The sequence below is a fragment of the Choristoneura fumiferana genome, chromosome 8 (assembly GCF_025370935.1).
Source record: "Choristoneura fumiferana chromosome 8, NRCan_CFum_1, whole genome shotgun sequence".
Classification (NCBI taxonomy): Eukaryota; Metazoa; Arthropoda; class Insecta; order Lepidoptera; family Tortricidae; genus Choristoneura; species Choristoneura fumiferana.
The window spans coordinates 6196593-6268681 of record NC_133479.1 but is presented as its reverse complement, the minus strand read 5'-3'; the positions used below and the strand labels follow the sequence as shown (position 1 = coordinate 6268681).

The window sequence follows — 72089 nt, the reverse complement described above, 5'->3', positions numbered from 1 at the left end:
TTTTTTTCATCGGTTAAAAATTAAATCTTCGAGGTAAGGTCTAAAACATATGGCGACATAACCTAACCACCAATAACCTAACCTAATTAAATTTTAATACAAGCTTTTTTGCTGACTGTACTTTTTGTTGACTGTACTTGCATTGTCACCCAAACTACATTTGCATACCAAATTTCAAGTCGATGCTCTTAACCGTTGAAGAGTTCCGTCCTGCGGAGACGATTCTGGCTGGACTACCAGGATGTCACTACTAAATTATACATGATTACGTTTATAATTATGATTTACATAGGTGCCAAATTTTAAGTCAATCCGACTACTGGAAGTTGGTCGAATTTAGTTTGCAAGATTTGACTAACCTTAGATAATATTTTTAATTTACGGATTTTTTAAATCGGATTTATGAAGAATCCGAATAGTAACATTAGGAGTTTTAAAAAATTCGGAATTATAAAAATCGGTATTTTGAAATTCATGATTCCGACTTTCGGAATTTAGTTTTTCGTATTTATGTAGTACTAAGGACGCAACATTTTCGTCATGAAAATGGTCCACACACAATCTTATTTTATGCCAAAAACTAAGCAAGTTCTGGCTGTTTGAGTTTATCTAAGTCACTAGAAGTAAATAAAAAAAATTAGTTACTTTTACTCCCTAGGGACTAAAGTAATCACTTTACTCCCACCTCGTAAGGCTGTATTTGACCTACTTTTAGAGCATGAGAAGTAAAATAATGTTTTGCCATCGTATTTCATCGGATAAGTTCGTATTAAAATGACATGTAATAATGATATTACCAATAAAGGAGTATGAGTATGAGTATTTATCTTGATTTCTGAAATACCTTCAGCAAAATTTTGTAAGCTGGTTGAGAAAGCCAGATAAATACGAACTTACCCGACAAAATACATACAAAACATATTATACCTGGTACATATTTATTAACTGGTAGGTACGTAAAAAAAATTCTCCCGTCAGTTAAATTAGGAATCAGAAAATATTGAACGCGTATTTTTCTTTTGTTAATCAAACAAAATTACCACACGTATGGCTCTAATATAAATACGTAGAACCAGTATTAAAAATATAAACAACAAAATCACGTTTCGTAGCCCCATTTTATCCGCTGTCCAAGTTAGGAACCTACCTTAATGAATTACACTACGACTTCAATATGCAGGCAGCACGTGATTATGATAATCTATTGTGAAAAGGTTACAGCGGATTGCCAAATTATCTTTTTGTCCTAATTACTGCTATCACAGGAAAAGGTGAAACGTGAGACATTAATATTGAAAAGACTTGAATAATCCTAATTGCTGGCGATGTTTTTGCAATTAAAGCCAATATATATGCAGCGATTAAGGCACTAGGGAGATTTAGACCCAAGTTAAGTCCGCAGTGGAGCGACGTCGATGGCAGTTTGAATAATATAACGCGGTGGAGAGTAATTTCTTGTGAACTTTTCTCGGTTCAGTCAAGATAATTGGGCGATAGGATTTTTTAGAAGATATAAAAGATGTTTTATTACAAAATTTAGCATAAAAACTTTTTCACGTCTCATGCTCTTAAAATGATACTTTAGTCTCTGCATATCGGAACTAAAGCTCCTCATTAATCTCTAGGGATTAAAGTATTTTTGTTTAATTTACTTTGGAAACCCCTAAACAGCCAATACGGTGTTTGCAAATGGAGGATTCTTTTCTATACCTAGACAATTGCAAAAATGTTTAAAAAACACAATTTAATTTCGTGAAACGCAATTAATGATAACGAATATGAATCTTTTCAATTATATTAAGGATGAATTAATTTTAGTCTGCGTAGTCCAATTATTAGTTATAAAATATTTTTCAGTTTTGAAATTGTAACGTTAAATAATTGAAACGGCTAAATAATGCAAGCATTTAAAGCGTCACTTTAAAAAAAAACAAAAGAATACACGCGTATTAAATTTTATTGATATTTGATTTTTACACAGACGTCCATAAGTCGTATTGAGCGCACATTTTTTTTATTCCACTGGATGGCAAACGAACAAGTGGGTCTCCTGATGGTAAGAGATCACCACCACCCATAAACATCTGCAACACCAGGGGTATTACGGATGCATTGCCAACCTAGAGGACTAAGATGGGATTCCTCAAGTGCCAGTAATTTCACCGGCTGTCTTACTCTCCACGCCGAAACATAAAAGTACAAGCACTGCTGCTTCACGGCAGGATTAGCGAGCCAGACGGTGGTAGCAATCCGGGCGAACCTTGCACAAGGTCCTACCACCTGCATTTATAAAAAGTAATACTTATTGTAATTTTGAACAAAACGTATTTTTTTCCCTCGCATTAAAAGTACCACTCATTTACGCAGTCGCTATCGAGTACGGTCACTGTAAACTCATGGGTAGTGTTTAACGCGAGACTAAACAACCATAATGACACTCAAACTATAGCCACCCTCGCTCTGTTCGGGTGGCTAAACATCTCGTGTCATTATGGCTTGTTTTAGTTCCTTGTTGAATTCGCTACCCCTGTTTGTAAACTTTCCATATATGTTACTTAATGCATCCTCAGACATCCTTTTGCGGAATTACTGATCAGATCAGACAGTTTTCTGCCAATAGAAGTTAGTTATCCAAAATATTTTTTGATGAACATTTTACCAATTTATTTTTTAATGCCTTGATACAAAACCCTCATGAAAGAGGTGTATTTTTTTTTACTATGATGGACATAGTTTACTTATTTATCAAATGCTCCATGAATATTTCAAATCGCTAGTATGGTTCAAAGGATAAAATCCCTTTAAGTTGGGGCAGACAGTTGGACGAACGAATGGAAGACGGATAAATATAGCAACATAGGTACTTATTAATATTTTTTCTTCTAAAGGACTCTAAATATCTATTAAAAACCGGCCAAGAGCATGCCGGACACGCCCGAAATAGGGTTCCGTAGCCATTACGAAAAAAATAAGTAATATTTTTCTAAGGATTTCGTATTTGTACGGAATATTCCAAGTTTAGGTATATTTATATATAGGCTTATTTATGTATAATAATTCTCAAGAAAACTTAACCGTTAAGTTTCCTTGTAAGTTTGATAATACTTATTTTTTTAGATTTTAAGGGGGGGGACGCTCGTTTTTAATAAAATTTGCACTTTAAAGTTCAATATTTTGCAAACAAATCACTGGATCGAAAAATCGTCTTATATAGCAAACCCCTAATGGTTTTAAAAGATCTATTATACAACGATACCCCACACTATAAGGTTGGATGGGAAAAGAAATCACCCCCACTTTACGTCCATGGGAGGCACACAAAATTTTTATTTTTTTATTCTATCATTTTGTTGGGATACTTATATTGTAAAATTACAGCTTTCTAGAATTGATAGCCCCTGAGCAAAGCCACGGACGGACGGACAGACAGACAGACATGGCGAAACTATAAGGGTTCCGTTTTTGCCAATTTGGCTACGGAACCCTAAAAAGCGGATATACATTCAAAGAAGGGTCCAGTGGTAATTTGATCTAGGGGTTATTATTATGTTGGGCTTAAAACTTTAAGCATAGTTAATCCTACTTTTCATAATAAATACGAAGGTTTGTATGTCTATGTGCGTACGTGTATGTTTGTTACTCCTGCACGCCAAATCCTATGTGTGTGTGTGTGTGTGTGTGTGTGTGTGTACAGGTAAAATTTAGTAATACTTATAAGACTTATTAATGCTTGATAATATTACTACCAGAATTTTAACTGGCAGCTTTAATCGTCCCCGCGAGAAAATTCGCGGGTGGAAACGAGTGTCTCTTATAAGTTATTATACGCAGATAAACTACGCTACTCTGCTAAAATAGTATTAATTAACCATTAACCCTTGAAACTAATGATATAAATCCCTCAAATATTAGAAAATTATGTCATAGGTCGCACCTCACTAACAGTAACAGTCGTCCACTCTCTAAAGCCCGAGAGCTAAGGTCTATTCAAGCTTATTCACATGTATTTTATGTGTAATATTATTTGGACCTGGATACTAAAATCTTTGATAGCACAGGGAAAGCTCTAGCCGTAGAACTGCGTAACTCTATCTCGAGAAGAATTAAGTTAATATTATTTTACTGTGGGTCCGCGGCGTATAAACAAATAAACTTGTTTACGGGCTATATTTAAGTATATCTGTTAATGGTTTTATTGTCGCTCCACTGTAGTTTTTTTAAGGAAAACAAGTTCAAAATAAGTTAGTTCGTGTTATTTGCCGAAGTTACAGACTTACATAATAGCATAATTCGTAATACTTTAGATAAGTTTCTCCATCGCACCACTCGCAGTTGATTTTCTATCCACCCTCACCAACTTAAAGGTCACAGCTCATTAGAGCCACCCGGCACCCGACCAGCACCGCCTCGACTTTCGGCGTCCTCTCGTTGTCGACAGGTGGTCCACGGATGGAAGTTGCGTTGACAACGAGTGGACCTCGCGTGGTCCACAAATTTTCTAGTCAAGTCAAAGTCAGAGTCAAAATATCTTTATTCAATTTAGGCTATAAAAAGCACTTATGAATATAAAAAAAACTACTACCGGTTCGGAAAAGCCTCTGTTGAGAAGAATCCGGCAAGAAACTCAACGAGGTATATTTTTCAAACAGATTTACAATATTATTAAGTGATATCTATGCTTCCCAAGTATTTAACACAACTTTGAAGGGATCGCCAATGTATCCGTTTCCCATAAAATAAGGCCGTAGGTACGAAATAATGCTATTAAAGTAAGCAAAATACACACAGAGAGCGGTGGCGGGGCGGTGCGGCGCGGCGCGGCGCGGAGGCGTTACCGGTTGTAATATTCGAGCACAAAGTAGATAGGTAATATAACAGAGACAACAAACTACTAACTAGTACAAGCAAATGGTATCACCCTAATACTGGCTATTCAACTGGCTATTTTACTTTCCTTCGATTTTCCAATAGATGGCACCAGAGAGAACACAAATAACACGATACGTATTGCCATCTAGTGAGACACTAAGGATACGGTACACTGACAACAACCAACAAGCTGACCAACTACGAGTAGAGATACGCATGATGTCTCTGTCTTATTTACGTCGTTAGAAGAGAATGGCATGATTCTCTCAAATAGGGTCGACGAATGTGTGCAAGCGCGGGGCAAGCCCAGCAAGCGCACTCCGGTTATTCGCCATTTAGCGTCACAATTGCAAAACACTACGTAAGCCTCATAGCTGAAATGTAGCCACATGTAGCCTATACCTTCGTATTCTCAATTTATGTGTTTCTTATCGTCAAATTAAGGAGTTGAATTAAGGTTGATGTGAAGTTGTGCTTATAAAATATGCTAGTCTTTATTTTAATCTCAATATTTCTACTTAATTCGGCATATTTACATTTTATAATTTAGAAATGTCAATGGTAGTGCCATCTATTGCTGTTTTTTATTATTAAATATAGCTTGTAGGTTGATTTAAGACGTGAGTTATCCGGGTCAATATATTTAATATGAGTGAGTCTCACGGTAGTTTCATGTTCAAAATAGCTTGTAGGGGTTTGTAGGCCATGAGCTAACATTAGCGCGGTATTCTGTGTGCCCTCTTTTACGTTAGCTAGAATATTACAACCGGGACCGCCTCCGCGCCGCGTTACACCGCTCCGCCTCTGGCGTCAGTGTGTTACTAGCTTAAAAATTGAGGACGCTTTTATTCGTTATTAAAATTACTATGATTCTATGTAAAAATAAACCAAATACCTATCCTAAAATAGGTTAGATTAGTTCCCCATTCGCACTGGGCCCTCGTAGGAACTACGGCCTATGCTGTCTCATTTTGAGAACAGCAGGGCTACTACGAAACTCGAAACTCGAAGTTCGTGTCGTGCGGTCCCTCTGACACTTATACTATTTAATACGAGAGCGAGAGGGACGGTACGATACGAAATTCGAGTTTCAAGTTTCGTAGTAGCCCTGCAGCCCTGTTGCCCAGTTGTGGGACGTATATACTCGTAGGATAAGCCTAGATAGCCTAAAAGCCTCTACGAATTTTCATAAATTTTGCTAACCTCGTTGCCCAGGATGCATTGGTCCAAATTCTGCTTGAACGTGCGACTTCATCGCTTTCCAATTACCTAATTTCCCTTGTTAGGCAGTGTACGTAGGTATATTAGTACGTGTGTACACTGTATATAATTGATGCTTTCTAATCACTAATCACGCCACGTCCAGCATTCAGTCTTTCGTCTCTGAAAGTCCACATCCTTGTCCCAAAAGTGAACGATGTGGCTGACCTTTCAAGACGATAAACACTCGGGCGGAGGCGGCAACGTGATATCTGTCTCGGAATTACAATCAAAAGTGGACTGATTCACTAATCAATCGGGTAAAGACGTGGCCACGTTGACATTGAATAAGAATAAAAATGGTTTATTAACTGTTAGAGAAGATACACATATAGGAACACTGTCTTTAATATAAAGTATACATCATATTATAATTTTGACATTGGGAGCCTTTACATTATAGAAAAAAAAAACGGTGGATTATTTTAACACTTGCACTTGTAGTTAAAGTTAAGATGTTTAGTTTTAATTTCTTAACTAAAGGACCCCATACATCCCTGTATTTTTTTATGTCCTAAGTTTTTTTGTAAATACATATTTTCTTTTGTTTTGGAAAGCTTAGTTTCTTGCGGCGCATTCTTCTTGGCAATGATGTTCGTTCACCTAGCTTTACATTTGTTTACAAAAAGGTTTTTAATTAACCTACATTACTGCTTGTCGGATTTTTTTAAACCGACTGGATGCTAAACGAGCATGTGGGTCTCCTGATGGTAAGTGATCACCACCGCCCATAAACATCTGCAACACCAGGGGTATTACAGATGCGTTGCCAACCTAGAGGCCTAAGATGGGATACTTCAAGTGCCAGTAATTTCACCGGCTGTCTTACTCTCCACGCCGAAACCACAGAATAAGTAATAGTACAAGTCCGAAACATAACAGTGCAAGCGGCTAGCACTGCTTCTTCACGGCAGGATTGGTAGCAATCCGGGCGGACCTTGCACAAGGTCCTACCACCTGCAAATTGATTGATTGATTTTTAGGGTTGCCAGAACGAGGTTGGTTTAGATAATGGTCATCTCGGTTAGCCAATGGAAAATTAAAATAATAAATCTAAAAATAGCATACATACTGTTTATGTGAAGTCGTCCTTGTTCACACTTAACAAAATGAGTTCACAGCTCCTAATATCGTGGGCTTATAATTGAATCAACTGAGTATTTTCTAAGACCCATTAGGGTTTTTTAGGGTTCTTTATACAAGCGAGAAACACATAAATATTACGTTTTTTTTCCTGATAGCGTAATTAAAAGTATGTAGATTTATCTCACCAACATTTTTTTCGGGGGTTCCGTACCTCAAAGGAGATAAGATATAGAGACTTCGTTGTATGCCGGTATTACTCGTAGTCCGTCAATGAGGGCTATCGTTTTTTGTCTCACTAGATGGCGCACTGTTGCGTGAGGTTTTTAAGTATGGCTTTAAAAGTCTGTTATTACGGGCGTGAAAACAAAGTTTAGATTAAAATCATATTTAATACACCTTAAAACCGTACCATAAAAATATCGAGCATGCCACAGTGTTGCATAGTCCCCGTTTTGTTCGGAAAAAAGGGAGGACAAAGGTTTCCGAAAGACAAAACTGTCTCAAAACACAGACATTCATTGCCCCGGAACGCATATTTGCCATAATTAATTTCAGATATTGCAAAATATTCACAAATTTATTCTTATTATAAATAAACCCGCGTTGCTCACCCAAAAACTATGAGATTTGACATTTCGGAGACCTCACGCTACACTAGCGTCTCTAGCGGCGAATTCATTCGCGATAGCCCTCATTCAGTCCGTGTTGCAGCAGCCGCCGAGTCGCGTTGCTCCTAAGAAGAAGGTCTACGAATGAGGTTTTTCACAGAGGCGAAATATCGCTAGATGGCGTTAGCATCGTAAGGTCCGTTTGACGTTTGACGTTTGCTTGCGATTGGCTCATTTATTTATTTAACCAATCACGAGCAAACGTCAAACGTCAAGCGGACCTCACGATACTAACGCCATCTAGCGATATTTTGGGATTCGATTTGTAGCATTCGAAGATGGCGGATGTAGACAATATCTAATTTAGCTATTTCTGTTTCTTTGGCTAGTTGAAGTATACCTAATTTTGATAGTGTTTTATGCGGCGATTAACTTTAACAGTGATCCCAAAATTCTATATTGCTCTCGTGTCTAACATTTTTTAATGCGCAAGTGGTCCCCACGTGGTTTCTGGAATTTTACTATCAAGTTGCAAAAACTACAATCACCGTACAACGTCCCTCTCAAAGAGAGTTTACCTTGACACTGGCTAAATTGTCCTATTAATTAGGACAGAAAAGCCATATTTTAAAAGACAAGAAGAAGCGATATTTTGCCTCTGTGAAAACCCGATTTACGACGTCAGTTATCCGGTACAATATCATTTTTAAAACTATCCAAATTTCATGTTTAACATTTTAAAAATGATGCACGTAAAAACATAACCCTCCTTCGGGCAGTCGGGTAAAACTGCGGGTATTTTACGCTATGATCTATCGTTTCGTAAAATTAACCTTTACTAGAAAAACAAATACATTTCTGGTTTATCCAAACAGAAAAACTGAATAAAACTTAGTAATGGCGTAACAATAAACCGAATTTCCAACAGTCGCGTGATCCGGCGCCACAGGTGGCTCAATAAAGCCGCGTGCAGGGCTAATTTACTGTATAACTTTCGCGAACTAGGTAATAGCGACGTTAATGTATCCCTCTAGGGATATTGTTGTACCCTGTCGCATTGACACGTTGGAAATTTCGCTGTAGTTTTCAGTTTTCTGCCCTTTTAATGGTCCTATTGCGACTCCTCCGTTTTGTTTCTTTGCAAGTTCCTTCGTTCCTCACTTGTAATGAATCTAATGAAAAAAAAAATGCAGTAATTAGGTAGTTTCCTGGGTAAAAGAAATATTATACTATTTAGTTTTTCAGTTAGAAGATATTAGACACGTATTCTCATAGTATTCGTCTCAATCCTCCAAGAACTCGGCATCACGCAGCGTCCTTCTTCCATCGTCCAATGTCATATTCTCACTTTCTTTGGTCATAGCACACACGTGAGAGGACACATCTGTGGAAAGACTTGTGGTTCAGGAAAGGTTGAAGGCACGAGAGCACTCGGCAGCGGCAGGCACCACCCCTGATGAGATGAGCACGACCACTCGGCCAAGAGAGTGACGACGAGGAAGAAGGGTTCTTATAATTATAATTCATTCGTTGTTCTTTTGTCAAACAAAAAAATGGCAAAGAGGAGTGGGGGCCCGTGACGTCACTCTTTAGGAAAAAGTGTACATATTGGTGACGTCACAAAGAACTTAAACCGGTTATTTGTCTATAATATTTGTTTAATTGACAAAAGAAAAAATACGCGTCGTCATTTTGTAAAAATAACTGTGATATTTATGCTGTTTTATAATGAAGATTTAAAAATGAGGGGACGTATTTAAAACCATGTTGAATGAGAAAAAAAAATACGTCCAAAACTCGACTTTTTTATGTAATTAAAAATGAAAGCGTTTGCATTTTTTTAATTGAAAAGAATACTTACCTTCTGATTTAATTCGCAATTAATTAAAAAAAAGGTATAAATACTTATTATTATTGACAATCAAGACCTAACTTAACTATATATCGAAAATACAAACTGAGACATGGATGCACAGAAAAACCAGAAAAAGAGACCAGCACTGGGAATCGAACCTAGGTCCTCAGCATTCCGTGCTGCGTGCTTTAACCCCTACACCACTGCTGGACAGGAATCTAGACACGAATTTTTCCTATGCATACATATCTCAGGTTGCTTATTTCTACTTTGCTACTTAAGCAGCAGCACTAGCGACATCTATGTGGCGTCGACAGACGTCCCACTCTTTCGGAACCAACCGCTCACCCAGACAAGAGATGTCGCTACTAAGCAATCAAATTAAGATTGTTTTTTTGGAGTCTTTTTGTATTTTATATTTCAACTCCAAATTTGTTGCTTTTACGGGTACCCCTGAAACCATGTCGATACAACTCCAAATTTGTTACTTTTACGGGTCTTTGTCGATATGGTTTCACGGGATACCCGTAAAAGTAACAAATTTGGAGTTGAAATATAAAATACAAAAAAGCTCCAAAAAACAATCTTAACTATATAGGCCGTAGCCTGCTTAGGCACAGTTATATTACGCTCAAAATGTATCTTTATGAATAAAATACCTTTGGCTTTTGACTTTTTAAGCCTCGAACATGGTGCAGACCCCGTGTAAAGGTCACATACCACCCTGTTTAAATATGCATCCCGGGTCCCACCACACGGAAACGAAATGACTACGAAATTGTTTTTTTTTTCACCGGATGATTTTGGGAAAAGGTGTAAGAAACGAATATTAACAAAATGAGGATTTCTTGACAGGCAAAATACAGGGTGTCCCAGAAGTACCACGTCACAGTGACACCAAAGGTAGGCCAGCTTAAGAGGAACCTAACCAACCTAACATGTAATTTATTGACGTTATTTATTTGTTTCGTTTCTAGTAATTTTTTTTCATGGCTGATGGTTAAAGTTGAAATTCATGTTTTTGAGACAACTTAAATCCAGATTAATGAAGTTTTTTTCAGCATTTTACGGTAGTTACTGACAAAATAACACACTGCACTTCTGAAGTAACTAGTCACGATTCGATAGGTACACATAAAAAACTGTTGTTAAGTGCTTTCCAAGTCGATGCTGGTACTAAAAATGTAAAGACAAAGGGGAGTATCCCCAAAAGTCTTTATTTCGGTAATAACTCGAAAACCGTCCAACTTTTACTGGGGTCATGTTAGGTTGGTTAGGTTCCTCTTGAGCTGGCCTACCTCTGGTGTCACTGTGACGTGGTACTTCTGGGACACCCTGTATAACTAGATGGCGTTAGTGTCGTGAGGTCGTTTGACGTTGCAATCTTGCTTGTGATTGGGTCATTTAGTTATTTAACCAATCACGAACATGACAGAAATGTCAAAGTTTTCAAGCGGAACTTACGATACTATTACGAACTAGCCTGTCACAGTAACCAGTATTGAAATCAAGCTTTGTACGAGCATTTGAAAGAAAGAAAGAAAGAAGAAACACGGAAATAGAAACAAATTGGTGCAGGTGGTAGGGCCTTGTGCAAGGTCCGCCCGGATAGCTACCACCATCTTGCACGCTAATCCTGCCGTGAAGCAGCAGTGCTTGCACTGTTGTGTTACGGAGTGGAGAGTAAGACAGCCGGTGAAATTACTGGCAATTGAGGTATCCCATCTTAGGCCCTGGTGTTTTGCCATCCAGTAGAATAAAAAAAAATCAACCTAGCGGCCGACGCTGGGCTTCCGTTGGAACCATTTTGTAGTAAGTTTTTGCAAATGAACTAAGTATTGGAATTTTATTACTATTATACTCGATGGATTCAGCAGCTAGTTTGCCTTAAGACATAAATAAAACCAGTCAAGTGCATGTCGGACGATGCGTGTCGTGTGTAGGGTTGCATCATCCCAGCCCAGCCTATATACGTCCCACTGGGCACAGGCCTCCTCCCATAATGAGAGGGCTTGGGTTGTAGTTCCCACGCGGGCCCAGTGCGGATTGGGAACTTCACACACACCATTGAATTGCTTCGCAGCTTCGTGCAGGTTTCCTCACAATGTTTTCCTTCACCGTAAAGCTCGTGCTAAATTTCAAATGTAATTCCGCACATGAATTTCGAATAACTCAGCGATGCGAGCCGGGGTTTGAACCTACGGTCCTCTGCTTGAGAGGCCATAGGTCAAACCACTCGGCCACCACGGCTACGGTAGGGTTGCATGTGGCAAACATTCTTTATGAGGTTTTGGTGAAAGTATACTCAAACTTGAAAGCTTGTAAAAATCAATTTACTCCTTTACTACACCACGACCACAAGCGTATTACTTTTTGAATCGATTAAGTATACTTTTCATCGAATCAACACAAATCAATACGAATATTGCAAGTTCGTATTCATATTCAAAGCTTGTCTTCAAATCTTGCAATTTAAATTTCACTTAAGTATTTCTTGTGTTCAGATTAGCTAGAAAGGCGCGGATATGTTAGCAGGACAGTGACTTTGAAAGGAAAGTTGGTAGTTAACAAGCTTGTATTAAAAACTTTTTATTTTTCAACAAGTTCTTATTTTCGTTGATTCAGATCTCCACAAATTAACGCCTGATTCAATTTACCTAATAAACGTTCAAAAACAAGTGAAATACCTTTAAAAACTTAGCGAGATATTTTTAAGACTACAACGTTATTTTACTTCTGAATTACCTTTGTGTGCATAATTTAATTATCTAGAACGTTACATTTTACGAGTATTAACGGCGAATCTTTTCTCTATTCCTTGTTTTTATATTATAACTTCATAACGATAACAAACAAATTTCAATTATAAAATGGTAATGGTGGTGGTGGAAGCCGTCGTGGCCTAGTGGCTTGTCCTATCGCCTCTCAAGCAGAAGTTCGTGGGTTCAAACCCTGGCCCGCACCTCTGTTTTTCGAAATTCATGTGCGAAATTACATTTAAAATTTACCACGAGCTTTACGGTGAAGGAAAACATCGTGAGAAAACCTGCACGCCTCTGTGAAGTAATTCAATGGTATGTGTGAAGTTCCCAATCCGCAATGGGCCCGCGTGGGATTTACGGCCCAAGACCTCTCATTCTGAGAGGAGGCCTATGCCCAGCAGTGAGACGTAAATAGGCTAGGATGACATGAAAATGGAAACTCTTCTGTAAAAAAAAACATTTATTCATACACAATATGTGTAAACAAAATATAACAAATACTTTATTACGAAATCAAAGACAAATAAAACTAAAACAAACTTTTTCTAACCCTAAAAACCCGTATCACGTTTACCCACACAAATGTCAGTGTTGTTTCAAAGTAGTCAATACCTACTTAGTAGGTAATAAATAAAACTTTTACACGTCCATTTGTATAAATCGGATAATTAAGTAACAAATATTTGGAGATAATTTTGACATTGCTTGACTCAGCTCCAAAATAATAGTGGATTGTACAGCATAAAACGAGCCATTTAACCCGAGACGTTCATATAGCTACCCGAGCCGGTACGGTTGAATCTGTTTAAAATATTGGTACCGTAAACTGGGGTTACTTTAGGAAAATTTGGGGCTACTTTGATAGATTTAAAATGGTTATAAAAACGCAAATATTCATAGTTCTATTGGGAAAATGAAGTAAAAAGTTAGATAATTTATGAAGGTAGTTATTTCACTGCCACAGAATTTCTAAAAGAGTAAGGACATGGCGTAAAAACTAAAGTAGCCCCTGAATTTTAAAGTACCTAATCCCGTTTTACGGTACATATTATACTTAGACAACAAGAAAAACCTTGTACATAACCAATAACATAGTCAATTGGGTAGTTTCTAGGTAAAAAAAAATATTTTGTATAGTTCATCACGTAGATAATCAAGAAAAGACTTGTGGCTGAATCCAGAATTAAAGTATTTTCAATTTATTAATTAACAACGTAATAGCCGCACAAGAAATATTTAACACATATTTTCTTTTCTTAATCAACCAAAAAGTGACAAAGATGAACCGCGTCAAAGTTCGGGACATCACGCCGTGCTAAAAACATAACCCTCCTTCGGGCAGTCGGGTAAAAAAGTGTCGCACAGCGTGGGCGTGTCATGCGGAATTTTAGCCGGCTACATCTTCATCATTTTTACCCGGCTGCCCGAAGGAGGGTTCTGTTTTTCGAGCGTATGTATGTATGTGGGTATGTACTCGTGTGTCCATTTTTTGGTCCTCGCTGCAACCTAAACGGCTTGTCGGGGTTTTAATATAAGAGGTATCATTGGATTCGTCATAACTGTCGAAGTGACATAGACTATATAATATTTCAATAAGGCATCTGCGAAAAAAATATGGCGGATGAATGCAAAAAGAAATGCAAAAAGAAATATTTCTTTTTATCTTTCTCTTCTTTCTCCGCCATATTTTTTTCGCAGATGCCGTATTGAAATATTATATAGTCTATGTCACTTCAACAGTTATGACGAATCCAATAATATCTCTTTATTTTGCATTGTAATAATAATCAAAACTCTAAATTTATAAAATCAAAAACCCACCCACCTAGGTAGTTTTTCTTTTGTTAACTAAACAAATTCTATGCGGACGGAGTCGCGGGTAACGGCTAGCATCTTCATAATTTTTAGGGTTCCGTACCCAAAGGGTGCCAACGGAACCCTATTACTGAGACTTCGCTGTCTGTCTGTCTGTCCGTCCGTCCGTCAGACACAGGGCTCTATCTCTTTAGTCGTAATAGTTAGACACTTGAAATTTTCACAGATTATGTATTACTGTAGCCGCTATAATAACAAAATACTAAATGTGAATAAGGGGGCACCCATACAACAAACGTGATTTTTTTCCCGTTTTATTGCTAATGTCTATTGTTGTATAGATAACGGTACGGAACCCTTCGTGCGCGAGTCCGACTCGCACTTGGCCGGCTTTATTTGTATTTGACAAAAGAAAAAATATGTGTCCTATATTTTCTGATAATTTAACTAATTAACAAATTAGCATTTTTAAACTAGCCCATTACGCGAGCCGATATGAACCCAAATATATACAATTCAACAATCAAACAATCAAATTGTATCTTACATCATCAGTGCATCGTGGGCGCCCACGCCCGCCCACGCTGGGGCGGACGCCGCTTGGACCAACCCCCAACCGCTCGCTGGCGTATATAACCTGCTGCCATCCGCTGCTTCGGCCATTCTAGTCACAACCAGCGCGTTGGACGCGCCGTGTCAGTGCCAGTGTTAACTAACGAGATCTAAGGTAAGGCATGTGAAGGGGTTAACTTAGAAGTTTGTTTACGTACGCTAATTATAAAAGCAGGCGCAATTTCGGGCCTTTAAAAAATATGTTTTTCAGTTGTTGTAAAAAGTCGCAGTTTTGAGACTTAACGGAAAGACAATTAAACTTCAAAAACAAAAGCTTTGAAATTTAAAATTTTAATTTAACTTTAGAGCGGTCGAATCATTGTCTATAAAGTCTGACAGTCATTCTACAGACAGGCACTTCGATCAGATAACTTTTAATAACATAGAAAAGTATATAGTAACACCACCTCCGATGTTAGTAACTCTTACTAATGTAATATGTAGGTGCCTAAAAAGTATTTCTATCTTACCTCTGCTTTCTGCATCTAAACCATTTTACCGTCTTACTTTAGTTCTTGTACTTCCGAAATTGGATTATAATAAGCAATTACGAGTACCTACATTTAACTTTAAGAAATAAGTATTTTGCTCAAAATTGCAAAGCTGTGTGTTGCCATAAATACAATGACTCTTTACCTATTATTAAACAGCATAAAAACCAATACAAAAAAGGTAGGTACTTAGAGAAAAGGTAAGCAACAGGCGATATATCATACTGCTAAAGTGAATTATAAGAAGCCTCGAATTATGTTTACGCAGTAGCTTGGTGTATCGATATTATGTTTTAAATAAATAAATGTTCTTGTCATAGCGAGCGTGAAGCGCGAGCGAAGCGTCTCCGCTTCCGTTTGCGCAAAATGCTTTCGCAAATCCAGTTGCCTGTTCTCATGTACAGAACGTATTACTTAATCGATGGTCGTGAATCGTGATTGTGAAATATTGTGAACAAATCGGTATTATAATATAAAATATGTGAGCAATACATAAATAAACTATACTTAGTTAACGATTGTATAGCCAAGAAGAGGTAAGAGAACTTGACTATTTAAAAAGCTTGGGATCCCGGGTCCCATGGATACAAAATGTTTGTGCTCGAGTCTTGGACGTTTAATATCTAATTACCTGGGCGACCGAGCTCTTCTCGGGCTAAAACTCGATAACGAGCGTTTTCCCAGAGATAAGACAAAGCTAAATCGATTTTTCATCCCCGAAAACCCTCACATACTCGTACCAAATTTCATCGAAATCGTTGGAGCCGTTTCCGAGAGCCCCGAAATATATACCTATAAAAATTGCTCGTTTAAGGGACTGTTTCACCATCCATTGATTAGTGTTAACTGACTGTTAAATGTGATGCCGTCTCTATTTGTTATGTTCGAATAGACGGAGACGGCATCACACTTAACCGTCAGTTAACACTAATCAATGGATGGTGAAACAGCCCCTAAAGGTATTATATTTTAGTAGGTACCCTTTACCTAGTACCCATAGTAAAAGCTTTGCTTAGTTTGGGACTAGGTCAATTGGTGTTAATTGTGCCATGATATTTGATATTTTTTACTGTCATTGAGATTTGGTTGATTTTATTTCCGTCGAAAATGATATGACTAAGTGGGTATAGCTGGACTAACTTAATGTTTAAATTATAAGATAATAATGATAATTATTATATATTTGAAGTGCAAACCTACTTGTTTAAGTTAAACGGATGAGTATACAACTCAGAAAGCTATTTAAGCATAGTTGTATGATTTAATATTACTAACCATCTATGGGCATGTGTTTGAAATAAATGGATTAATAATATTATTAATTTACATTATTATTTAATTAAATGCAAAGCTTTACACAACTTTTTATAAAAACACAATCTAAACGTAACGATATACCTAGTTAAGACGTTTAGTTTTAGTTTTTTAACTAAGGGATCTGATACATCCCTATATTATTATTTTTCATGTAATTTTTCTTCAATTTTATACTGTAGTTTAAATATGTAATTATTTATTTTTAAAAAAATACTTTCTGACAATTCTTCTTGGCAATGATGGTCTTTCCGTAAGCGATGGTAGTTTAAAAAAAATTACGTGTAACGGTACCCACTGCGGCCTTTTTACAGAATAAACGATTTGAATTTAAATTTGAATTTGGATCAAAGAAATCTTCACAAAAAAAAGAAAATACTAAATAACCCTCCTCGGTACTCTTCTGATAGACTTAATAGACTACCCATAACATCATACCAGATTGATTCTTTTTTGTGTTCGGTAAAGATTTTTTGGTTATTTTGGTAACATGTTGTAAGTATACCAGGAATTTAGAAGAGCGAAAAAATATTTTTTTTGTTAAAGGGTTATAAATGACGGATTTTTAAGTTCCAAACACTGAAAGAAAATAAATATATAGGTACATATATATAAATATAGGTACACGTTAATTAAGATCTGTTTGGTTTGATGAACTCTGTTAAAAAAGGCAAAATGGCTGTTTGATATTTATAAAAGCGGTACCTGGGGTGTCCGGTGACCTATGTGATACCTATGACCCAGATAGAGTAAAACTAAACGAATCAAAATAGTTAAAACTACAATAAAGAGTATAAATAAACAACAAATATACATGTGAAGTTTCGAATCCGTATTGGGCCCACGTTGGGAAGCACAGTTCAAGTCCATTCATTTTCAGAGGAGGCCTGTCTATCAGTGGGACGTACTTATATAGGCCGGAAATGATGAGATTCTAAATTAATCATCATCATCATCATCAGCCGGAAGACGTCCACTGCTGAACAAAGGCCTCCCCCTTAGAACGCTACAATGAACGACAACTCGCCACTTGCATCCACCGGTTTCCCGCAACTCTCACGATGTCGTCAGTCCACCTGGTGGGAGGCCTGTCAACGCTTCATCTTCCGGTTCATGGTCGTCACTCGAGAACTTTCCTCCCCCAACGGTTATCTGCTCTTCGAGCGATGTGTATGTCGGGATTCTAAATAACATCAGCTTTTAATTTTATACGTGTATGAACAAAATGCGAATTAACACAGCGAACCAAATCCTTTCATAGAAATAATGCATACACGTACAAAGTAACAAATTCGGTTATTAATTCACCCACCGATCGTTCCGCAGGTTTTGGCAAAGGCTTCTTTGAGTAGGTCATTCTCGTTAGATTAGATCCCTAGGGGATTAAGAATATGGAAAAACGAAGCACCCTTTGTAAGTATAAACGAGATAAATAAATATTCTCTCATTATACACACTTTAGCGGACCCCGCCGGCGGCACTGGCAGTGAGAATTGAAGGAAGCAAATTAAATTTTTAATTAAGTACTAAATAGGGTTATTTCATAATTTAATTTGTTGTAAAAATGATCGAGCATAGCTGATCAAAAGGAGGGTCCTGCTGCGTTGGAAATATTCTTACATTATACTGACTTTAGCGGACCCCGCCGGCGGCACTTGTAGTGAAAATTGAAGAAAGCAAATTGAAATTTTAATAACTAAATAGGGTTATTTCATAATTTAATTTGTTGTACAAATGAGCGAGCATAGCTGATCAAAAAGAGGGTCCTGCAGCGTTGGGATTTAGGGATTAGTAGCTAACGTACACGCGGACTAAAACTGTAAAATGTAAAAGTTTATCGAAAGTGCATCCATGTCTCAGTTTGTATTTTCGATATGGTTTTACGCGATGACCGTAAAAGTAACAAATTTGGAGTTGAAATAAAAAATACTCCAAATAATCGATCATAATGCAAAAGTGAGTGAAGTTTTGTATTCTATTTCATGGCTACGTACGAGTAATATGAGTATGACTTGTTTTTTTTAAATGTCACGTTTCCTACTAAAAATGTCACAAAAAAACACTCCTTCATGTGCGATGAAAACGATAAATAATTGCTCGTTACTTCATCCATTCTGAATAATAAAGTATTAAATAAAAGCAGGAATAAGTCCACCTACTTTTTAAAAATTTTGACGCGTTAAAACAATTTCTAAAGCTCTTTATTAAAACATCGTTCCGAATGAGCATAAAATAACCAGAAGTTGAAGGGAATCATGTACGTTTAATTATCTAGCAAAGCCCGGCTACGCGGATCCGTTGAATGGGGGTAAATCTGTAAAAAATATTATAGAATAATTCTCCCATCATACCGGGTGTTTAAGCAATACAAATATATAAATGTCTCAACGGTTTAACGGTACAAGGAGCCTCTTACTTTGTTTGTATTCAGATAATACCTACTTACTAAAATTCTGGTAGCTTCAAAGCTTTTTGCAATGTTTAATTTGAGGCATCGTCATTGAAAACATAATAGGAGTTTCAATTATTTTTTTATTTATTCTCTAAGAGGGAAACTTGTCGTTCTCATTTTGGTGGGGTTTTGATGATCAAGTAACGCGAAATTAAGGAAACGGAAGTAGTCGGGACGGAAATCCGTCCGTCAGAGTTGGAAGGTGGTCGTTGGGTAAAAAATGGTTTACGCGTTAAATAGATGAAAAAGCGTTGAAGTGAAGATATTGAGGAAGTTCGAATTTGAACGCTATATTCATAATCGGGTACTCAATAAAACACTGCATACAGAAACCTTTTACAAAGACAAAGTGTTTGACATTGTGCCATTAACTAATACTATAATGGACAATAAGGATTTTCCCATATGTTCTGAAATGTATATCATGTACCTATATATTTTTAAGTTTTTTAATAGTTGAAGTGGGTGTCTGTCTTGTTATCTACTTGTAAATTGATATTGACTTTTATTAAGATTGGTTTTTGGAATCTTTTTTTTGTATTTTTTATTTCAATTTCAAATTTATACTTTTACGGCCATCCCTTAAAACGCTACGCGATGTCACTAGCGTCACTGCTTAAGTGGCTAAATAAGAAACAAACAAGCTAAGATATGTGGTGCATAGGGGAAATTCGTGTCTGTGCCGTTGACCAACAGTGGTGTAGCGGTATAGCACGCGGTACGGAATACCGAGGACCTGGGTTCGATTCCCAGTGTTGGTCTTATTTTTCTGGTTTTTCTGTGCATCTATATTTCAGTTTGTATTTTCAATTGACTTTTATGTTTAGCTTTACTTTATTAAACAAAATTATAAAAATAGTAAGTATACACGTCAAAAACTTAATTTATATCTATCTCTACAAGTAGGTATTAAAAACATATAAGTACTTAAAGTTTTGCAAAAAATCAAAGACCATTCATTTATTTCATTTATTCGTCTTCTTCATAAGAAGACAATGTCAAGTTATTTCATATTTTAATAAAAAAAAACTGGTTCTCTATTCATAGTCATTAGTAAATACAAATCGTAATTCGCAGCAAGCTTCAACTTCTATTCATTACTCACCTAAGAATTCAAAGAAATGTTAAGTTCACTTTCTATATACTTAAGTACTGTTAATATAAAAAACGACCTAATCTAACTAATGACAAACAAAACCGCGCAAATGGGTTGTACACACTGTTTTTTTAAACATGCAATGGAGCCACATTTAAATTTCAACATGGTGAACATGTGCGATAAATAAAAGAAAATGTCTGCGTGAAGAATCCTCTTCCTTAAAAAGGGTTTTATCATCCTGAAAAAATTCAGTCACGCCTAATGCACGAAATTTATGAGCTAAACTGTGGTTGCTGTCGGTGTATTATTTTGAGCAGATTATAAACAAAACCGTTTTGCTCGCGGAACAATTTATTATAGGCCTATGGTTAAATAATTATGAAGGCGAAAATTAAAGTATCCAAATATTATTTTTTACAAGAATACCTTTGTCAGTCACGCGATCGAAGTAAGAAAGTTTTTGTAAAAAATATCATGCTTTCTTGTCATGCTCGTGAAGTTCATTTTATACCACATATACCTTACCTATAGGCTCCATAAAGTGACTTTTTATACTGTAGTGTATAACGTAAGACCTTCGTATATGACCATGGCAAGTAGGCGCCAACAGCCAAAAACATTTGGAAGTTCGTAAAATAAAATAATGTTTTTTTTTATAATTTGCCTTATACTTATGTATGTTCAAAAAAATATTTATTTGCAATGTTGGTGTTAAATCATTGAGAACTGAAAAGCGGAATGTATAACATATTATTAAATTCCCTTTAACCTCGAGTTAACTATCAACCCTCGACTTCAGCTCAAGCGAGTAGATATAAACGTCTGTGGTAAAACGACGCCTTTTATGCACATCTATTATTAATTATTATTTTAACGCAAGCTTTTTTCCCGATTCGAGATTGTAGATTTTGTTAATTGTATTGTCATCCAATCTAAACGAGCATACCAAAATCGCCCATGGTGAAATTTGACTAGCTATTTGACCCACTAAATATTCCAAGGCAACTGATTGCTAAATTACAAGGCAAGTTACCTATTAAATAATAAAGAAAGAAACCTAGTTTTAAATAAATTACAACCAATTTTGTTTAAATTATTATTAAAGGCTTCAACTAACTTTGTTTAATAAAATACCTGTCGATGTCCTGCCTGATTTACTTCGCTGGTAGGACCTTGTGCAAGGTCCGCCCGGATTGCTACCACCATCTTGCTCGCTAATCCTACCGTGAAGCAGCAGTGCTTGCACTGTTGTGTTTCGGCGTGGAGAGTAAGACAGCCGGTGAAATTACTGGCACCTGAGGTATTCCATCTTAGGTCTCTAGGTTGGCAACGCATCTGCAATACCCCTGGCGTTGCAGATGTTTATGAGTGATGGTGATCTCTTACCACCAGGAGAACCACTTGCTCGTTTGTCATCCAGTCGAATTAAAAAAAAGGTACTTACTGCTTGATGACCGTCCATGCACTAACACTAAACCAAGTGCATATATGAGGCGCAATTCTATCCCGACTAGCGGCTATTAAAACGCAATCAATCGTCGCCGGCGAGGCGGTTGGAGCCCATACCAATGGGACAGATTGTGGCTTTTGCACCAATATCTAACACAAAGCGTGTATACTTAAGGGGCTACCCGAGGTATTCATCGATTTTTGACAAGTTTTGACTCGTATCTCCTACTTTTGCACTACATATAGAATTGTAAGTCAAACGGCTATCGGTTCTTCAATCTTTTATCTCCATTTTGTCTACCGGATTTTGAAAAAAATTAATACTTCATTTTGTATGAATTTTTTAAACATTGTCTAAAAAACGACGACGACGACGACGAAAGACGTGAAAGATCTAACAAATACGAAATCTAAATATTTGGGTTCGTCTTTGACGTCTCTAAAAACGTGTCGAGGGTTTGCATTTGAAACTAATTAACACAAAAGTTGTGGCCAGAAAACCAGTTTTTTGGCCTAAAATTGTTAAACTATGATGCCAAATATCTCGAAGACAATTATCTTTGAAGTAAATATGGGATACTATATTGCTTAAAAACGTTGTTGTTAATATAATAAGCTACAAAAAACATTAGAAAACTAAGGAACTCTGATCGAAGGTCATTGGGGCATGGGATCCCCTTAAATATCAGAAACGACTCTAGGGTCGGTAGGACGTGTCAGATATTTTTGCACGCTCCGCTGTGGCAGATATTAATACAGATGACTATACTATCGGATATTATGTAGTCTAATTGTTACGCGTCACGTTTCTGCCCAGAGGTCAGTTGCTACAGAAATATATCAAAATACAGTATCATATTTTCATTAAGCGTCGGGAACATTATTATGACTTATGTATAATATTTTATCCTACCAGGAAGTTGTCCTCGCTAGGGATGTTATTTACAACTTATGAGTAAAGAAACTAGTCGTGTGCCATGAAGATTAAATTTAATCATTAATTATGTATTATTTAAGGCAAAACTACACAGATTTTAGATATTGGGACACATTTATTTACTATTTGGGTTGTAAATAGAATAGTAAATAAATTGTGACTTTACTGTGGCCATACTTAAGTAAATTTATTTATCAAAGTTCGCGTTCAAGTTCAAGTGATCCGCTTGCTCGTTGTATATCTTATATGTCATATATTATAATGAAATAAAAAAGTTCCAGAGAATACTCCCTAAATACAAATATAAATGAAGTCTTTATATGCGACATATAACTATATAATTATAACAAAAAGCAATTGCTTAGTAGCGCTATCTTAATTACGCGGAGAAAAGTAACGTTTGTACCAAAAATATAAATATTAGTTTATGTGGATAGCGGAGATATTTGATAGCAAGCAATTATATTTGATACGAGTGGCGAGATCAGATGTATCAATATTTTTAGAAGTGATAAATAATATAATATAACTTGTTCAGAGAAAAAATCAACAGCCGCGATACAACTGAAGTTGCCTAAGTCTCACCGGTTGATATTTCAGTCGCGGCGTAGGGTAGGTTGGCACCCCGGGCGGTTTGTATGTAGGAGTAGGTAGTCATTTATTGGTATGTCTTTACTCTTTAAAGAGGGAGATTTTGTGCACCTTCTTTGGGTGCACGTGTAAGTTTTTGTCACCCCTTGGTGCTAGGCACCCGGGGTGGACCGCCCCCTTCGCCCCCCCTTTACACCGCCACTGCCCGATTCAGTCGTTTTACAATAAGTTAATGTAATTAATGTACTCTAGATAGAATTGAATGTAATATTATATTTGAGTTCATACACAGAGCAAATTAAATATGTATGAGAGTTTTTCTCTCTAGTATTTGTCTTGATGTACAAAGTTCATTACTAGAATTATATTGGTTTATGGTGCAGTAATTAAAATGAACAGTCAGAAGACAAATGCTTGCTTTCCAGAAACAAAAAATCACGTATTTGCGTTAATATCTAAACATAACAAAGTAAAAAAACTTCGATAATTACGAAAGTTGTGCGGCTTGCGACTTTAAATCAGGGTAGAGTGTCTTTTTTTGCTTGAACTTTGTATTACTTTTTTAATTTAGACTAGTAGCTACGTTCAAAAGCACCAATGTACCTACGAGTATGTATATCCATCCAAAGTCGCAACATATGTATATATCAATCTTATTGTGGCAGCATTATAATTGTGTCAATAATTTAAATGTAAGATGTATTATACGCACATTAAAGTCGTAGGTTCACGGTGGATGCAACCGAACCGAAGCAACTGGAGGTCTATGGTGGAGGCCTAAATCCAACAGATGATGATCGATGACTTATTGCATTTTTTTATGAACTCATTGTACGAGAATATAACCGCAGCTTTATCTCTGTGTAAAAATAAAATAATAGACCTCGTAATGATTTCGAAAAATCCCTTGTAATTGAGCCTTTACTTAGTATAGGTCTAGGCTGTTTGCGGTCTATCATTCAGTCAATCAGTAATAGTACTATTTGATGAACAACTTAACAAACAGTAGGTATTTATTATCAATAAAACAATAAAATTGTTTTTTTACGAACAATCCACATGAGAACCTCTAGAAAATTGTGCAGCTAGTTACCGACACAGAAATAGCGCGAACTAGTTCGAAAAAGTTAAAAACTGTAGAAACTGGATACAGGGAATATCACAAAGCAACGCTGGAATTAAAATGCATTTGGGAATTCACTTTGATGCACCTAAGCTGCTAATTCTAGAGCGTATTTTTTGCACAAAGTGGCATTATCAAGCAATTTGGTTATGGCCTAAAGAGGAAAACGATCTAATGGGTCACCTGGTGGCAAGTAACCATGTCCCTTGGACACTCGCGATATCAAAGAATTGCATATTTACTAGGTATTAGTCGAATAGAACAGCACAGATGACGGTAGAAAGAGATGATGATTGGAATATTGACTCTGAGCGTATAGACAAAAGGCCATCTGGTTTTTAATAAAATTTTAACAATATTTTATTGAAACAAAATATTTTAATAATCTATTCTTTTTTGTTTTGAATCTGTTCTTTTCGACTGAAACTGTTCTTAACAAAATAAAATATATACTGTATAGCTTTTAATAAGGCACCTTCGTTCTAACATTTGCGGGCCGTATTAAATTTTAGAAACCCATTTCCCGAATTTGCAGATCTCATTTCCTAAGGGTAGACCTCGAAAAAAAAACAGCAAATTTCATATATTCATTGTTTACTTAGGGTTAGATAAAATAAAATAGGAACATCACGCCCAACACTTTTTTATTCTTTAGTTAAAAAATGAAGTAAGTAGTATGCCAAATTATAACTTAATCGGCCCGGTAGATTTGGAGCAAATTTGTTATGACAGACGAGTCATTCTCCGGGCGAGTGCAAGAGTGGCGCAAGTAAAAATATTAAAATAACTACTAATGAACTGTTACTACAATGATTACAGTCCATTATTAATTCTTAAATTCACCCAGCGCATAATTATTATTGTGGTCGCGAATATGTCAACGCAAGTAAACTATACGCTGTGCCGTAGCGTAGCGCTGCTACGCGGTCCAGCTTAACTTGCTACGCCATAAATGTCGTAGCACTGGTGGGATCTACTTTATAGCTTCAAGCACGTTTATATTCCTCTACGAGACCGAGTTATATATTTTGCTACGAGACAGGCTTTCTTTTATTTTGTCACCTGTTTGTGTGACTTTCATGGTTCCTGCCTACAAGGGACGAATTGACAATTCAAATGTTGATTAATGAAGTTATGACAACTTTCTTTATTTTTATTTGTCGTAAATTATTTCAAGGTCAGATTGGCGTTGTAGATTGCAGGATATACCTCTAAAAATTGATAATTTTTAACTAAGAATAGTTTTATTTGGACGAATTTACGGCAATACATTCATATAACTTCTTTTTGAACACCAAACTTACATAACAATGTATAGTACCTAAATTATAGAAAAAAGTACCTGTACAGAGAATAACATAAAAATACATACGACGTGTATACGACAGAAGGAGTTACGCTTCTGTTCGTTATATTATCACGAGATAACAGGGCTTTTTGCACAGTTTTACATTTTTTTTAAGGGTGCCTATATGGCTAAAAAGCCAAACATTTATTTCTTAGTGCTATCTGTGATATAAGCAATCAGTCGCAATATCACAAATCCAATATTTAGTAAACAGTATTAGGTCACTACGTTTCTGGTAAACTTTTTGTTTCTGTTTTTTTTTTTAGGATACTCTTATATATTATTTGGCATCATTTTACTCTTTTCAAGTATAAATTATCAGAGATTTCATTTTGTATGGTTGCAATAAATAAATGAATGTGAATATGAATATTTTATCGACTAACTGTTGCCCGCCATTTCGTATTTTTCCCGTTGGAATTTATTTATTTCTTGGCTGCAAAAAGTAACTTTCCACTGGTGAAAGAGTGTTCGGTTCATTATTTCCAAAAATTTCCCCTAAAGATAAGCAAAGTTTATTCCTTAATTGTATTGGTATACATTACTTTATTTCAATTAAGTGATATCTTAAAAGCTACACCAAAAATACTGAAAGGCGAACTATAGGCTGTTCTGACAGTGATAGATCGGCTACTATAATAGTTTGACCTAATCATACTGACTGTTTAGAAAAGGTTTTGTGGCAAAGTTTGTGGGAGGAAATCTTGATTGATTCCGAATATGAACTCGTGATCGAATCTCCCTTTTGGACCCAGACCGCGTGAAATATGAACTCACCCTTATATCGTTTCTTGTTACCACTTTCTTGGTTGCTTGTTTTGGTCGAGAATGGGCTGAAGTACCTATGAGGCAGCTTTTCGTGTTCCGATGTTTACTATTAGTTACCCGCGTATATCCTTTGTCGCGATTCTGTGGAAACATCTGGAAAATAAGTTAATGCACCGTTAATACCAATGATGTTGCTCTTGTCATTTGTATAATGTAGAATAATATCCATGACCGTATATAGATTATTTCAACTAACATTTTGACCAAAAAAGTCCTAAAATGGGCCATCATGTTAATTCCTTCACTAAACCAAATAATTCAGAGAAATACAATTGTGCTTCATTTATATCATATCGCTTCTTAGTAGCTTAATGAACGTCTTTAACCAGCTAATCGGCTTTTAACTATCTAATCAATGAACAAAATAAGATGACTCGAAGGTAATTATTACTTGCTAACTAAGAGAGGTTGAATCAATAACGTTCATGTTTGAATTTGTATAGATGAAGTAACAAACGGATACGCTGGCTCAAAAGATAATTAATGAGATTCTTGGTGATCCATTAGTGGATAATAAGCGGAATACAATAGGTTCACTGATTTGCTGAATACATTTTAATGAAACCCTTATTTTTAACTGAGCTTTAAGTTTTTGTTAAACTTGGAGATACTTTGCTTGGAAACACGACTGAATGAAATAACAATAATTTCACATTTGGGATGTATTGGATGGCTCTCGAGGCAGAAGCAGACTGAAAAGATGACAGGGCAAATCCACCATTCAATGGAGTGAAGTTCTCAATCCGCACTGCGCCAGCGTGGGAACTACGGCCCAAGCCCTCTCATTCTGAGAGGAGGCATGTGCAGTAGTGAGACGTATATAGGCTGGGACGATATTGATGGTGAGGCAAATGAAGTGGTAGGATCATTTTTTAGATAGAGACGTGAGTTGGAAAGAAAAGACTAAAAATGCAAAGAAAATTTTATAATGCTTTTAAACGAGCTTCCCAGCTTCATCTTCTTTAATTATTGTGACATCGACACTACAAACACAATTTTGTTGTATTTGACTGTCATAAACCAACAAACCTAAAAAATATTCATGGCGCAAAGTTACCCCATTGTCAAACTTGTATCTAAGTATTCAAACCGTTCAAACAATTAAGTAAATTCACTTCTTTCGTTTGTTACCTTTCAAAGCAAAGCTTTGTGCAGGTAAAAACCGCCTGAAATTTAAGGGTTACATTTTGTCAGTTTGATACTTATTTCGGTTTAATTTCTAAATTCCCTGCTAATCCTATTACTCCGGGGTGGAGAGACATTAATGGAAGTCGAAAATATCTCATAACATTATCTTTTTGTTCCAAATTAACCAGAGTTGATAATGTTCGTGCAAAGCGTTGAGAGCTATAGGTTTAAAAGTTTCGGTTGATAATTTTAAATTATTTCCACGGAAATTTTCTGTCTGAAATTGAAGCTGAAATTTCTCTATGTGCAGGTAATAAGAGAAATGTAAATTGTTTTGTGAATAAACATTGTTTTATACAGGCTATTAGCATAGGTACTGGCCTAAATCTAACACTATAAGCTCTCTCCTTCGGATATTAATGACGAAAATAAGACTAAGTCTACTCTGCAAGTATCTTCTATTTCACTCAATTTATGGACATGTATGGACATTTCAAATCCGATTTTTTTACTCTCGAGTCGCACATAATTCTTCAAACATTTTTTTTTACATAAAAATTGGTGCAGCCGGTCGTAAGTGAAGGGCGATCATAAATATCTTCAATTTTTAATAACAAACCATTATAAAAACAAAAATAGCAACTATTGGAATATATATAATATCGGTGGATGCGGAAAGCAGAAGACCGGTCTGAGTGGAGAGCCTGGCCTATGTCCAGCAGTGGACGTCTTTCGGCTGACATGATGATGATGGTGTGATGAACCATTATAAAAACAAAGACTTGAATAGCAATTTAGATATTCCTATTACGCTTTTAGCGTACAACTGGTAAATTAACTTGAAGTATTTAAGTACATGGAATTTGTATACTTACTTTGCCTAAGATCTAAGCTAAAATAATCTCCGGAGTGACCCAGTTTCCGAATTGAAAGTACGTAATTGTTTTCGGAATTGTTCCTAATTTTTGTTTGTTTCATTTATTATTTTCGTAATTGTATTCTATACTATTATTTTCATAGTTGTATCAATGCGTAAGCGTGTTGTCAAGAGTGAAGTATTTAGTTGGCAACAAATACTGCAAAGGCGCATAATATGTAACCTGATTGCTGCAAACATCATTCTGTACAAAATCTAAAGCAATAATTACGCTCTCGTATGCCTTCGTATTTTTTAACCCCTGACGCAAAAAGAGGGGTGTTATAAGTTTGACAGCTATGTGTGTGTCTGTGTGTGTCTGTCTGTCTGTCTGTGGCACCGTAGCTCTTAAACGGGTAGACCGATTTGAATGCGGTTTTTTAATTGAAAGCAAGTTTTCTAGCGATGGCTCTTAGACATGTTTTATCAAAATCGGTTCAGCCGTTTTTGAGATATTGAACTTTGAAGTGACAAAGTCGGGGGTTTTCCAACTTTTTGTTTCCATAAATGTATCTTGGGCTGGGAGAAATATAATAATTATCAGGCTTGCCACTCATTGCAACATTTTATCACGATGTGACAATGAAATAAGTTTTTGGTATTTTTTTCAATATAAGCTTTTTTTGCTGACTGTACTTTTTATTGAATGTACTTGTATTGTCACCCAAACTACATGTACATACCAAATTTCAAGTCGATGCCATTAACCGTTGAAGAGTTCCGTCCTGTGGAGACGATCCTGGCCGGACTACCAGGATGTCACTACCAGATTATTGTGTTGTCACGCAACGGGACAGGTGAAACTAAATAAAAGCTTGTAAAGATTATAAAGATGTATAGGTAAAGAACTTAACTTGTTTTACTAGTTTAACTATGCTACGACTATTAGGAAGTTTTCGAATGGATGAACGACTTTTTTATGTTAGTAGGTATCAGAGATTTAAAATTGCGCCTTTGAGGCCTTATTAAGAAGGGATGAAGATTATTTGGAATTTAATTAACTACACTGTACTTTAACTGCATGAGGTGGGTAAGTCGAATGGGGCTGAGCACTAGAAATTCATGATTTATTTATTAAGGTAAAAATTTAAGACTGTTGACGAGTTTTGAGTAATTTTTCATGGAAAGCAATACGTCAAATAGACCGATTAGAAAAGTTAAAATTTTCATATTTTTGTAGGTACCTACTTAAAGGATTTTAAAAGAAAAATAATTGAAATGGGAAATACCTAGTAAGTTGAAGGCTAAACAAGTCTTTTATTGCCTCGTTAAAACTTACTGTGCCACCTTACGGCACGCCACGGCCACGGTACGGCTACCAGAGGGGCTACTACGAAATTCGAAGTTCGTATAATACCATCCCTCTCACTCTCGTGTTAAATAATTATAAGCGTCAGCGGGACGGAAAGTACGAAGCTCAAATTTTGCTCGTTGTAGTATAAGGCCAGAGACAACCCACGCCACGCCGCTGCCCGCTGGTGTCTGGTTCGCGGCCTGAGGTTGTGTTTCCACCAGAGTCGTGCGAGGATGCGTGACGAAAAATGTGTTTGTCTTTATCATGAACCAATAGAAACGCTCCATTTACCTATCCTCGCAAGAAGTTCTCGCACATCTCTGGTCGAAACGCATTCAAACGAAAACGATTGCTCAATGAATCTGGCACAAGACAAACTACTCTTGAATTACCCGTTTATAGACTTCCGACCCATACTACACCCACCCATACTATAATGCTCCGTACTAAATACATAATCCTTTTCGTGGGACAAAGTCCTTTGTATTATCCGCCCTCGATTTGTAAGCGCGAGCCTTAATGCAAATATTTAGGGTTAAGTTAATTCGGTATAATTCATGATATTTGCTAACATTTTACCAGCTAACAACCCGAATTTATGGCGACACTTTGGTATTATAATGAACAGTGCCTTTGTGTCATTAGGAAGGCAAGGAAAAGTGAAAGAAAATCAAAGTTTGTGCTTAGACAAGAATAGAAATGCATCTATTTGAGACGGTGTTGTCATTTTAGTTTAGTCACTTTTTGAAATCTGCTGTTATTTCTTCCGTATTTCTTTACCTCAAAATTTTTCTAGTGGCTAAATATATGTATAAATACGACAATATGAAAAACAACCGTTTTGTTGTTGTTTTATATCTTAAGTTTGTGTCTTAAGGTACTTAAAATACGAGTCATATAGGTAAACTAGGTAAAGAGAGCTGACCGGTGGCGTACATTTTAATTATATTATGTAAGGCTTACATTCCTTGCCCTAAAGATACCTTAGTCTTATCTACCTGTTCCTGGTCAGCCGACGTCTCAAACAGTCTCAATAAGCCCCGAATTCACTCTGACGAAAACATACCATCAAATTCCACTTCAACCATATTATCAGCACCTTAATTACGTCAACCCAGCACGTCCCGTGTAACACCAGATTAAATCTTTATCGCTACACGCTAAACATCTTTGAAACAATGAGCCAAGTGTTTCACAACCAAAGCGGTTTCGCTCTAATTACTCAAAGAGATTTACCGCTTTTCTAATATTAGTAAAGGCGTGGTTTTATTAACTGGTCCAGCTGAAATGACGGACACAAGTTTGATTGAACTTAGTCTGCCTTTATTTTGTGAATTACGAGTGCAGAAGTAATCAGTTGATTTAATTTTAAACTTTGTTGCATGGTTCATTAATTTTTGCTACGCCTGAGTTAGATTAATCAATTTTAAAACTCGTTTCAATCATCTATTACAAAGGACTAGACAAATAGGAGCACCAGATGCAGATTACAAATTATTAGAGTAGCTTAGGCATGAATGAACATGTTAAACATTGTGTGAAGGCTGCCAAATTTTAATATCAAATTAATATACTAATACAGATGTCACACCTCATACAATGAAATAACTACGACCGTTAAATCGGGCAATTTACGCGACTACTGCCAGCCAAACAAGACTAAGCCACAAGTCCATCTGACCCGGTGACAAAAATTTAAACCTGAGCTTTTCATCTTTCTTAATATTACTTTCCGAAACGGTATTGGCGAAAAAAACGCTACAACAAAACAGCTGAATATTTACCCTGATGAGCTTAGCGTTGTACCCATTTACATAATAGAATTTACTATTCTATGGCATTAGTTGCAGTTTTGATTACCAGTTTTTATAAGTTTGTGGCAATTGTACACTTCCTACTTAGATATGCACGCCATTTATTTGATATAAAACTGACCGTGGTTGACTTCTATCTCACCTGATAAGTGCAGATGAGGCCAAAGGTATATCTCATTGGCCATCATCATAATATATCAAAATTCGGAAGTAGAGCTTAAGGCATGAGAGACTGTGCTGGAACTAAAAATATCATCATCATTCCAGCCTATATACGTCCCACTGCTGGGCACAGGCATCATCTCAGAATGAGAGGGCTTGGGCCGTAGTTCCCACGCGGGCCCAGTGCGGATTGGGAACTTCACACACACTATTGAATTGTTTTGCAGGTATGTGCAGGTTTCCTCACGATGTTTTCCTTCACCGTAAAGCTAGTAGTACATTTCAAATGTAATTCCGCACATGAATAGGTCAAACCACTCGGCCACCACGGCTTTTTAATTATTTTTTTAAATGTAAATAAGAATATAATAATTCATTAATAACAGTATACCAGTTTAAAGTAAAGACTGTATAAAGAGCCGAGGAATCATGCGGGCCCAGCCAATTACTGGCATTCAAAGTTTTGATACATTTACACCCCTACTTAAGCAAAGTTTGCCGCAGCTCTTTTGGCAATTAAGTGTGTTAGAAAACATATGACGCGTTTGTTAATGGAAAACACGAATAACTCATTAATGTCTCATAGTTAATGTCTTCATGAGTTTTAAAGGTGGCTGCAATGTACGGAGTTGTGAATGTATTCTTGATAATTGTTGGACCTGCCTCTTCATTTGACGATTTTTCTTATAGATATCTGTGATGTTCTAAATACAAAATAATTAACAAAACGTAGAGTCAACCAATGATTATACATATTATATTATTAGCACGCCAAACATGAAGCGCAAAAAAAAACAAATTGGGGGTATCTAGCCTCATGTGACATCGAACAAAATGCCAACCGTGTACTTTTCATAATGGGAGAAAAAAGACACAAAGCACACGTTTTACATACGCGTTAGAATGCGCGCGTGTGCGTTCGAAACATGATCTTGGGCTATTTTGTGAGTAAAATATAAAATCGCTTCACATATAAAATTATTGGAGCCAACTGCCAAAGAGAATTAAATCATTTCATGCCAAATATAGCGATAAGGAAGTACTCCTTAGTCGTAACTTTTTTAATAGACTAGCTTTTGCCCGCGCACCCGCGTGGAATTCGGTTATCGCGCGCTGTTCCCTCGGGAACTGTGCATTTTTCCGGGATTGAAAGTAGCCTATGTCACTCTCTGGCCCATGAACTATCTGTATGCCAAAAATCACGTCGATCCGTCGCTCTGTTTCGACGTGAAAGACGGACAAACATACAAACACACAGGACACACCTTTTCGCATTTATAATATTTGTATGGATGTACTACTTACAAAAATAGACGTGTGCCACCAACTTTGTTATTTTGAATATTATTTCAACATTCCTAAAATTCCTTCTTCAACGAACAACCTATGCTTTATAATTATAAAGTACATTCGGCCGTTATAGTATTAATTTGTTTTTCATAAAGTAGTCGAGTAGTCACGAGGCTATTGTATTGTATAATAACGAGCACTGGTTCTATCAGATATATCGATGGCAGTGCGATTGCAGAAATGCCTGTCTGATTGATTCGACTGCATGACCTAGTCATCTGCACTGAATTCCGACAAAGCTGTAGGAGGGCCAATAATGAATAACGGGACGGGATGCAGTTCTGCAAATGCGTGAACTTGCCAAGACTGCAATTGGATTGAGTTAGATGTTAATTCATGCAGCATACAGGTTTGCAAGTATCCCTTGTTAAGAACAGAGAGGTACAAAGACACAGAGAACAGAGAGAGGAACAGAGAGGTTTGAATGTGTTTAAAATTAATCCAGAATATTTTAGCAGGTTGAATTCTTAGTTTGAATCGGTGTAACTTAATGGTGATTTTTCAGCGTTTTATTTAATCAACGAGAGAGAGCACATGGATTTAACATTATACAACAAAGTTATCAAACGTCGTAATTATTTGAACCATATTTTTCTATTATTAAAAAAAAACAAGTTTTCGTTTTATAATGTTGTTCAAGATCATTTTAATGTATTATTTGACAGTGTTTGAAGTTGTAAATCAAGGATAAAAGATCAGCTATAATTAGATATGCTTGTGTTATCCCTAATTTCTAGTAGACCTAAGATAATTTTCGGGATTTAATTGAAATATTTACAACTGACAGGAACTATACATATTAGAAGTAGTAAATAACAGTTAAAAACATTATGGGATATATTAATAACTCGAGTAAGAATCTAACTAGAAACCGCAGCTGTTAAAGTACTTCAGTTATCGAATAGTTTTGTTGAACTTTAGTTCCATTAACAGTTCCTGAAACTCTGATCAAAGACATATCTATGGACCAATTATTTAGACTAGCGTAGTTAAGTATACGAGTTTCAAAACACGTAATGATCTGCCTTATTCAGAATTTAACTGGGTACAATTTCAATATAAACTTGGTAAAATTTTTGAAACTATTTTGTATCTTCAGATTATTACCTAGTATTTTTTCCCATATTTAATTTTATGTTAAATTATATTTTTGATCCATAACGACGGCTGAGTTTGCGTTTTTGAAGATTAGAAGTTACTCTTTTTTACCAATTAGTAATAATTTTATTTGATCAAATAGTTTCTTACTTATTTGCTATTTTTATCGCTGTAAAAAAGAATTGGTACCACGATACGAAAATAAACCGAATCGGTGGTAGATTTATTGACATTTTATAAGTGCTTTATAGCCTAAATAAGATAAAGATATTTCGACTTTGGGTTTGACCAGCTAGACAAAGGAAATGAAATGAGAGCTAATAAAATAATCAATCTGGTAAAGATTTTCGCTTTTTTAACGTTGGCCATTCAACATTAGTAAAGAGAGCACGTTCACACCAATTTATATTTAGGTGTAAAATGGATGTAATTCACCTATTTACAAGTAAAATTAAGGAACCTTCTCAGGCTCTGATTGATTTATTCATTTGGAAAATTGCCTCTGATCGGAATCCAAATCAGACTTAAAATACTTAGAATTTTCTATTCAAAAATACCCAGTTAGGTACTGGTATTTTATTGGGCTTTGAAAAATGTTATTTGAGTTGAATATGGAAATTAGGTAATAATGTATAAAACCCTATCTAACAAATTTAACTATCAGAGATAGGTGCATGTTTTATTATTAAATAGTAGTTTTTACTTGATACTACATTATAGTTATGCTACTATTAGATATTTCCATATCATAATATTAAGCTGTGCTAGCTTTGTGGTTAGACCTCTCAAGCCTCTCAAGGAAAGGATCGTGGGTTCAAACCCGGGCTGACACTTTTAAGTTCTTCACATTCAAATCAACTGCAAAATTTTATTTCAAATTACCACAAGTCTCATGAGGGAACTTGAATACTCCTGTGAAGTAATTCATGATTTGTGTGAAGTTCCTAATCCGAAATAGACCCGCGTGAGAACTACAGTCCAAATCCTCTCATTCTGAGAGGAGGCCTGTCTTAAGCAGCGGCATGCGTATAGGCCGAGATGATGAGCTAGATATGAGTGTGTAGTGCATAGTATTTTATCCACATTGTGTATTTATAATGAAAAGGTAACGGCAAGCACGCATGACACTAGAGAAAGAACTAACATTAGCTTTGTCACGGATACCTGAGTCGGGGGAATAACCGCACTACTAAATTTGAAATACAGATGTTTTGTTACATTTTAGAAAGAGAGGTGTAAGTTAAAGTATAAGTTTAATGTAGTCTTAGAGATATAGATCTACCCCTTTCGAACCCTATAAAAAGAATGGACTTTATGTAAAATCCATGTGAAATTCAAAATTCAAATGTATGAGTTACGACGATGTACTTTATGTACAATCGATGTCAAATTCAAATGTAATTAACCCGCACGATCGTATCAGCTGGGATCGAAAGGGCTACGACATTGTAGCTCCAATAGAAATGGACCAATTTAGATGCAACTTTTTCATGAGTATGGAAGTTTAACTTTACAATATAAATGTCTTGGTTTCCTAACTTATTCAAATTATGGTCTATCTATCTATCTATAACTGCCCTTATAGCGCCCGTCTTCGGACATAGGCATCCTCTTTACTTTTTCAGTCTTGCCTATTCATTGCCACTCGCATCCAGTTTACGCCAGCTTGTTGCCGGATATCATCTGTCCATCTTTTTGGTGGTCGTCTTCTATCGCGGATGTTAGCACGGGATCTCTACTCCAGGACTCTCCTCGCCCAACGACTGTGGTCCATTCTAGCAATATGTCCTGCCCATCTCCACTTTCTGCGTTCTATTTCTGTTATTACGTCAAATATATGTATTCAAATTATAGTATTCTTTCACAAATCCATCGATCAATACAAATACATACTATCGAATTATTTTCGATGTAAAGTTACACGTTAATTAGGATGACTCGTTAAAATGTGTTCATATTCTACACTTAATGTCTTTTTGACGCCACATGGTATTCTCGGGGGTATAATACTGTTGATTTGGCAGGCGTGGTCACTTCCATAATTAGTTCACTTTAAAAGTATTTCTGCTGGGAATAAGGTACCTTTTCGGTGTAGTGATGCGTGGATTAATCTCATTGATGGCTACGTTCCTCGTACAAATTACGGGATGAGGAAATTCTTAATTGCTGGAAAATCCATAGATTTGTAAGGAAATACCGCCGAAATGTTCGGTATTTTTCTCTGCTATAAAATTCTTGTCAAACAAGAAGATCCGGAGGGCGATTATTCGAGCGATTCAACCGTCTCATTACTCTGGACTATTTTCTGTAAGAATGGCAGAATATTCTGATCTCTAACAAAAAATCAAAAACGACATCAAAATCTACAGCCAATTACCTAGTAAAAAATATAACCAGAAAAATGAGGCTGTTGTAACGCTCCAATAATCGCTCTGGAGATGGACGAGACTCCCAGATATAAACAGAGCACTTAAATAGTAGAAATAAATAAAATGGTAATTGAAATAAAAAGACGATGAGCTGGCCACAGCCGCTGTGGAAATTTAGTATTTGACTACCACTTGAATGGAGACCCAGGATAAGACTCAGAAATGTCGGTAAACCACACACACGATGGACTTATGATATGGACAAAATTTCCGAAGAGAGTGGATGAGAAAAACCGAGACAGAAAGACAAGACCTAGAAGAATGTTGTGCACTGCTGAAGCCCTCAGTGTTGGGTGACAGGCGAAGAAGAAAAGGACCACTGAGATGAGTTGAAGAGTATTAATAAACGTGCATAGTTAACAAGCTGTGAAAGCCTAATAGTTGACCTATGGCCTTTCAAGCTGAGGATCGCGGTTTCGAACCCGGCCTCGCAGGGCCGGATTTAAGCCCGGACTTTTAATCGCATGGAAAAAATGTACACAAAGTTTCGTCATTGTCAAAGTGACATTTCAGGGGATCTCAAGGTACAGGTACACCTAGAATATTATATAAAGTTCTGTTGTTACCATGTTTTTCTTTATTTCCGATAAAAGAGCCAACTACGGGAGACAACTTATAAGTTGTCCTTTGACCGAGAAGTACTCGGACCGGAGTCCATCCTTTCATACAACAATGAACGAAAACAATGGAAAACGTAACAATGAGCAATTTAACTACAATAAAACAAAACAAAAATGTCGACAATAAAAAAAATAGCAGAACAAGAGTCACTGGACAACGATTACGAATTCAGTCTCGAATGTTAGTGCATTGAGTGACGTCTCGCGTCAAGCGGCTCACAGCTTAAAAACCCAAGTGTAATACCAGGACAATAAATAATAATGCATACGAAAACAATCTTCTCTTTTTAAATTAATATAATCAAAGTGTAAATGCTAAAATAAAGATTTCCATCAATAAATTAAAATATTTTATCTTGATTATGAATATCTACTACAGATTTTAATGGGAAGTCGATTTCTGACAAATGTGGAAACAATAAATATCTTGACTTCTGCAAATATTTTTCGATAACGGCAACACCTTTGTGTACATTTTTCCGTGGGATTAAAAATCCGGGCTTAGGAGAGGGCAACCGGGGCTACAGCCCCGGAACCTCCACAAAAGAGCCCCACAATAGAGACTTCGGTTTTATTTTTTCTCAAATTCCGACGAGTAAACATTAGTAAACAAACAACTATTCTGCTATATTTGTTCACTTCAATTGCCAAAATCCCAAATGGCCCTCATTTTATTTCGAAAATAGTTGGCTCCACTCCTTTGTTGTTCCAATGCCTCCAGAATTCTAAATCCGGCCCTGCGGCCTTGTATCTCTGACTCAAAAATAAAAAAATATATTCTGCAAGTAGGCCGCAAAGAGCTCGTTTACATGTCACTTTTTTAAACTAGGTACTTACTAGCGCTTTCGGAAAGACCATCACTGCCAGAAAGAATGCACTGTAAGAAACTTGGTGTTAGAGGAAGGTGGCAAAAAAAACATCGTGGAATAAAGTTTCCAATCCGAACGTGGCCCGCGTGGGAATTACAGTCCAAGCCCTCTCATTCTGAGAGAATGCCTGTGTCCAGCAGAGGGAAGCGTGTAAGCCGGAGTAGATGGTGACAGTTGACAACCTGTTGAACTTTGTATCGGGCAACCTGTAGTTTGTTGCGTAAAAGACTTGTAAAAGACAATTAAAATAAATAAACAATTCGTTAAACAAAGAAACCGTGTTTACAATCTCTGACTCATCATTTAAACCTTTTCTTGTTTAAACAAAGCTCTAAAAAATTAGTAGGTATTTTCATACTATTAGCTTTTATTAAAGCGACTATAATTGAAATCTCAAAGTGACGACAAAACAAGCAGAAACTTTATCATACCGTTTGAAATGAATGTGCCGTTCCAGCCACTGCTGCAAACATAAATAAAGCAATATGTGGCCAAAACGTGCCTGCATTCCATTGACCCATCAAACCAGCAAAATCGCCATCGCCGTTCCTCAATAAAATTGTCGATGGCCATTCCGTAAATTCGTTCGTCATTTAAATTTTCCACACTCGAGATGTCCCCGAATTCAATAAGACCTAATACTGTCATAAACGTAGTTATGACGCTCCGACCTTTGCTTTTTTACTGGTATTTGATTTGTCATTTTCTTGATAATATTATATTGAAAAGCGTCGTGTAGAGAATTTATTTTTACTTGCGGTGTTGGAAGATTTCACTCGCTCGGTACACGCCAATGCCGCCAATACCGTGCTAAGTACTGTAGATACTTTTTTGCAATGCATCATTCTGTTTTTAGAAGTAATTAATTTTACGAGTTGAAATATTTTATTTACAAAAGGCTGTAATCTGTCAACGTCTGTAACAGAGATGAATATATTATATTCTTAGGTGATTTTATATATATATTAAAAAATTGTTTATGCTAGCTGCATTTAAAAGCATATTATTATTATTTGTTCAGAATTTTAGGCCTAGTAGTTTCGATATAGTTTTTGTTTATATAAATTTACTCTGTAAAAGTGGCTCCAATGCTTAAAATTCTTGTATTTACGTTACACGGTGATCTATGGGTCACCGACATACATAATAATAAATAATAAAATATGAGGTATACGGGGTATACTTGCCAATTGTAAACTCAATCGGTTTATTACTTTTGGAACGAATTGGCTGTGACTGTCAGATAGACACACGGTGATTCTACAAGTCTTTCTTGTTCCTTTTGATGTACAGTCAGGTGCAGAGATATCGTATCAACACGACCAAAATTACAAAAATATGTATACCTACACTACTTTATGCACTTAACATTACGTGTTATACATATTTTTGTAACTTTGCCCGTGTCGATATCTTTGCACTTGGGCACGTGTCTGAATATCAAAAAATTTAAATATCGATTGTTAAAATATCGACGGTCAAAATATCGAACCTAACCTAACTTACTTTCGATATTTTGACCGTCGACTTTTTAACATTAGATATATTAATTTTCGATATTCAGATACGTCCCCATGCACTTGACTGTACGAAGCTCTAAAAGCTTTTGAAAGTGTTCTGGTGAATATAGGTACGATGTTAGTACCCATTGCAATATCGCATGTCTCTTTCTTTCGTGTATTTACCTAAATACATTGCCGTGTCATGATTTATTGAAATGAAATAGGAAACAAAGATCCTCTAGCTAGCCACGGCGAGAAAAGTCTTTGAGTTATAATTCATCAAAGAGAACAGTCAAATTAATGAAAAATACGAATGTTTGTTCTCGGCTCTTGGGTGTTTAATATGTATTTAAGCATGTATCTATCTATATAATTATAACACAAGCTTTGCTAAGCTTACTTTGGGACTAGGTCAATTGGTCCAACGTACGACTAAAGGAGTTTACAGAGAAAATATAAATTGCGGTAATTCTGTGCGATTGCTATTATAAGATGGAACATACTCGTAATAGACAACCCACCTTACTTAGTCACTAAAGATCGTAGATGGAGTTATTCATACGTAGGTATCTAATACCTTTAACCTGTCCTCTCCCAGAGGCACAAATTTGTGCCTAAATTCCTTTGATCCTGTTATCCTGGGAGATGACAGATTAAACGAGCAATTCTTGAATATATAATGTAAATATATTTCGGAGATCTCGAAAACGCGGCTCCAACGATTTCGATGAAATTTGGTATGTAGGGGTTTTTGGGGATGGAAAATCGATCTAACTTGGTCTTATCTCTGGGAAAACGATTGTTACCGAGTCTGAGTGTAAGCACGTTCACCCAGGTACTGATATAAAGACGAATAAGGAATTTAATCTAAATCTATCTCTAACTATACTATCTATACTAATTTTTACATAGTATAAAAAGTCACTTCCCGCCGTCTGTAACCTACGCTTAGTTTTTTTTTAACTAAGCAAAACGCGGTGTTTACCACCAGTTTCATTCTTCACGGAAGGTTTATATACATATATAACAGTTATAAGCCAACGTGGTTAAAAAGTAATTGCTTTTGACTCAGCCATGCCTGCCTGCGAAACCTGTGCAATATATCTGACAATAAAAATAAACGGAATGTTTCGAATTTGCTGATGGAATACTAAAATAAAAGAAATACAAACTCAATGTAACTTACTCGTAGTCTAGTTTTTAGACCGGTTTCTTGTGAAGCCAACTGAACTCGAAGAATACATCTAGCCATTTTCAAATGAATTAATATCTACCTACCATGGTTTTTCTAGGTAATACTATAGACGAAATATAATAAGACTGACAATATCCATACTAAATAAAAAAACCGGCCAAGAGCGTGTCGTACACGCCCAGGATAGGGTTACGGAGCCATTACGAAAAAAACAGATAATATTTTTCTAAGGATTTCGTATTGTCACATTGTGTACTGAATCTTCCAAGTTTAGGTATATTTCATACCTTAGGCTGCTATTTACTCTTAAACTACTAATAATTCTTAAGCAATCTTAGCCGCTATACTCGTAATTTTCCGTGTAAATTTGATATATTTACTACCATTCTGATTTTTTTCAAATTTTTCCACTCAACAGTTTAGATTTTAGAGAGGGGGGGGGGCGCTCGATTTCAATGAAAATTTGCACTTTAAAGTTGAATATTTCCATAAATCCAGGGTTATGACTAGATGGCGCTAAGATATATAGGTATTGTATACAAACTGAACAACATTAGTTCAGCGACTTTTAAAAATAATGGAGTCTTTAGATTTTCCCTTTTTCATACAAATTAAATAATGTTATCAATGTACGCCATCTTTGAACCCAACTGACGTCACCTGTCACGCTACAAACATCAAGCGTTTTGCTTTAGCTTCTTCAAATAAACTTTAAAGTGTAATAAGAATAAAAAAACTAGGTAAGTAATTATTTTTAAAAATCGCTGAACTAATGTTGTTAAGTTTGATGAGTACGATCTATGTTTTAATTATTTGCTCGTATTACAGGCCGCATCCGGCATACATGTATATTTCGTCTATGGTAATACTGAGTAACTGAACTAAGTATGTTACGATTCTAAACAATTGTTTCACAAGAACATCTAATTCACTCTTATTTTCACTTAAGAACGAAAAGAACCGTCCATATTGGCGCATTTTCATCTTCTTTGCAAGTTCCCGTTATTTGGGATCGGCTCTCCTTGTTCTAGTGCTGGCGATCATCTATTCATCTTAGCACGAAATTAATGATTTAGTTCATGTAAATTATGTTTAGCTTGTAATAATGTACTCTTACTCAAGCATACCAAGATTGATTGTATTATACCGAGAACAACTCATCTGTCGAAATATAAGCTTTCGATGTAACACTGTTGAGAAATATCAGAATTAGCATTAACCTAATTAATGTAAATAGACAAGTACCAAGTACGTTTTTTTTAATCGAGTGGATGGAAAACGAGCAAGTGGGTCTCCTGATGGTAAGAGATCACCACCACTCATAAACATCTGCAACACCAGTTTCTGTATTGTGTTGAGAATAAAGCTCAACAGAAAACTTAGAACCTTTTTGGATTGGCCTATACTCTCAGAACGTCTCTATTAATATGTAAAAAGGTAAAGATAAACAAGTGAAACTACGTGGTTTAGTGAAGCAACCAATCAATTCAATCTTTTTCTGTAATCTGAGACCAAATATAAGACAAACCATCGTGATTGGCTGACACGCTGAGTCACACGTTTGGATTTACTCTTTTTCCTATACGTCCGAAAAGAGGTATGGGTTGCTACAATTTCTGGCCAGTATCAGTTTTCGATAAAAAAAATCCTTTGAAATGCGTTCGAAACGTTTGAAAAGTCGTATAATATTATTTTACGTAGAATTAGAGTCCTGTTCTTAAAAATTAAGTATGTCAAAAAATAAGTTGGAGAAAACACAGCATAAGTACCTACCTTGGTACACACTTAGCTATATACATAGACGAGTTGTTATTTTTAATGAGCTATTAAGCAAAACATTGTAAGTTTACCGTCCTCTTACCCCAAATATAAAATATACAAACAATCTGTTTATCTTAAAGATTGGTTGCATGTAAACAAAAAGTTTCGACTAAAATTAAAAAAAGGCGATCAAGTTAATAAAGCTAAACCTTCAACGCAAACCGATTAAGGTTTTACAGCTTTTACTGGGCGGGGCTTAGGTACTTTTTTAGCTTACGCCAGTCAGCATTTTCCGCCTTCGTTTTAAATTCTTTTTAACGTTTAAGAATAAAGAATTTCTTTGTTTTTGATCATGAATTTGTTATTACAAGCTTTTATTCAGCTTTCAGTATTGAAATTTAACCCCCTTCCTGCTGATTAATTGGTCTGAAAGGTAATATTATACCTACTTAGGATAACAATGCAAGTGCAGTCAACAAAAAGTACGAAATATAATAGTACCTATCCGTTATTAATTAAGAGTGGCATTAGATTAGAAGGATCCATAGAGCCGCTAAAAATATTTTACATCACTTGGTCTGGCCTAATATTCAAATTCAAATTCAAAATCTTTATTGCTTTCACGTAGTGTACAGATCTTACAATAGACACAGTTAATTATAACGTGAACCCTGCAAGGGCATTGCAATCGTTTAATTTTAAACGTTTATATATTATATTATTTATTATTTATATATTAACATTTTAAATTAATTAACAAAAAAGTCAAAAAATAAATATTTAAATACAATTTTTCAATGTCAGCAATAAATTATAAAACAATATTAATAATAAATTTAGATTTAAGTCTAATTCAGACTCAAATTATGAAAACAGTAACTAAATTACAAAACTATAAGCCTACTGAAAAAAGTCTTTTATGGTGTAATATGCTTTATCTAAGAGATATTTTTTTAAACAGACTTTAAACAAATTAATATCCTGTATATTTTTTATGGTGACCGATATGGTAATATGTCGTAACCAAAGATTTATTAACCGAAAATGTGCTTCAAGTGCGCTAGCCAGGATTTGAACTTTCATCCCTTGGTTTGCCGTGCCCAGTAAATCAAATTTTACCGTCGTAAGTCGTAAGTTACATTTCTTTACCTTTTATATTAGAAAAAAATTGTCCAAACCTGGTACCTATAATTGAACCCCCTAGGTACCTTAACCACATGCACGAAAACATGTGAATAAAAAGAACAAGCGAAACGAAGCAAAAGATAAATCAGAAAGGCACCCCGCAAAGAACAACTGGCAATATAAACAAAGGTGATATTCTAATATTCAATGTGCATGGAAATTTAGGGAGCCGAGAGCTTTCGTCGGGGGATTCAACAAGTTGGCAGTTGCTCAGTGTAAAATGGCTAGGTACGAGTTTGGCATCTATGTACGTACAGTGGCTTTTTTGTGCAACAATGTTTTGAGTTAAAATGATGTATATGTAGAAAGGTGATGTATCATGAGCAGTTCAGCTACTCATTGACAGAGGAACCATGTTTTTATTTTGTAACTTTCAGATCATACATATTATAGTTCGAGCTATAAAATAAGTAAGTTAGATATGCCTACATACATGACAACTACGGAGTACAGTCGAGTTCATAAACTTGTGAGCAAAATTTTGATCAAAAATATCTGAACACGACTCTTTTGTTAACGACGTAGAAGCCTGTTCGGTCAGCATCAAAAGTAGCTGGTTACTTTTTTACTCTGTCACATTAACACATTTGTCAATCTTGTATGACGCTAAGTACGTGGCTGTAAAACGACAAAGTACAAAAGTAACCAGCTACTTTTGATGCTGACTGTTCATATATTTTTGATAAAAAAAATTCTCACAAGTTACTCGACTGTACATACCATCACAGTTATTGAGATAAAATCAAAAATGTATTGGATTCATTTAGAAATGGTTCAAACAAAAAATACATTTTGTTAATTCAAAATTAAGGCCAAATTTCACATCGCTTAACCTGGGTATTTTAAAAGTCACAAAAAGATACACCTGTACCAAAAATGGAATTTGACATTCACGTAAAAAAATATTACATTCACTCAGGATATGTAATCAAAATTGAAACCCCTTCTTTAGTGGAAAAAATAATATTGCCCTTTTTATATTTTTCATCTTGTGGTTATATCATGAAAAACTTTGTGGGTTTCCTTTTCACTCCCGCAGTAGTTATGACAATGCCACTTAAAATACTGCTGCTCTGAATAAATAAAACAAAATGAGATTGGCTGTAAAGATCGGGATAAAACTAAGTTGTTTAATGCGTACTTGGATAGGCTTCTTTCTATACACAAAGAATGTTCTATCACTGTAAAAGCTTCTAAAATTCCAAATTTAAATCTGTTCGATCAGATACGTAATGATAAGGCAAAACCTAGATACTGCTGAATGCTGGCTGAATATATATTTTTTTGAATGTACCTAAAATTAAAAAAGTAACTTCAAATTGAGAACCGTCAGTCCTTAAAGCTGTAGGCGGTGTCCCACGCTCATGCAAATATTATTATTAACATCCAGTTATGTCCCTTTGCTGAGCAAAGATCTCCACCTAGTTTCAATGGGTTTTTGGTGTATACATAGTGATGTTTTATAAAAATTCAGCCACACAAAATGTGCCGTCATTAGTGAGAATATATTAATCCCTCAAATTGAGTTCTACTCGTATTCATAGATGACCTTTCAAGCCCACAATTAAAGCGATGTATCTCTCATTCATATTTCATCATATGGCTATTAATAAATACTGTTTATAACAGAAATGTAACTGTTATAAAGTAAATGAGATACATGGTATTGCTGTTACGTGGTTATTAAAGTGATGTAATGCAAATGTGAGATATTTTGATGGTTCAACTAAATTTATCCTTGATTTATGGACGGTATATTGAATGGACGGTGTCAATTCAGCGTCCTTCATAAAAACGAGACGGTTGCTTTGGATAAATATTAGGTAGGTACCTGAACTGAACTAACTTTTGCCGTTACCCTTGTTTGTGAAATGATCTTTTTGAATTGGGGTCAGGAAACTTAAATCCCCTTTCACTTATTTGATTAATTGTTTTTTAAAACATTAGAGTTGTATTGTTTTTACAACATACAATTCTGGTATTCTCAGAAGTGAACTAAATGGACGTATACTTAGGTAAACTGGGGACTAGAGCTGTATCTGACATTAATACGTGTCCGTTCAATTGACAACCAGATAGTTTCTGACATATTATACTCGAACGTTTCAACCGTACATGATGGTCTGCATGAAATATATCGCGTACCTCTGTGTTTTCTTTTTAAATTATACAACAAATATTTTTTTATGGGTGGGTGAACCACAATCTTAATTGCCAGCATAAAAAACATAGTGCCTTAACCCTTTGGACTTGTACACCTCGGTAAGCCATCTCAATATTGCGTAGTGTTGGTCACTTAGGTACCATCAGCCAAATAAGTGGTCTCTCAATTTTTAAACAAGTTCCTATCAAATGAATATGTCGCTAAAGTCGAACTTTCAAGTTGACAGACACGTCTAGTGGAATTATTGTTTTGTGACATGCAAACGATTATCAACTTTAGGGTGGTAGACCACATATTTGGCTGATGGTACAATCAGGTGATTCAAAGTGCTCATGAGACCTATATATTGGTGCCTCACTGCTGGACAAAAGTCTGGTGGAACTTACGTTAAAGCAATCTGCGTACTGCAATCTAAAACCTTAATTCATACGCACTAAATTTTCACTTAATTTCTAGGTCTTCTCGCCATATTTGTCCTTGTAAAAAAACTATAATGAGAAGTTCCAACTGCCTGCATTAATAGACAGACAATAAATCGACAAGACCTAGCTTACATCAGTTACGTAATCGTAATCTCTCAAGGGATCTCATAAAGATAAAATTAAAGAAGTTCTAGTAATGAAGCCAGAATATTCCAGGCGTAAAAGAATATGTCGAGTCGAGCGGCTAACTGGACTTTGCTAATTGCCTTTGTACCTATTTGGCCTGCAATAACTTTGGTATAATTCAGTGGGTGCCAAACTATCCAATTATATTTTTTTTATCCAGTAAAAGTTTGTGTAAGTATCCTACTAATATTATAAATGAGAAACTTGGTGAGTGAGTGAGTGACAGAGTTTGTAAGTGAGTGAGTATGTTTGTTACTTCTTCACGCTGAAACGGCTAGACGGATTTGGATAAAATTTGGCAAAAAGTTAGTTTATAAGCTGGATTAAAACAAAAGATACTTTTTATTCCGATATTTCCACGAGATAGGAATAAAATCTCGAACTTATAACCGCTGGGCTTAGAGTCATGAAATTTGGTATGTAGATAGTTGGACATCTGGAATAACACATAGGCTACTTTTTGTCCCAATATTCCCGCGGAATAGGGATAAAATCTCGAAATAACAACCGCTGGGTTTGGAGTCTTGAAATTTGAGATGGGTGTTTTGATTCAACGTCAATGAAAACCACGATGTAATTTTAGGGAATTCCCACGAGAATTTAGTAAAATCCCGGAATTTTAATTCAACTTTTTTTTTATTCGACTGGATGGCAAACGAGCAAGTGGGTCTCCTGATGGTAAGAGATCACCACCGCCCATAAACATCTGCAACACTAGAGGTATTGCGTCTACGCGTTGCCAACCTAGAGGTCTATGGGATACCTTACGTGCCAGTAATTTCACCGCCTGTCTTACTCTCTACGCCGAAACACAACAGTGCAAGCACTGCTAGATTTCACGGCAGGATTAGCGAGTAAGAAACTGCTGTATCTAATGATTTACGCGTGCGAAGCCGCGGGTAAACGCTAGTCTCAAAATAAAAATAAGGCTTTATATAGAAGGCTGCAACTGCACCTCAATTAGTATAGTCCGTAATACTGAATTATTTGTTTTGCTACGATAGTCCTATAGCAGCTCGATATAATCGTGGTCTGATTAAACCTGTTTAAACAAGTTATTACTTCTCCGCTTCTTGTAAATAATAACACATCATTTGATTAATATGTTAGCTTATGCACGGGTATAGAATAATATTTCTTTATGGATAGAAGCCATTTGTTATACCTTGTGGAATGAGTACCTAGGCACTGGCAGTAAAATAAAAATAAATTTATTACAAACGTATGAGTTTTTCCTCTATGTTGGCTCTACGATTTTATTATTTTACAAAACATTCCGCAGGAGTAGTAGAGAAAACATTTTCCGTTTTTAACAACGAACTCAGTTAGGATGTTGTTTTTTTTGTAACATTTAAGTAATGTAACAAGGTGTATGTATTTTCTTTGACCCAGTATAACAGACAAAGGTTATAGAGAATAGTATATACAGGGTGTAACATTCATATCATTCGGTCAGTATGGGAAAGTTTGAAAGTATAATACATACGAAGATCCGATCTTAGGAACCATGTCATCGATTTTAATAACAAGAAAAACTGCATCCATACATTTTCAAAAACTTGTACTCAGCTCGGGAATCGAACCCGGATGTTTTGACAAATAAAACTTACATTATTAAGTAATATGAAATACAATGCATTTTATTCATTCTAGATATCGTACTTCATAGTTTATGTATTGCTTATGACCTGCACTACCGATATCGAAATAGAAATAACGTACCCTCACTCTCGTATTAAATATATAAGCGTCAGCGGGACGGCAAGATACGAAGTTCGAATTTCGCACTTCGTAGTAAAGGGCCTGTTTAACTGCGTAACCGGCAGCGGAACGTCGGTTAGGGCTCTCCTCCGCTATTTGTTAGGCTGTGTGCTGTGCTGAGTGCCTATACTTTTTTTAATGTCACATTTCAGTAAATATAGTAGAGGTTACGGAAACGTTCAGTTCAGTTCTTAAATAACACTTTCTCTTATACTTACATAAAAGTTACAAACCTGTTATAGCAAAATAATTGTCCTCTGTGTCTACGAATTAGAACACAAATCGCCAGTTTCCATAATTTGTCATTTTCGCCAACTATTTAGTCACATTTGTAACTCGTCAATTTTATTACAATCCTTATTAATTGGTCAGTTGCCTGAATTGGTCTGTAGCACTACCAAGTTACAGACGGATAATAATTATATTTTTAAGTAACAGCAAGTGACAATTGAATTGAGAACAAATATATTACAAATTATTAAAAATATCCATTGTTTTAGTTTTACATCGCACTTAGATAAGTTCAATCGGCTTTTGTGGTCGTAGGCGGATGAATAATAATCTACGCAAGTATCAGTATCAACATGTTACTTGCCCAATAAATTTTAATTTACTGATGAGACTCATGTGGTCATTTTGTTATTAGTATAATATTATGTATTGGAATAAATCAGACATTGATTTTTATGATAAGTATGAGCATGAAATTGGTCATTTTATTGGCTCTACACTTTGGAACATTTTTAATGTTTTAGTACCTACGGTCGAATACAAATTTAATCTGACATAATAATATGAAATTGTCTGTGGCCTTTGGTGGATATAAATTTTACCCACTTTAGTAGAGTAGGAAATTTGTTTTAGTTCCTTTGATAGTTAATTCTGTGTTTGACTGTATATACAGTATGATCCACCGATTAAGTAAGCTTATTTTCTTAAAATTAAAATCTTATCGTATCTGTGCTAAGGATCGTTTGAGACCTAAATATCTTCCTAATTTTGTTTTCCGGATTCGCAATCTCATCGTCTATCCACCATTTTTTTTTTACCGTACAACAGGGAACCACTAGACACTGACAAAATTGTACTCCGATGGATAGAGCAATTTTTTTAAAACTTTACTAAACTAATTTAATTACCCATCTTGATGATTGTCATTATTAATAACATAAAATGTAGGTAAACATTCAATTCAGCTCCGTATCTTGTTTCCAAAGTATGTGGATCCAATTTCATGTAAACCTCTCGCAATTCTTTTGAACATACCTCAAAGGAAATTGATTTATAGGGATACTCCCATTCTGAGCTGTATAATTTCTAATAAAAACTTGATATTTCACGTAAGTAGGTACTTTCAGATTATTTATGGGTAAGTATATCTTTATTTATTTGGGAAAACATGCATAGAGCGTACATACTTATTAATTAAGTAGTTTAAATAACTTTTCGCTGTCTTGTGTGCTTAATATAACTTTATTTTCTTACCCACGTACTAACAAAATTACAATTATAATAAAAGTTTAGATTATATCGCTAGTTAGCATCTCGGGCTCCCCTACTACAATCTTTTGAGAAGATTCTAAAACAACACAAAGGTAAACTTAAACTAGGATTATATACTTATTAAGTACTTCTATAATTAAAACAATTTGCAACTTGTTAAAATATAGCAGAACATTTTTTTTAAAGTACTTTTTTAAAAACTAAAACACAACTAAAACTGATTTTGAAAAACATAGCTCAAAGATGAGATGACTGAATAAAATTTGCGCGACATTTTTCTAGACAGATGACACCAAAGTTAAAAATTTCCTTTTGAAAATGTATTTACCTAATAAAAGACGTTAATTTTGTTTGGCAACCGATGTAGGCTCTAGTATAAGATTGTAGCTTTGAGGAAGAATTCGTAGAGAGTTCGGAACGCGTCAGTATTCTATGCGGGGCCTGTGATAGTTGGCCTGTGTGATGCATTATACATATACATATATGGAAGAGTAAGAGGGCGGGTACTACATGTCTATATATAGGTATGTGTCGCACAGATGTAGCTATAGTGCACAGTGCACTAACTGGTCAAAATATGGCCGTACCTACATTTACTTTTGTATAGTGGAAAAGAACAGCCATCGACTCCCGTTTTCAACATGTTGATAAGAATCTCCGCCACCACGTTATCATTGTTAATCTAATTGCATCTTCTAGTTAAGCAAGACAACACTGATCCGCCGGCTCGTTCAATCTTTATAATCTATTCGTAATTTACTTTGTGGACACAAATTGAATCAACCTGTTTCATGCATCCCATACATTGCTGGCCGAGAAGTGCTCGCTCGTATCTAATTATCAATCAATAATGGTAGCACAACAATTTGCTCTAATAGGGGGTTGGTAAATCAATTTACCGTAAGGGTTCTTGATTATTTTGCCACAAATATTTTTGCTTGAGCATTTTAAATGTTGCAAAGATCAAAGTTAATTTTAAAAATTTCTTCTATGTAACTGGAGAAAAAGCATGCGTATGGGCCAATCTAAAACGTTAGAAATTAAATGAGAGCGTTACCTTTTCACATTTTTGACATAAAATATCTACTCTATATATATATTATATTTAAAAAGAAAAGTCCCGACTATCTGACGGTGTGAAGTTTGGTCGTGACAAGAACGGATTTTGTAAATTCCCACTGGATATGGAGTTCTATCGAAGCTGCGGGTATACGTTAGTAAAGATCTGTGCCCTTAGTGTAAGTTTTCGGTTACAAATTACGTCTCGATCGCGTTCGCGTTAAAATCTCAGTTTGTATGCAAACACGAACAGCGCCTCTAGCGGAACGTTTGCGATGTTCATCGAGACGTATATTGTAACCGAAAACTTACACTACTTACTGTAAGGATTTTTATTTTATCCAAAATATTTTGACGTTTATATACGTGCATTGCATCTCTTGTTCATTTTACCCAGAGAAGTATTTTAATTAAAAACCCCGAATCATCTTGTCAATTTTATAAAGTAGGAAACTGGAATAAAATACCTTGAATATCTGAGAAAATACCTTTCAATCATACTCAGTTAATACCGTACTTTTTCATCGTAATCTCGTTTTTACCACTTGAGCTGTTGTACCTACTTGCAAACAAAAATTAATGTGCAATTTAAGTACATATCGATTCTTCGTTCAAGAAATTCAAAATGGAGCGAGTTAACGTTAAACATATTATACATAATTATTTACTAAATGTATATAAACATGGCATCATCTTTTGGATAAACGTGTAAGTTTAGCACACCTCTACCAAATTTATACAAAATTATTGTAAGTGAGAATTTCAAAAGATTGCAGGCAGTGAGGCTAGTGGCGTTGGAATAACTCAATCTCCACTGGAAACTGGATTGCCTAATTTCTTATGGGCGTCGGTGATGACATTGCAAATGTCGCGTACACTAAGTGGTTTTTTGCATCCGAAGGTATTACCATGCTCATGCTTTTCTCCGTGTTTGGGTTACCAATGAAAACTTTCATTGCACGTCACTGAGAGGGAGCAGTAATTATCATAACACGCGAATGTATTAGATTAGCGAATGAATTATTCCAAATCCAAATTATTATGGTATAGTATCACTTCGTCCAAAAAGCAGCTGGTCTAGGTACTCGTACCAAGTGGTCTAAGAAACAACTGGTCTGAGTAGCAAGTGGTCTAAGAAGCGACTGAGCTAAAAAGCATGTGGTTCAGAAATGCGAAATAGGAGCTCCGTCGACTTTGAGTCAAAGAATTTTAGACGACTTGCTACTTAGACCAGTTGCGACTTAGACCAGTAGCTTCTTAGACCACTTGCCACTTAGACCAGCTGCTTTTTACCGTAGGTAGTTCATTATAATATTTATGATTAAGTGAGCAAAGGCCAGACAGGGAAAATATTTGCGTCTCCAAGCAAGGGAAGCGGTCCCGAATAACAAAATCTTCTGTTGTTGTTACGTCTTGTGGTCAATTAAATTTCGTGACGCAAGTAAAAAATTATGAAAGAAAGATGCTTTTGGATATAGAGTACCTTCTTTCACTGCATTGTCACAGGGTTTGTAAATTAAAATTAGATGTTCGAAACTTCCATAATCACGAGATTAAAGTTAATTGTGTGCTTAGCAGAGAATATGGAATATTCCTTGTTAAAACAAAGTAATTTGAACGAAATACCTACCTACATTCCTATTACTTCTAGTTTCAGGGTATAGTGATAGTCAAATTCTAAATGAAACTGTCCCAACTAAAATTAATGATGACCGCTTGAAGTCACCAAAATATCATCTGAATGTACTTTATTATAAGTAAGAGTTGTGGATGATCCCACTGCTCCTAGAAAAAATGGGATGGCTGAAAGGCTAAATTGACACATTTCTAAAATAAAGTCGCAGCTAATTGCAAAATATACCTACTCAGTATTCTGTAGCAAAGTAGAATTTTAATACTTACTTATAAATGCATAGTGGAGTGACACAAAATGCGATTTCCCCACGGACGGATATAACGGCAGATTATCCTTAGCTTAGGGCTTCCTGTATCGACTGCATGCTCTGTGCGATAGAATCTAACAATTTAATCTAACGTTTACTATTTATGTTTTTATTTAAAGACTAACTTTTGCCTGCGGCTGCGCTCGCGTTTAATAAGAGGTTTAGGCTGGGCGTTGATGAGTCAGTGAGTGTTTTATATATATATTGTATATAGATTGTTTGTTAGCCCAAAAAAAAGTTCATTTACACGCGCCAGCAGTTGTACGAATAACGTTGAAATGACCTGAGTTTCGATATTTGCAAAAGCTGAGCAACTGCGCTTTAAAACTTAAAATCGAATCTAGATAAAATCTATTTTTTCGAGTTCGTATAGAAATAGGAAATATATTCACGCTAACGCATTCATTTTACTAGGTTAAATAAAACAAATGTCGTGGGATAATTTGCCTCGATTGACCTAGTTACTGACTATTTAAGTTACGCCTGAACTAAGTTGGTAGAAAATCAAATTACTTACCTAAATATATGAATCCATTAAAAAGACCCAACATACATATTTAAATAACTGAAATTCATCATACAGATGTCTACCCCTAACAGAATTCAAACTCAGGACCTATAGATGACCAATCAGGTGTGACAAAAAAACAAGATTTTAAAACATCGCTGCGGGCTGCAGGCAGATAAACTTGCTAGTTTCCAACCGGTAGAGTTTCTGCGGAATCTAAGGCCACTCATAAAGCTTAGTTTAAACTTGCAAGAAAAATCGTGCAAGTTTCATTACATTGCCGCACTTCGATTGCCTACTTCAAACTAGTTCGCTTTATGCCCTCGCTCGCAATGCAATGCAACTTGCAAAGTTATTCTTGCAGATCTCATCATCACCACATCAGCCAAATGACGTCCACTGTTGGACATAGGCCTCCCCAATAAACCTACAGCTGCTTCGGTTGGAGCCACCAGCGGCTTTAGACAGGTCATTTGTCTATCGAACTAATTGGACTGTTCGTTTTACGTCCTATGCTGCCCTGCAGATCTAAACTAGGCGTAAAGATGCACGGTTCTACCGGTCATAAACCTCTAGTCCTCGACTTTTCTTGCCACAATCATGTCATACATGTTTTACTATTCCAAGGGGATAAAACTCTACGTCATAAAGCTGGATTCTATGAAACGTGGGCCGCGATCGGTAGCTTGTTAGCACGACACCTCCGACCCGACGCACATTAGTTCCACCTCGTAAAACTTTGAGTGGTCCATAATGTTGCAGTTTACACCGTGCTTAGTAAAAGTTAGCAGAATTTGCAGAGTTAGCACATTTTTCGTGGGAATTTTGGGCATCGTTAGTGGTTAAGGTGTGAACATTTGAAAAGTTAAGATACATCGAGGTGACTTTTACAAACATTTGTTAAACAATTCAGCAGCGATAATATATCGAAAATACATCGGAAATACAAACTGAAACATAGATGCACAGAAAAACCAGAAAAAGAGTCCAGCGCGGGAAATCGAACCCAGGTCCTCAGCATTCCGTGCTGCGTGCTATACCGCTACACCACCACGGGACAGGAGTACAGACACAAATTTCTCCTATGCACCACATATCTCAGCTTGTTTGTTTCTTATTTAGTCACTTAAGCAGCGACATCTATGCTTTAGCCCTCATCGAGAAACTTTCAGCACCCCATCGGAACTAACCGCTCACCCGGACAAGAGATGTCGCTATTAAGCAATCAAATTAAGATTGGTTTTTGGAGTCTTTTTGTATTTTTTATTTCAACTCCAAATTTTGTTTCTTTTACGGTCATCTCGTAAAATCCACATCGAAAACACAAACTGAAACTTAAATGCACAGAAAAACCAGAAAAAGAAACCAGCCACAAAAAGACTCCAAAAACCAATCTAAATTTGATTGCTTAGTAGTGACATCTTTTGCGTGGGTGAGCGGTTAGTTCCGATAGGATGCTGAAACTTTCTCGATGAGGGCTAAAGCATTCATAGATGTCGCTAGTGTCGATGCTTAAATGACTAAATAAGAAACAAACAAGCTGAGATATGTGGTGCATAGGAGAAATTTGTGTCTGTACTCCTGTCCAGTGGTGGTGTAGCGGTATAGCACGCAGGACGGAATGCTGACAACCTGAGTTCGATTCCCAGCGCTGGTCTCTTTTCTGGTTTGTGCATCTATGTTTCAGTTTGTATTTTCGATGTGGATTTTACGGGATGACCGTAAAAGTAACGAAACTTGGAGTTGAAATAAAAAATACAAAAAGACTCCAAAAACCAATCTTAAGCGATAATATAGGTAATCTCATGATTAATCCATTATGTCCATAGCCAACTGAAACAATAGATTGCCAATCATGTATGTACAGTAATAGACAGTACAAATTAAAACGTTTAATACTGGGAAACAATACCTACACTTATGTAGGTAACTTTCGTAACAACGCGTAGCAACTGTTTCTGATGAAAAAAAAGCTGCACTCACAGTTAGATCTCGGTAAAAATTCAATCTAGGCACTACCTGTAGGAGTAGCTACGCCCTTTTACTTCCCAGCCTATTATTTGTAACACAACGTCAATATTTCATGTCATGTTTGAGAAAAAGTACTAACCAATTCTATGAAACTTCTCTGGTTAGGTATTTTTATCTTATTTGTATATTAAGATAAGTAATTTGTCAGCAGAAACCATGAGCATCACGATGCAGTTCCTCCTCGTGTGCGTAGCGGCGTGCGTGTGCCTCTCAGAAGGCGCGGCGGACGGCCGCGTGGCGCGCGCCAAGCAACAGCGACCCACCAGGGGCTTCAAGAATGTCGAGATGATGACCGCTCGGGGTTTCGGGAAACGCGATAGGCCCTCCACTCGTACTGCGCGTAAGTATCCGTATTGTGAAACCGGTCAAGAGCATGTCGGGCCATGCTCGGTGTAGGGCTCCGTAGTTCCCGACCTTAATATAACTTTGGCTTAGAATTTTTCAAAAACTTAAAAACTACTCAACTGATTGAGTTGAAAATAATTTTCCTAGAAAGTTTTTATCAAGCTTAACTTTGTTTTTTTTTCATATTTTTTAGAGGTGCGGTTCAAAAGTTAGAGGGGGGGGAAACACTTTTTTTTTACTTTCGGAGTGAATATCTCCGAAAATATTCACTTTATCAAAAAATGGTTTTCGCAAGCCCCTATTCTTTTTTAAATACCTATCCAACGATAACCCACAACATAGGGTGGAAGTGAAAACAAAACATCATCCACATTTTACGTGTATGGGAGGTAACCTAAATTTTTTATTTTTTTTTATTTTACCACTGTCGGCATGACTGATATGTATATTCATGCCAAATTACAACTTTCTAGTACTAACGGTCTCTGAGCTTAGCTGCGGACAGACAGACAGACGGACAGACATGGCGAAACTATATATAAGGTCTCCTAGTTGACTACGGAACCCTAACAGGAGGAAACCGACCGCAAGCATTACGATATGACTCTTTATTGAACACCAAGATTTTTCCAAGGTAAGCAATAGAGTCTGTTGAATAGACGGTCTTACCGCTTCAGAGTGATCTCTAAAAGATATGCCCTCATAAGTATTGATACTGATAGATACAGTAAGTTGAAAAGTACGGTTTTCACCCGTGTTTTGCCTTCACTGGTTTTGCGCCGTTAATCAAATCACCTGTGTCTAATTTAGTATGTAAACTGCGGTCCAGAGATCTACGGAGTCGTGTCGAAATGGTTCGTCCAATTTTGCTTTGGTAACGATCGGAACGAGCCGGTAACAGAAATAGAAGATTGATACTAAAGCTGAGTTTCCAATCGAAATTGTTGGTTTTTATTGACATCTTTTGGTTTAGGTACCTATATTACTTTATATGACGATGGTAGGTACAGGTACATATTCAATATAGGTAAAAACAAAATCAATCATTCAAAACTATTAAACTTGAAGTTCGAACATCAATAATCCCGAAATCTCAAAAAATTTAATCACCGATTCTTTGCAAACCGGACACTGTTAAAAGAAACACTTTCATGTAAAGCCTGACTAGAAATATATGACTACTCGCCATGTTGCGGAATTTCATTGGAACTAATTTCTTACACTGGCAATAATTTTAACTACTTTACTTTACTAACAATAACAAAAATGCCCAAAACGATTCGTAGTCAACAACGGATCATTGTAAATAATGTCTATAATAAACTACTGGAAAAACAACGCTTGGGGAATGAAACTATTTCACTACAAAACCTTTCAAAATTAACATCAGAGCTAACAGGTTAACGTTGTAGACACGTCAAGATGTCATTGTTCCCACTATACTGAACTATTGCCATATAAATAAGAACAATAGCGCTCTCTTGACCATAGTCATATATTTTTGGTTTTCCTTTAAATACAATACTTGATACATGTTTTAGTAGTAAGAACTTTCCTCTATCATTGTAGTCAGATCGATAAAGAATATCCTTACCCACATCACCTCAATAAAGTGGTCCTTAACGTGGCGGTTAACAGGCGTTTACCATGTCTATAAAAGAGGAGTGAATTGGTAGAACATCCGTCTTATCTTGAAACTTTTATAACTTCCAACTATGTGTCTAATAAGAATAACTTATCCTGAATTGCGAGTTTTCACCTTTTATGTCGTCTTGCATTGAAATTCAAATGACCCGTGAAATTGTTTTGTATAAGTTAAGGAAAGTTCACGCTCTAGACGGCGTATTATAAATTGTTTGTTATGAATTCATGTTTGTCTATCACTGCTTTATTTTGGTGTAATGAGATACAATTTCGTTTTGAGTTCTAATTTCAAGATTTGTTGTGATGATTTCCGTACCTATACTAAAGGAATTGCTTAATTAATTTGATCATCCAAAATTGTCCTATCTTAACTTCCCAAGACTGACCTAAACTGTGTAGGTACTTAAAGAAAGCAAAATAATAAGCGGGTGACCATAATGCAATCACAATTAAAATTATTTCTTTAATATTCATTTTATCTTCAGTTTTTTAAAAGAATTCGAATTTAGCATGAAACTATTTTTCTGTATTGACCGGCTCCAACCGTAGCAAGATAATTAGAAAGCAACCCAGAGTTTCCTATTCTACGGAGCGGCATGAAATTACTTTTCTCCGACTTTGCAGTACAAAATTGCCATTCGCAAGTTTACATTGCTCCACATGGTCAATATCTTTGTTACTGTAAAAGTAAAATAATCCATGTATCGTGAAAGTTGGTATGCTTTTGTTGGCCCTACCTAAAATACCGAATAAGATATTGTACCTACTGTTCTGATCCGACTTGAAACTTTAATCGATAGTCTGTGCAGATGTGTTTTAAAAACGCATTTGTAACGAACTGCTACGTTGAACCACGTTAAGTTTTTTTCCTTTATTTTTGTTAATCATCATACATTGTTAAGGGGACGTTGGTGATCAAACACCACCGGAGCGTACCAGCCGTGGTACCCCAACTTTTAAGAGCCCGTCGGTTGGTATCGGAAGATACGTCGGCAAAAGAACGCCAGAGATGGAACCAGAAGGTACCTTACAGTAAACAAATGACTGTTCAATGGTGCTTTGGAACATCCAAAGAGGACTAATGCTTTAAAGAATGGTCCGTTAAACTAGTACAAGTGTTCGGACGGTTAATAGCAGTGTTGCTTCTAGATACCAACTGTTGGCAGCAATGGATCTTCAATGTTCAGGACCGTGAATAAACACTGCTCAGCGATGATTTTTCACTTTGGAATATACTCTAAGTTTTATACAAGCATTTATAACTTACGCTTTGAGAAATAGCAATTTATTCACGAAGATATGTTTTGTTCATCGGTTCTATAGTATAAAAGGAAAAGATTGTATTCCAAAGTAGGAAACAAGTACGGGGCCATGTGATGTTGTGTAAGTAAAATACTTCACTTCTGGCGAGGCCCATTTAGACTCAATAAAGTCATCTTTAACGGACCTCTGCTAGATAGCGGCTTAATTTTCCCTCAAACAACAGCAATACCCCAATAAAAGGGAAAAACTTACTTGTATTTAAAATGCTAAAATCCAGCATTTCTAAAACCATTTTGACTGGTTAGCTTATTCGCGACTTCCAAAAACGCAACCACAACGGAAGTATCTCAGTAAAAATCTTTTTGACAGACGGATACTTGGGATTTGATCCACTGATTACCACAGACGGAAAGAAGCGTATAGCTTTCCACCTCGGCGATGTCCCTATGATGACGGCCGGTCGTTTCGGCAAAAGGAGTGGTAATGACGAAACTGCTGAGGAAGGTAACCGAATGAAACCGTGCCGTTTCGTGCTATAAAAAAGCCAAAAAGAGCAAGAGTGAGCTTAAAGCTTTGTTTTAACAGTGCGTATTTGCTTTGTACTTTAATAAATTGTTAATCATATTGGTCTTTTTCGCAGCAAGTAAATTAAATATAATGACTCATTTAATTAAGGAACGGCAATTGTTCGTGTCGAGCATTAAGATTTGATTTAAAATGTACGAGAGATAGCTTAGATTGCGTATTTAAAAATGTTTTACAAAGGCGTGGAACAATTTAATTAATTGGCAGGACCAAAAAACTCTGGCAATATAGATATTAAAATGACTTTTAATGAGCCAGAAACTTTTAAATCTACATTGTCTAAATAAAATATAAATTGATCTGACAGAAGAAAAAAGAGTGGGCAGATTCAAACTGAACTCAGGCCCACTTATCGCCCCGAACTATGGTAAACGAAAGATGCCGACGCAGAGAGGTAATACCCAGTTATTTGATAACCTCACGTTACAAATAAACGTATTTGGCCTCACTATTTTTATCTACTGGAGGAAAAACCACTACAACGGTCGCATCAAAAAATACTTTCATGAATGTCACAGGACACGTTTGGCTTTCTGAAATATGAGCTACTTAAATAACGAAAATGCTTTGTGTATATGAAAATCCTGATGAATCCCAGGATCCCGCTTTATATATGCTAAATGATACATCAAATGCAAGATCCATGTAAAAAAGTTGACGCTTCAACTCGTATTTTAAGGTTAATATCGACGGACACTTCAGTAATGTTAGTTACTAGAGTACCTTCTTTACACAACAACAAGTCAGTGACCTAGTTAATTAACATTATACGCTCCTAAGCATCGAATTCCCATACCGTTTCAGGTATTACGAGTAGTTATTATTTTAGTCTACGTCATTTCAATTAAATTAATTTAAAACTGTCTTACATTTGAATCACAATTATACAACTTAAAAATCATTGAAATTACTGCTCAGGGATCAATTTATGGCAATTAAAGTTAGACTACGTAACTTATTTAGTACTGAATTACTACAGTTCCAAATCCGTTTATCAACAAACTAGAAAAAACATTCAAACTACCTACTCTATTCGTAATTTCAACGTCAGTTATCTGTCAGTTGGTGTGCTGTATTATTAGAAAAGACTTTTTTTACGATATACTTACGCGTACTTATGTTTACTTCGAAGTAGTAATTAGTAGAAATAAAACTTTTGGGAATCAGAACATTGCTGAAGTGTCACGTCAAAATGTCGTCAAATTATAACGTGAGTGTGCTTCTTCAGATATAACAGCTTTCTTTGTGGTTAGGTTCTTGCATTAGGAATTATTTTGCTCTAATCATATCGTGAGTAAGTTATTGTGATGAGTTAATTGGATCGAGGCTTGCCCTACTGGCGGGAAAGTAGCGGAATATCCATTTTATTAATGACTTATGGTTTTGTAAGTAATACATATACGAATATATGTATTACCCTAAAAACACTGTACGTTTAGTACTTAGGTGCTAATTAATTATTCGCATATAGTTTCCCGTCAACTGTAGAACGGGCTTATCCATTTGCTTACTTCTTCGAAACGATTTAACAAAAGCTTCTTGTTAAAAACTAATGGCTTCTCGCATATATCTTGTTCGAGATTTATATTTGTTTAAAATATTGTTTTTATTTAAATTACGCTTTATGCATTCAAATAAACACCTGAGAAATCATTTAGCGTTGCAAAAGGAAAACATTCATTTTTATTTCTGAACACATTGCAAATGAAACCTAACGTTGAGTTAGCTTAGAATTCAATGAAGTTAATGGTGATAAAAGGGCCTACGCTAGCTGGCGCGGGTGCACGGAGTAGGCGCACGCGCACGCCTAGGGTGTGGGTGTATGTAAAATCCGTCGCACCTCACGCGACGTATGTAGCGTGCAGCCACAGTATAAAAAAGGAGCAGTCTTCCGTCTCGGCAGCATCCTTGATATAATTACCTACGCCGGCTACTCTTCAGTTATGTATTTGATTTAATAATGTCACATGAAATTTAAAGTAGGGAAAGGATTAGGAGAGATTTAAAGATGGATTAAGTAGTGTTTAACAAAAATGCATTTTACGTTATTTTAATAAACCACAAAAAGTATTTTGTTTTAAAAGGTTTTATTTGTATACATTTGTTACCTACAAATTAGCTACGGAGAAGTATTTGCGCCTCTTCTGGGATGTGCGAAAAGCTTTGTTGTTGAATTTAAAAGTATAAAAAAAATCGCATTCTGATAAATACCTTCAATAGATACGTTTTTATTATATTATATTAGATGAATTTAAACATCCGTTCACCTAACAATACTGTTTATATCGTTGTGACATATCAAGGTACGAAATAAATTCGCGCGAGTCCGTACGTAACCGCGGAGCACTCGTGACTGATGGTTGCCGAGGTATGCTGAGAATTCGTGGCTCGTAGGTATAACTCGCGTGCCGGCCGTTTGTATGAAGACGGTGTACTGCTCCTTTTTTGTACTGTGGCGCTGCTCATACTATTCCCACCCGCTCCGTGCAAACGCCGTCAGCTAGTGTAAGCCCAAAGATGTGTTCAGAATGAACGTGGAGTTAATGATAAAGGGATTGTATCTAAAGCTGGTGAATGTTACAGTTTACGGCTTGGACAACTTCTGGGAGATGCTGGAGTCACCAGAGAGGGAAGGACAGGACATGAACGATGATAAAACTCTTGAAAGGTAATTTTACGCTATAGTTATTTGCCTCTAATCTACATATATACAAAACAACAGCATAATTTTGTAGGTACTCATGGTTGAGAGTAAAAGAGATTTTATCAAGCAGTCGTGATTCAACATATGTAACATAAATAGATAGAATGGCATTAAGTTTAACTTACTTGAAAAATACCACAAGGATTGACTGCGAAGTAAATCTTTTGTTTCCATTTCGAGTTTTATACTGAGACGAAAGAGACGAAATTTTTTCTCAAAAGCTCTATGTTTTATTTAGGTATGTTGTTTTAACTTTTTACCACTATTGTCTGGCCCTAGCTAGAGCATCAATAGCGAGATATATAGCTTGAACCGGTGGATATTTATCTGGCCAGAAGTGTAAATGCACTTATTTTGTATTTTCTTTTTCGATATACTTAGTATTTTTGTTTACTGCATCATAGCTAACAAAATTGCCATTAATTTAGATCATTTTCGGTTTCTATTCCGTACTCGTAAATCTGGTTCAGCTACGGTTCCAAATGTTCATAAGTACAGTCAGCATCAAAAGTAGCTGTACATTTTCGTACTTTGTCATTTTACAGCCACGTACTAAACGCCATGCAAGATTGACAATGTGTCAATGCGACAGAGTAAAAAAGTGATCCGCTACTTTTGATGCTGACTGTACGTGGTAGGTACTTTGTAATTAGCGTGGATTCTAATTCAAAATATGCGTCCACTAAATGGCTATAATGTCCATTCCCAATTAACTGGCTGCCATTAGTTAATTCACGCCAGATACATAATTAATTGTAATTGGGGATCGCGTTAAGTGCGCCCTTAAATTTAGGATAGTTTTAACACCCGTATTATGGAAGTTATTTATGACATGTAAGCCGAATAAATTCTATTTTTTTTTCTTTTTTTTTAAAGGTCGCCTTATACAATGTCATGGATAATCCTTGGTGTTAAAGGATATTGATAAAATATAAATCATATGAAATTTCTGTAATTTGCATCAGATAACTTACAAAATGTCTCGCAGAATTGCATGGAAATTTGGTACAAGTTCGTAATTAATAGTTTAGCCATTTTTTAATAACCTAACCAACTTAGAAAAATCTCAAACCTCCGCCATTGTCATTTCAATATTCGATACAGAAAATACAGACAATTCAATATCTCAAAAACGGGTGAACTGCGTAGGTATAATGAAAAAAAGCTTCATTAAAATCGGACCATCGTCAAAGATCTTAATGAATTTGGCAAAAACGGAATTAAGGTTATCCTTGTAAATCTTCACTTTTTAGAGTTTGTCGTTAATGTCGGTGTTTGCATCTTATGTTCGCAGCTTTTAGTTTGATTATTGAGATTACAACACTTATAAAATAAATATAATAATAATTTAATGGTATAAATAAAATAAAGCGCCTTCGTCCAAATATCATCCATGTTTATATCTGTTATATATCTTTATGGTAGAATACACTGATATTATCAGTGCAAGAATATAACTCTATACTTAATTCCAGTCCGACTATCAATACCTAAGAATAAAAAAACAAAAACGCAATGACCCTACTAGCACTAGTGACTAAAAGTAGCTCTTCAGTCTCCCAAAAACGTGATTCGAGCCTCAATCGCAAAGATTAAATAGCGTTAAACCGATTAGTTGGTTGTCCACAGATTTCCACTTCGCAGATCTTATTGGGATGGGCTTACCCACTCAAGACAGGTTCGACTCATTGTTGTTGTGAGGCCTATTAGTTCTGTTACGACGGGTAGTGGTCCCTTGTTAACCATTGTACAATGAGACCGTTACTGTCACTTAAAAATTGAGCGTTGGCGATATCTTTGTGTGTTCTGATCTGTCACATTTCTTGTCACGCTACCTATTAGGACTTACATTGTTTCAAATCATCGTGTTATGTTTTGTTACATCGTATTCCTCTTCGGGTCATTGATTTACCATGTAACTTTACCTTTTGCTTTGATGAAATCCTTACCAATACTATCCTAGAGATCCTGAAAAAATAGTTAGGCACTGCGCGATAACGAATTCTTTGCAAACGAAGTCACGTTCATCAGCTACCTAAGTAATAATACAAATCTACTCGTAAGTGCAAGGAAGCCGTAAAAAGAAGGGTTTGGGAATCACTAATGTTGCTATCAAATTTCTATTTTCTCTTACCCTTTGTTTCATGACGTCATTCACAAATTTTCGCGTGGTCAGCCGTAATAAAAGTGGAATTTATGGGGTGGCCCAGGGGGAAGATCTCCGTTTTTTCTCTGATACTGTCCTTTTGATTTTTTCATTCGTGTCCGATAAACATAAATGGTGGTAGGTGTAGGTAATATCAATCATTTACATATCTTATTGGTTGTTGGTTGCAATTCCACTTTTCGACTTTACACTAAAGTGTTGTACCTACCTTAATAGGGTGAGAAAACTGTAAACTAGGTAGAAATACTTGTGATGTATACATGTCATTTAATAATATTGTAAATCTGTTTTAAAAAAAAATATATATACCTTGTTGAGTTTCTTGCCGGATTCTTCTCAGCAGAGGTTTTTCCGAACCGGTGGTAGATTTTTTTTGACATTCATAAGTGCTTGTTGTAGCCTAAATTGAATAAAGATATTTTGACTTTGACTTTGACTTTGACTTTGAAATGAAGTCTAAGTTAATTACGAATAAAATAGATTTTTATTAGTGAGAGAATTTTTGAATTTGTTAGTGAAAACGTGTATAAATTAGTACCTACATAGTACAAAGAAAATTTACCTTTTGATTATTGTTTTACTATTAATTCACTACTTATAATAATATTTTATATACACTTGTGTATCAGTTGGCAATAAAAAATTGTATTACAGAAGGCTATTAATTCCGTTCTGAACACTTTTTTTTCTTTAAATCATTCTCTTTGCTAACATGTGTTGTGTACAATGAATCAATTTGAAACAAAGAACATAAATTCGATAGCAAAATCACGTTATTATTTTGTACATAGAATTGAAAAAGCATTAAATATTTTTGGCTTGTTAATAAGTTTTAAGGTCTCTATCTATTACACCGTGTCATACCATTACCGTAATAGCAATAAACGCAGCTGAAGATTATTTTTATATATATCTACGTTTAGATGTGTAATTTGTTGGATGATTCACAGCATTCCCATGGACTGGTTCGTGAACGAGATGGTAAACAACCCCGACTTCGCCCGATCTGTGGTTCGCAAGTTTGTAGATATTAACCAGGTTGGTAACTTTTGTTTCTATTTTTTTAATGACTATACTACTTTGAGCTAGCGCAACTTGTTTTTGTGGTTCACTTCATTATTCAGCGCCATCTGCACTTGCCATCACTCCATCTGATGGTTACCAATCGATGGTTACGAGTAGTTTTCCAAGCGATCAATTTTAATGTTTGAATTAGTTACTAGAACAGGGGCGCTACTACGAAATTCGAAGTTCGTATCACACCGTCACTCACTCACTCACTCGTATTAAATAATATTAGCGTGAGCGGGACGGCATGAAACGAAGTTCGAATATTGCACTTCGTAGTACTGGGTCAGAGGCCGTATTATTTAACTCGCGAATACGATGGTGACAGTATTTACCATCTCTTTCTTTACCATGTGACAAAAAGAAGTGGTCAATATGATTATGATTTCTGGTGCGTTAGACAATAAGGGCTCAGTAAGTTTTAATTCATTTTGTCAACTAATTGATAATTTATTTAGAGCGGCATGCTCACAACAATTCACAGATTTTACCACTTTCAAATGGTTATACTATCAAAACGTGTTTTGAATTTTTTTGAAATAATCTAAAATAGGATCTTAAATAGATAATATGTGTTAATTTTTAGTTTTAGCCGAAATTATATTTTTAAATTCCTGGCAAGAGTAATTAGTACTATAATATTGTACTACTCTACACATATTTCAAATTGAGCACAATTTTGCCACTTTCAGAAGATTGTATTCCTGGTAATTTTTTTGAACTTGCAATTTTTACACTTGTTTACACTTGTGTATTATAACTTAAAAGTATAAGTTGCCTTCAAATATTGCAAGTGGAATTTATCTATCTTCCATATGGTCAGATTGACTTGAAATTTATTACATTCGATAGAGATATCTAATAAAAATTTAAATGACAATGCAAGTAGGCACAGTCAACAAAAAATGCTTAAACTAAACTAAAGGCTATTTTAATTTAAAAAAAAGTAAATATTTTATCTTACTTCTTATTATCTTATATCGTAAAATGCTATTGTTCACAGGATGGCATGCTCTCATCGGACGAACTTCTGAGGAACGTGGTTTAAGCGACGCTTAAGTTAATTGTAACTAATACTCATTAGTATTATTTCCTATCAGTTAAGTACTTTATTTGTACCAAAATACCTAAATTTATTTACCGCAGTTATATACTTATTAAATGACTTTATATAATGTTACGATAGTTACTGTGATATGACTTAATATAAAAATCACTAATTTTGGAAATAAATACCTTAAAACGACATCAGTTTTTCTATTATATTTACTAACAAATTCTTTTAGATAATTGGTGAGGAACTATCAAAAATATAAAATTATTATGTAAATAGTTTCTAAAATAAATACGATGTCAATGGAATATGAATTTGTCCATTATAAATTTATCTAGGAAAGTGTAGGATTTACTTGGATGTCTGTCCGTCTTCAAGTTTCCCCTGTCACTGAATATTTCCGATGATATTTACTGTTTTGTCATCGATGTGCGTCACCCTAGCCCGACCCTTATCATCAAAGTTTCTTATAAATAAATATTGTTTCAAATATATTTTAAATGATACCTAATGTTGAGACAATATCGAGGTGCTGTGGGACGTAGTAAATATAAACTGTTTAAGATAGCACAGCACGTTGACTTGATTTGGTTTTATTTTGAATTTGAATAACGTCAGTAGACAGCTGAATACCGTAGTAGTGTTTTTCTTATTAAATTGTTTTTAGTTCAGAGGTCCTGCCATCGTGACGTACATATATAGAGAAAATAATTAGAAATTCAAAATCAAGAAGTACCTAGTTCTAAGAGGTAAAAGACTAAAGTATATTTTAATGTTAGTAATTATAATTAGTTTTCATTATTAACGAAGATTTTTACAATTTTCAAAAAAAAGGGGAAAGGCAAACTTTTTTTTGATAAGTCAGTTAAATCAGATTTGGTTAGGCTGGGACTTACAAAGTGGATAAAACAGATATATATATTTAGGCGTAGTTTTGTATTACCTCTGATGCTCTACATACATACATGTATAATGTTATATAATGACTATGATAATTTCTAGGCTAGTCAGCAAATATTCGAGAATCAATGTAAGTTTGGATACCCAATGTTTATAATTAGTTTGTTGTTAATAACACTATCGACGTTATGGATGAAATAAATTTATCGGGTACCAACAAAAGTACTTTTATTTATCCTATAAATCATAGCACTGCATTCAGCCTTTCAGCGAAACTATTTTTCCAAATGATTTATTTCCCAACTGAGGACAAGATAGATGCTATATAATACAGGACTGTAGGTTAGGTTAGGTGAGTTTTATAACAATCCTGAAGTACAGTCGAACAAATTGAATAATGAGCCAGGCTGGAACCTTTTTGCTACTAATGTCATGTTGAAATCTCATACTTTTGACAAGGAAATCATAGTGAAATTGATTACTAAAAGGTTCCACCCTGGGTTATGATTCAATTTGTTCAACTGTACTTACCTACCGTATTTACCGTAAGTAATGTAAAATTCTTTATGTTGAACAACAAAAGTGGTTTTATTTATGTTTGTTTTAAACTCTTTACAAACGATTACTACATAAATACAATATTTAATTAATCGTATACGGTTTTTAAATAAAAATGTCGCAATAATACGAATTAAATAAAAATAAATTGTTATAACGCCAGATTTGATTTTCGATATTAAAAAGATTATGCTACAGTTTACTTAAAGGGCTGTGGGACCCACCTTCGCACTTTCTAATTTAAAATATAAACCTAATGATATGACAACATCAGTTCTCACACCTACCCTACCTACTTATGTTAAGAAATTGTAAGCATAGCTACCATAGACTAGATATAAAAAATCTTCACCGAGTTAATATACTCGTAAGTAATAAGAATACAGTTACTCATTGCAGTTATCCACCCGCTATAGAAGAATATGCGCTGGTATAAAATATACTCATTTAAAACATAATAATTGAGTTTCGCTACTAGCGCCATCTAGTTTATTTGTGCATAATTCCTGTAAAAGAGAATCTCAAGAGAATCCAAGCCTGTCAGGCAATTATAACCTTAAGCATGTCCATGCAATTTTGAACGCGCGTGTACATACATATAAATATATCGAAAAAGATATACCACGTGTTCTCTGTACTCGGAATTTACATTACCTACAGAGCTGCATGGTTCACGCGAGCGAAGCCGCGGGCAAGCCAAGTAAACTATACTTTTTAAACACGCGGCAGAATTCTGTAACGGCTCAATAGCTATTCAATGTCAATGACCGTAGTGAGAGTTCTAAAATTAGAACTTAACAAAGTAAATAGGAACACTTACATGGCTTTAGGGTATGGCATTTGGTACCACGGAGCATCTATGTAATAAAGAATATAGTACTGTAATATTCTTTTTAAAATTATAAATAATTTTTATAACACTTTCAATATTTTTATAACATTTTTGAGTTTCTCATGACAAGTCCTTTTTAGGGTTCCGGAGCCAAAATGGCAAAAACGGAACCCTTACAGTTTCGCCATGTCTGTCTGTCTGTCCGTCCGTCCGCGGCTTTTCTCAGGCACTATCAATGCTAGAAAATGTAATTTTGAACGAATATATATGTAAACTATGCCGACAAAATAATACAATAAAAAATTCTAAAAAATTGTTTTTTAGGGTACCTCCCATAGACGTAAAGTCAGGATGGTAGTGAGTATATCAAACTTTCAAGGAAAACTATAACGGCTAAGTTGGCTTGAGAATTATTAGTAGTTTAAGAGTAAATAGCAGCCTAAGGTATAAAATATGATATCCTTAGAAAAATATTACTTATATTTTTCGTAATGGCTGCGGAACCCTATTTTTGGCGTGTCCGACACGCTCTTAACCGGTTTTTTTAGTGTGTGTGTGTGTGTGTGTGTGTAAGAGTAGTGTGTTGTATTATCAAAATGCTACCATGATGATGAATATGTATTGTGTTCATCGGTTTTGAACCTTTTTAAAGTAATTGTAGAGGTACTTAGGCTGTGACTGTCTTCGGCTTACTCTCCCATATCAGTAACTATGGTGACTGTATCCATTGTTTTAATTTAAACGAATGTACCCGGCGAAAGTTCACGAAACCTCTGAACCGACACTAGAGTGCACTCTGATATCCTGTGAGTAATTGTGACATACAACACCCTTTGTTCTTGTCTAGCGGATCTAGAGCTTAGAGTATATATAAAATAAACCAGAAGCGATAAGGCCGCCTATTGCTTACGTTGTAATTTTCTTTCTGTAGCTGTTTTCTGTGGTTCACTGATATGTTGCATAAAATCGATTGTCATACTTTCGTTTCCCATAAAAACCCTGAGTATAATCATCGGTAGCTCTTCGTTCCTCTAACTATGTCATTATGCCATTTTAAGGTTAGCACAATTAAAGAATCCGTGAAAATACAATAGTCCAAACTAGTTTTTTGCTATGACATATAAAAATCGGTGATACTAATGTTCAGTGCTATTCTGAGAAATGACTATTATTCGAACTGATAATTATGAAAAGTATCATTCGGCTAAAAAAAAGGTGATACCGGTTATGCGAAGTTTATTTCGGAGAATCGATATTATGCAAGATAAAGGGAAGCCATTTTCTGTATCGCTTACTATTTGTGGTGTACAATAAAGAGTCATTGTATTGTATTGTAAGTCGTGTCATTAGTTTCCCGTAGGTACTGTGACAGTGACAACCGCTGAACTAACTATACAGTGTGTTACCGGCAGCCAGGCTTTTTAAGGGAGGTTAAACTAACGTATAGTTCGTATAGTAACGTACGTACGTAATTTAACAATGACATTAATTCAATTAATAGACTAAAATTCAGACTTTGTTAACTTTCTAACAAAATTATAATTGCCAGCAATGTACAGCTAAGTAAATTGGCAAGTAATAATCAAAGTATCTGTCCGCTGTCATTTACACTTACTTGTCAATTTAATTTGCTGTACCTATGTACATTGCTGTCTGAATTTTACTTTATAATTAAATTAATGTCATGGTTAGTTACAAAAATACGTTACTTTAACCACCCTTAAAAAAAGCCGGGCTGCCGCTAACACGATAGAGAAAGTGTAAGTCAGTATGCAATTAAAATAAATAAATGTATGTACGTATGTAAACTCTTATGTACAAAAGAAAAGAAACAAAATACCGTGTTTTTTCTTTCTTTCCATTCTATTCAATTGAATTTATAAGGAAGTAAAATAATAAAACGTGAGTAAGTAAATAAGAGGAGGCCTGTGCCCAGCAGTGGGACGTATATATAGGCTTGGATGGAAGTAAGTAAATAAATGAAGTAAGTAGGTAAGTATTACTTTACTTGGAACGCAATTTGGAACTAAACGTAGAAACGGAAAAGTAAACTGTCTGACGGGTGTTGCTTGTCACCACTCAAACTGAGTTTCGTGGTACCATGCATTCAGCCCTTGTCAAACGTGTGGCCAGGCGAACGACCGGACGCGGCGGCCATGATGGCATTTCGCTCTGGACTGGGCTTCCGCCTGCTTCGAGTGGGTCGGTTGGTGTCCGCGTTTTGTTCTCCGTTTTGTACAGGAAATATTTATTTAAAATTACTGTTTTTATTAGATAAGATTAATATTAAGCAGAGGCTACGGTACCTGCTTACGTATTACAATGTAATTAAAAATAAAATGTAAATATTAATGTAAGTTACAAATCTCAATTTATCAAATAGCAATGTGTGTAAATAAATAAATAATTAATAAAAAAAACCTGCAAATAATACATTTATAGATCCGCAATAAGCTTCGTCTAATCTTATAAAACATGCAAAGGAAAAATCCTCAATACATTTCGTAAATAACATTAAATATTTGCGATCCCGACAATAATGTTTACTCAAGTACTTTTTGACACTGATAGTTTTGACTCTGTATTGCGCAAGAAAACTGTCTCATTGATAGATAGAGTGAGTGGTGTTTTTTTGGAGATTATGGCTTGGTTTGAGAGGAACCAGTAACAGCATTCTAAGGATATATACCTATAGGTGCTCTCAAACGTCGCCGCATCTCCTTATGACGCTGTACGGAGTCTATAGTGCCCGCTAGTATTAATGTTTCTTGCAGAAACAATGCTTATCAAAAACCTACGAGTACTTATATTGACTTAGGCGCATGAGCTTATGTAACTAATTCAATATTCTAAATCATGATCAATCACGCCAAAGTTTAATAAGATTATCGGTTCTCATAGACGCGAGGAAAATCATTAATACAATTGTCAAGCAATCTTAGACCCGAAACTTTTTGCTAACTAGGCCGCACTTTGTAATTTGTTGAGATATTGTCCAAATTGTTTAACGTCTTTTGCATAATGTGAGACGGTATTAACACTCTCCCTAGGAAGCAGTTACATTTTATTCCAATTTGGAAATGAATGCGGTCTAACTTCTTGTAAACTCAGGAAAATTGTATTTAATGTTACCGATTATCGATTTTGATCGTTTCTGTAGCTTCAAGCATTTCTAACGTAAGTATCTTCATACAAAATTACGTTAAAATAGTTATTGTCAATTTATAAATGAATAAAAAGGCATTTATGTGGTGGTTCACGTATATAATTGTACGTAGCAAACATGAAATGGAATTAATTGAACTGAATTGAATTGAATAGAAGTCCTGAAATACATTAATTTAATTAAATTGACGGAATATAAAGATAACCACTGCTATTACAAAAAAGTGCTGCTTGAAAATTAGCATTCATTACAAAGATACACTGCAGATCATGCATGCCCCGATTTTACCACGGACAGTCTTTTGTATACAGGGTTTCGGTCAAATATATTTTAGAGATTTAAAACCTTCGGGCTGATAAATATTCTTTTTCCGAATATTGAAAGATAAAACGAAAGATTTTTTT

At 35.6% G+C, this 72089-nt stretch overlaps 1 protein-coding gene across 4 annotated transcripts; it reads left to right on the top strand.

Moving 5' to 3' along the window:
* Positions 1 to 14810: 14810 nt before the first annotated feature.
* On the top strand, positions 14811 to 67142 carry LOC141430228 (allatotropins-like). 4 transcript variants are annotated; one of them, XM_074090823.1, is made up of 7 exons: positions 14811 to 14982; positions 55551 to 55739; positions 58291 to 58410; positions 59544 to 59630; positions 61820 to 61904; positions 65058 to 65145; positions 66179 to 67142. In XM_074090823.1, exons 2-7 carry the CDS (start codon positions 55556 to 55558, stop codon positions 66221 to 66223), a joined length of 609 nt encoding a protein of 202 aa, XP_073946924.1. In that variant the 5' UTR covers positions 14811 to 14982; positions 55551 to 55555; the 3' UTR covers positions 66224 to 67142. The 4 variants fall into 4 exon arrangements, with proteins under 4 accessions (XP_073946924.1, XP_073946925.1, XP_073946926.1 ...); XM_074090824.1 differs by having other exon boundaries at positions 55548 to 55739; XM_074090825.1 differs by lacking the exons at positions 58291 to 58410; positions 59544 to 59630 and adding an exon at positions 59021 to 59155 and having other exon boundaries at positions 14816 to 14982.
* The last annotated feature ends 4947 nt before the right edge of the window (positions 67143 to 72089 follow it).

What these genes read in the sequence shown, in the direction of transcription:
- LOC141430228 (XM_074090823.1), top strand. Translation starts at nt 55,556, where the DNA reads ATGAGCATCACGATGCAGTTCCTCCTCGTGTGCGTAGCGGCGTGCGTG. An exon ending in GCCCTCCACTCGTACTGCGC is followed by an intron (nt 55,740 to 58,290) that starts GTAAGTATCCGT and finishes TACATTGTTAAG; the next exon opens with GGGACGTTGGTGATCAAACA. An exon ending in GATGATAAAACTCTTGAAAG is followed by an intron (nt 61,905 to 65,057) that starts GTAATTTTACGC and finishes GATGATTCACAG; the next exon opens with CATTCCCATGGACTGGTTCG.